The 64,302-nt window shown below is 44.2% G+C and overlaps 2 protein-coding genes and 1 pseudogene across 2 annotated transcripts; 2 read left to right on the plus strand and 1 right to left on the minus strand.

Annotated features, from left to right (window-relative positions):
- Positions 1-10,363: 10,363 nt before the first annotated feature.
- Positions 10,364-26,817, minus strand: LOC126030421 (cytochrome P450 3A12-like). The gene is given in 14 exon segments (XM_049788637.1): positions 10,364-10,644; positions 13,056-13,218; positions 13,467-13,693; positions 13,972-14,132; positions 15,164-15,230; positions 16,634-16,761; positions 17,489-17,637; positions 18,108-18,196; positions 18,428-18,541; positions 20,192-20,245; positions 20,247-20,292; positions 21,946-21,998; positions 23,464-23,557; positions 26,622-26,817. Coding segments are annotated over 14 exon segments (1,491 nt in total). The 5' UTR covers positions 26,693-26,817; the 3' UTR covers positions 10,364-10,569.
- A 14,689-nt stretch (positions 26,818-41,506) lies between these two features.
- Positions 41,507-41,948, plus strand: LOC126030499 (40S ribosomal protein S15a-like; annotated as a pseudogene).
- Positions 41,949-60,756: 18,808 nt separating this feature from the next.
- On the plus strand, positions 60,757-61,690 carry LOC126030468 (putative olfactory receptor 1F12P). The gene is given in 2 exon segments (XM_049788683.1): positions 60,757-61,446; positions 61,448-61,690. Coding segments are annotated over 2 exon segments (933 nt in total).
- Positions 61,691-64,302: the final 2,612 nt, after the last annotated feature.

The following is a 64,302-nucleotide window of genomic DNA, read 5'->3' on the forward strand; positions in this document are numbered from 1 at the left end:
GACTTCAGTGATCCAGCACAGTTCTTAGTGTGATTTTCTTCTTCTTGTTGCTATGGTGTTCTTTCCTTAGAAAGAGTGCATAGCCGCGTAGCGAAGTAGAGTTTTCTGGAGCCTCCTTTCAGCCCACTCCCGAGTTTCACACGACAGGACAGTAGACAGACACACACAGGCAGCACTCACTATTTTTCACAGTCGGGCCCCACTGGGAAGGCGTAGTTTCGTAGATTTTCCCAGCCTCCCAGACATATGTTTTAACACCAATCCCACCACCAATGTCCCCTTTCCACCAATACATCCAACTTCCTCCCACTCCACAGCCTGTCCCAATGACAATACCTAACAAATTTATTTCAAATTACTTGGTTCAATAAAACTTAAATAAATGATATATAAGAATATCAGAAAGAAAATAAAAGTCAATTCGTGATGAAGAATTACCATATGCACTACTAGTGAGAGCCATACTCAATGCCACTTGTTGAGAAGTTAGTCTGTTTCTAGAGATAAGGTTCTTTTTTGTTTTGTTTTTTGTTTTGTTTTGTTTTGGGGGGGGCCACACCCAGTGATGCTCAGGGGTTACTCCTGGCTCTGTGCTCAGAAATTGCTCCTGGCTTAGGGGACCATATGGGATGTCGGGGAATCAAACCACAGTCAGTCAGCCCTAGGTTAGTGCGTGCAAGGCAGATGCTCTACCGCTTGCACCACTACTCCGGCTCTGAGATAAAGCTCTTTTAATCCTTCTCGCGGAACTGGTTTCAAAGTTATAAATTTTTAAGCTGTTTCCTGTCCATGAAGCCCATATAGTTTCTTCAAATCTGGTTAATAATCTATCTAGATAGAATATCCTTGGTGAAGTATTCATTTTGTTGAGTTTTTTTTTTTTGTTTTGGGGGGGTTTGTTTGTTTGTTTGTTTTACCTCCTGAAGGTATTCTTATTTTGTTTTTGTTTTTTTTTGCTTCGGGGCCACACCCAGTGACACTCAGGGGTTACTCCTGGCTCTGTGCTCAGAAATCGCTTCTGGCTTGGGGAACCATATGGGACACTGGGGATTGAACCGCAGCCTGTCCTAGGTCAACTGTGTACAAGGCAAACACCCTACCACTGCGCCACCCCTCCAGCCCCTTTGCTGAGTTTCTATACTGTATCATTCCATATTCTTTGGTTAATAATTTCTTTGGATAGATCTTTCACTTGTATCTCAAGTGCTTTTTTGATCTTGCTGCTTTCAATATTATGTCTATCTTTGGATTTTGTCATTTTGAGTATAATATGTCTTGGAGTTTTCCTAAGTAAGTCTATTCTTTTGTTTGTTTGTTTGTTTGTTTGTTTGGGGGCCATATCTGGCAGCACTCAGGGGTTACTGCTGGCTCTGTGCTCAGAAATTGCTCCTGGCTTGGGTACCATATTGGATGCCAGGGATCGAACCTGTGTCTATCCTGGGTTAGCTGTGTGCAAGACAACTGCCCTACCATGTGCTACCACTCTGGTCCCTAATTGAGTCTACTTTTACTGGGAACCTTTGGGCTTTGGAAATCCAAGGGTCTATAATCCTCAACTCTAGAAACTCCTACAGATGATTTCTTTAGCTATGTTTCTTCATCACATTTGACTTTTTATTCTTCATGAATAGGATGATTCTTATTATTCTGTTTGAATTCATTCCATTGTTCCCTGATGTTTTTTATTTCTCTACAGAGTATTTTTATCTTATAGAAGCTATAAGTTGATTGTAAGTGTTTTATACATATAAGTGATTATAGTGTTGATTATAAAAATAGAATGTCAAGTTTCCTTAAAAAAAATTGAGTTTATGGGGCCGGCGAGGTGGCGCTAGAGGTAAAGTGTCTGCCTTGCAAGCATTAGCCAAGGAAAGATCGCGACTGCGGTTTGATCCCCCCGGCGTCCCATATGGTCCCCCCAAGTCAGGGGCAATTTCTTTTTTTTATAATGTTTTTCTTTATTTAAACATCTTGATTACAAATATGATTGAGATTAGGTTTTAGTCATGTAAAAAACACCCCCTTCACCAGTGCAACATTCCCACCACCAATGTCCCAAATCTCCCTCCATCCCACCCCACCCCCACCTGTACTCCAGACAGGCTTTCCAGTTCCGTCATTCATTCACATGATTATGGTAGTTCTCTGTGAGTTATTTCTATAACTGCACTCACCACTCTCTGTGGTGAGCTTCATGAAGTGAGCTGGAAGTTCCAGACCTCCTCTCATTGTCTCTGAGCAGGGGTCCTCAAACTTTTTAAACAGGGGGCCAGTTCGCTGTCCCTCAGACCATTAGAGGGTCTGACTATAGTAAAAACAAAACTTATGAACGAATCCTATGCACACTGCATATATCTTATTTTGCAATAAAGAAACAAAACAGATACAAATACAATATGTGGCCCTCGGGCCATAGTTTGAGGACCACTGTCTCTGAGGATTGTTGCAAAAATGACTTTTATTTTTCTTAAAACCCATAGATGAATGAGACTATTCTGCATCTACCTCTCTCCCTCTGACTTATTTCACTCAGCATGATAGATTCCATGTACATCCATGTATAGGAAAATTTTATGACTTCATCTCTCCTGACAGCTGCATAATATTCAATTGTGTATATGTACCACAGTTTCTTTAGCCATTCGCCTGTTGAAGGGCATCTTGGTTGTTTCCAGAGCCTGGCTATTGTGAATAGTGCTGCAATAAATATAGGTGTGAGGAAGGGGTTTTTGTGTTGTATTCTTATGTTTTTAGGGTATATCCCTAGGAGTGGAATAGCTGGGTCGAATGAGAGCTCAATTTCCAGATTTTGGAAAAATCTCCATATCACTTTCCATAAAGATTGGACTAGACAGCATTCCCACCAGCAGTGAATAAGAGTTCCTTTCTCTCCACATCCCCACCAGCACTGATTGTCCTCATTCTTTGTGATGTATGCCTATCTCTGTGGTGTGAGATGGTACCTCATAGTTGTTTTGATTTGCATCTCCCTGATGATTAGTGATGAGGAGCATTTTTTCATGTGCCTTTTGACCATTTGTATTTCTTTTTTATCAAAGTGTTTGTTCATTTCTTCTCCCCATTTTTTGATGGGATTAGATGTTTTTTCTTGTAAAGTCCTGTCAGTGCCCTGTATATTTTGGATATTAGCCCCTTATCTGATGGGTGTTGGGTGAATAGTTTCTCCCACTCGGTGGGTAACTCTTGTATCCTGGGCACTATTTCTTTTGAGGTGCAGAAGCTTCTCAGTTTAATGTATTCCCATCTGTTGATCTCTGCTTCCACTTGTTTGGAAAGTGCAGTTTCCTCCTTGAAGATGCCTTTAGTCTCAATGTCATGGAGTGTTTTCCCGGCGTATTGTTCTATATACCTTATGGTAGGTCTAATTGATATCAAGGTCTTTAATCCATTTGGATTTTACCTTCGTACATGATGTTAACTGGGGGGTCTATGTTCGGTTTTCTGCAAGTGGCTAACCAGTTCTGCCAGCACCACTTGTTGAAGAGGTTTTCCCTGCTCCACTTAGGATTTCTTGCTCCTTTGTCAAAAATTAGGTGATTGTATGTCTAGTAAACATTGTCTGAGAACTCAAACCTATCCCATTGATCTGAGGGTTTGTCTTTATTTCAATACCATGCTGTTTTGATAACTATTGCTTTGTAGTACAGTTTAAAGTTGGAGAAAGTAATGCCTCCCATTTTCCTTTTCGCCAGGGGCAATTTCTGAGCATTTAGCCAGGAGTAACCCCTGAGCATCAAACAGTTGTGGCCCGAAAAACAAAAAAACAAAACAAAAAAATTTTGAATTTAAATAAAATCATTGTCTCATTCTTCTAAGACTATAGTTGAGAGTTTAAATGATCTCCCTTTCATTCTCATGTGTACTCATGTTAGAATGTCACTGATTCCAGGCATTTATACTGGTGGGAAGGACCCCACAGCCAGGGTGATCTGACTATTTGACCTCACTTTTCCAGGAACTCAGTGATAGACAAACTGTTTACTTTGTTTCTAATATCTCTTGTAATGATCTTCTCACTCTACCTTATGTTCTCTTCCTCTTCAAGTCTTATTTAAATCCCTAAGCCACTCTAGAAAGATTCCGCCATATAACCCTAAGCTCATTCTCTGCTCTATCAATAGTTGCTGTGAGCTGGAATTATCAGTTCTGCCACCAAATGTAATACTTTATCATGAAATCATAACCATCCAGTTTGGTCCCATATTTTTCCCTCTAAAATGTGTTCAATTCCTTTTTTGTGTAAACACAATTAGGGTCATGCAATCAGTGTTCGTGCTGAAGAAATGATTTACCAATGATTCAGAGCAGTTAGCTACAAATTTAACTAGTTTTACTTTGAACAATGGATCACATGCTATTTGAGCTACATGCAAGTTTTATGTATATGTGTCTGGTAGTTGAAAGATACATACACACAAAATTCTAATTTGGGGGGCCAGAGCAATAGCAGAGCAGTAGGGCATTTGCCTTGTACGTGACTGACCCAGGAAAGACCTGGTTTGATCCCCAGCATCCCATATGTTCCCCTCAAACCTGCCAGGAGCAATTTCTCACTCAGGAATAACCCCTGAGTGCAATCAGGTGTGGCAAAAAATCTAATTTTGAATTTTTTAATGTCAAAGCTTGACATGATGTTTCTCAAAGGATCTGAAGTCTGTCCTTCAAGGGAAATCCTTTAAGAACTATGAGGCTTACTCTTAGGACTTGTGTATATACTATGCAGCTCTCCCTCTTAAGTAGGAATTTTGGGATTTGCAGAGGATGGCAGAGGTGGACTCTTTACCTTCCTCATATATTTAAGGCAGCTTTGAGACAATCTTGCAGCTAGGTAGAAACAAGGACTTTGGGCCTGAGAGAAAACTTCTCTCTGGTCTATCTAAGAAGAGCTTGATGAGTTCCCAATTAACTACAGGCTGGTGCTTCTCAAACTCTGGCCAAGTTTTATTTCATTTTGTCATCAGGAATTAGATGGTGACAGTCACTCTCCCAAGAAACTGTAGGAGTGACTAGCAGAGAAAAGGGTACAAGTCCCATCAAAGTTTTTGGAGATTAGTGTTCAGACTATGACCAAGAGGTGATAGGACAGACTGTTTCCCAAGGAGTACTTCCCATAATGAGACTGTGCCACGTCTGTCAGCCCTGTTGTATGACAAGGTCAATGCCAGGTAGAAGGGCATTCAAGAAATGCTTCTTCCCAGAACAAGACAACAACTTCTTGCCCTCCATCTCTAGGACTTTGTATAATTATGCTCTGCATTATGAGTGTGGTCTGTATGTGGACTTAGGGGTTTAAGAGATTCTAATAGGGGAAATTTCATATTCAAGAAATTCACAAAAGTTTTTAAGCCAGATGGGACCCTTAGAAAGTTTATGGATGAACTACAGCTATATGAATAGTAGCCATACCAGTAGTCAGTAAACATACCGAGCTTTGGAAATTCCAGCAGCATCAAGCTCTGGAAATCCTAACTACAAGGAGAAAACCTGACCTTTTAAAAAGCCCCTCAAAACCCCTAATCAGGAAGCCCACTGCACCAATTTATATGACCAAATATGGTCCTGCCTATATGATTAAAATTCAAGTCTGGCACCACCCAAAATCATGAGCAGCATGCAAAGGGTACCCAATGATCCACTATTGTTCACAGGAGCTTATGGCCCAGATAAACAAAGATGGATAAACATTAAAGATAGGCATACAAGATCTGACGATTTGTTATTATGGCAGAGAATCAGAAGTGGGAGACCTGACGTTTATTGAATAAAGAACAAAAGATCAGCCTTATAAAGCAAAAAATAAAAACTTGCTAAGCTGGTTAAGCATTATTATAAAGAAAGAAACAAATGAGGATATTATGAAAGCCCTGACTGAACCTATTAAAGTATGGAATGGGAAATTATATTTTTAGAATTATGTAAAATCTGTGCTTACTCTTTTTCCAAGAAGTTCTTGTAACCTATTGACTAAATATAATCATTGTACTGAGCACTTCTGTCTGTGCCAAGTCCGGGAGATGGGCCAAGGCAGACAATTGTTTTCCTGTGTTACTTCCTCCTTGTTATGTAAACCTGCAGCTGTGAGTCAAAGTATAAAAGATAGACATTTGGGGCAATAAAGAGTTATTCCTGCAATCAGAAGGACTACAGCAAAACTGAATTATGACCTCGGAGTTTAACACCTGTATGACCTTTCTCAGTGCTTTGCCATTAGAGCCCCAGATACAATGTCATTGCAGAGAGCATGTTAGCATCATGAAATTTTAGGTTAGATGTCTAGGACCACAAATTCCTAAAATCCAAAACGGCCACACTTCTTCAGAATCTGGCTTAAAGTTTAATTGCTTATTGCTTTTGTTTTAAATTCCAATTAAAAAATAACACTACTGGGTCTAGAGAAATAATACAACAGGTAGAGAGCTTAGCTTGTACAAGTTTTTCTGGAGTTGATCCAGAAAAACTGTCAGGAGTGATTCCTGAGCATGGACAGGAGTGATCCCCTCGAAAAGAAACATTATAATATAATGTGTTTTTTCCCTACAGCCTAACACAGTGGGTGCAGAATAAATACTTTGGTTTTTTTTGTTTTTTTTTTTGTTTGTTTTTTTTTGTTTTTTTTTTTTTGGTTTTTGGGTCACACCTGGCAGTGCTCAGGGGTTATTCCTGGCTCCAGGCTCAGAAATTGCTCCTGGCAGGCACAGGGGACCATATGGGGCGCCGGGATTCGAACCGATGACCTCCTGCATGAAAGGCAAACACCTTACCTCCATGCTATCTCTCCGGCCCCAGAATAAATACTTTGTTAAATGATGAATGGGTTCATGCTTTTTCCTCCTACCTTGACATATATTCTAGAATACAAATAATTATCAAGGATGTTGATTATAGTTTTTAATATTTTCTGAAACATAATCATTCTCCACGTGTCTTCTCTGTTTTTCTTGTTTGTTTGTTTTTTGTTTGGTTTGGTTTTGTTTGGTTTGGTTTGGTTTGGTTTGGTTTTTGGGCCACACCCGGCCGTGCTCAGGGGTTACTCCTGGTTGTCTGCTCAGAACTAGCTCCTGGCAGGCACAAGGGACCATATGGGACACCAGGATCCGAACCAACTACCTTAGGTCCTGGATCGGCTGCTTGCAAGGCAAACGCTGCTGTGCTATCTCTCTGGGCCCATGTCTTCTCTGTTTTACTTTTGTTCTTGGCCTTGCTTTATTCACCAGTTCAACTGGGATTGTGTTTCTCTTGCAGACTCCTCTGAAATTGGCAAACCTACGATTTACTCAACACCTGCAATCCATAATTCTAAAAACTGGGCCCAGGGGCCGGAGAGATAGCATGGAGGTAAGGCGTTTGCCTCTCATGCAAAAGGTCATCGGTTCGAATCCCGGCGTCCCATATGGTCCCCCGTGCTCGCCAGGAGCGACTTCTGAGCATGGAGCCAGGAGTAACTCCTGAGCACTGCCGGGTGAGACCCAAAAACCAAAAAAAAAAAAAAAACTGGGCCCAGATGAGGTGTCAGGAGTGGAGCCTGACTAAACTACATTCTTCAAGGCTCAAGGGGAGCCACAGATAAAACATTAGAGAAATGCTGCCTGCTTTACATGTATTTTCTGTTCTTTTTTGTTTGTTTGTTTTTTTGGGTCACACCTGGCAATGCTCAGGGGTTACTCCTGGCTGTCTGCTCAGAAATCGCTCCTGGCAGGCACGGGGGACCATATGGGACACCGGGATTCGAACCAACCACCTTTGGTCCTGAATCGGCTGCTTTGCAAGGCAAACGCCGCTGTGCTATCTCTCCGGGCCCGTATTTTCTGTTCTATCTTCTTTGAACCCAGCCTCCCGCAGCCACCTCTGGCTGGTGACCTCTCCTCTCTTTCTCTCTCCCCTCTCTTCTTTCTCCCCTCTCTGGTCTCTCCCATCTCCTCTCTCTCTCCTCTCTCTCCTTCTCTCTTCTCTCTCTCTTATTTCTCTCTCTCCTATTTCTCTCTCCTATTTCTCTCTCCTATTTCTCTCTCCTATTTCTCTCTCTCTCTCTCTCTCTCTCTCTCTCTCTCTCTTTTCCTTACACTTAGTTTCTTCTCTCCTATCTCTCTGTCCTTGAGGAGGGTTGCTACAGGGGGTGGGGGTGTCAGTCAGGTTCTAGGGAGAAGCTAAGCATGAACAATGGAGCATAGAAGTGCCCTAGAGCAAGGCATCAGTGATGAGTATTATAACCAGAGTTCTCTATCAGGGAAGAGGGATGGCACACAAGCAAGCCCAATTTAGAATCACCCCCCTTTGCCTGTCCATCCTCAACTCTGGAGCGATGGTGTCTCCGAAGCTTTCAGCCTCAAGGAAAATCCCAGAAACAATTGCTCTACAGAAACCCCTGGAATAAATGGCTCTACAAGGGTTCCATCTGTCAGGCAGTTCAGGAACAGCATCACAGAGAGCTCACAGGGAGAAAATGGTGATGCATTTAGGAGTGAGGCATTTAGGATCCATGCAGGAGAGTGGATGGAGTTAAGGACCACATGAAGCACATCAGGAGAGTCAAAAAAAAAAAAAAAAAAAAAAGACAGCAAGGCTTGGAATGACACTGGCACATTCAATTCTGATCTCAGTTCACTGTGCTCATTCTGGTCCTGTGCTTTTTCCCTTCCTTTCAATCACAACCAGGAGAAACTGGCCTCACCTTTGACGTACGGAACTCCGTGAGAGTGATCAGCCCCATTGTAGGCTATTTCTTACTCTCATGGCTGCCTTTTTCACCAGCTGTTTGTTCTTCATTCTGTATATTGTTCATACCATTCTCATCAGGATCACCCTAAAAGCCTCACATGAGCTCCCACACTCTTTCTTCCATGAAAGCACCTTTCCAGCAAACTTGGTCTCTGATTGGAACCACTGTAACCCACTACTTGGTCTCTGTCTGCATCAACCCCTCTACCACATGGTGTGACTAACCCCCTGCTGGTGTGGATTTAAATTATTCAGGAAGGAAGAGAAAGAAAGGCAAAGGAGAAAGAGATAGAGGAAGAATAAAGGATGGAGGATAAAGGAAAGAAGGTACAGAAAACAAAAACACCTTTTAATATGACTTCAGATTAATGAGTTAAGCCCTTTTGCCCAATTCTGAACTCACAAATCATTTATGACTCAAGTTTCTTATGTTTAAAACTTGACAGTTAAGGGAGGGGGGAGAGATGGCACAGTAGTAGGGCATTTGTCTTGCCTGAAGCTGATCTGGAATGGACCCAGATTTGATTCCCGGCATTCCAGATGGTTCCTCGAGCCTACCAGGAGCAATTTCTGAGTGCAGGCCAGAAGTAAACCCTGAGCACCACTAGGTGTGGTGAAAAAAAAATTGGCAGTTGAGGATACAGTATAGAGAGGTCACAGTAACTGTTTCTTGCCTTTATGAAACATAAGGGGAGATGTGATTAAAAAATCTTTATTAGGGGCCAGAGAGATAGCATGGAGGTGGAGCATTTGCCGTGCATGCAGAAGGACGGTGGTTCGAATCCTGGCATCCCATGTGGTTCCCCGAGCTTGCCAGGAGCGATTTCTGAGCCTAGAACCAGGAGTAACCCCTGAGCGCTGCTGGGTGTAACCCAAAAACCAAACAAATCTTTATTAAAATGTAGCAATTGCCTTCTTAGCACAGTAGGCAGTGCATCAGTATCATAAAATTTAGCAATTAATGTATCTCGTTTGCTTGTTTAAAAATATGTAAGAGTTAACTATGACTATACTTTCAAAATATCAGTGAAAAGGTCTCAATGGAATGCCCTCTCCTCCTTAATATATCAAGTTAAGCACAAAGTTTTATTCTGTTTTGTTTTGTTAGGAGGGCACAGCTGGTGACACTCAAGATGTACTCCTGGCTCTGCACTCAAGAATCACTCCTGGAGCATAGAGCCAGGAGTAACCCCTGAGTGCTGCCTGGGGTAAACCAAAAATAAATAAATAAATACATAAATAAATAAATAAATACATAAATAAATAAATAAATAAATAAAATGATCACTCCTGGCAATACTCAGGGAACCAAATCATGTACCAAGGATTGAACCCAGGTAGCAGCATGCAAAGCAAGAGCTCTGGAAAAGGGCTCACTGAATCCCTGACTGTGCTGATTGAAACCATAGGTTCATGGACACCTACTGATTCAAGTAGTACAAGTGTACTACTCTCAAGTGTACACAGAGACACCAGAGAACACTCAGTAAAGAGATATTTATTGACATGCTCAATGTGGTACTCAGTATTCAAAATAAAACACTACATTTCTATGGACAAGACCATAATTTTTGTGTTTGACATTGAATCAAAGTGTTTGTCGTTGTTTTATATTTTTCAATCAACTAATCAACTCCTTTATATCACTCGAACCAGTCAACTCCAGTGAAAAGCAAGGAGTGAGCAGAAGCAGTAGATCCCTATCAGGAATAGTCATCTAAGTCAGGCTTCATTACTGAGATTTTTTCACAAAGAAAATCGGGGCTCTCTAGAGTTCTGAGATACATCTTCCTTAAAGAATGAAATGCAAAGTCAGACTCCACTCCTGATGCCTCATCTGGGCTCAGCCTTTAGAACAATGGGTTTCTCTGGTTGAATCAATCCTTGGTTTGATAACTTCACAGGAATCTGCAAGAGGAACATAATTCCAGTTGAACTGGTGAAGGAAGCAAGACCAACAACAAAAGCAAAACAGAGAAGACAAGTGGAGAATGAACAATCAATCAAGTCTGGGAAATGTTGAATATTGATTTCAGCATCATTTGCCTTTTAATTCCTTTCACTGTTTATATGTATTCTAGAATAGATGCCATTCCAGATGAGTAAAGCCATGAATCCATCTTTCATTCAACAAAATGTCTAGTCAGCAACCATTTTGGTAGGCTGAAGGGGGAAAATCCCATTGGCTTGTAGTCTTTCTGATAAAAATCTCAAACAAAAAGAATAAGCATTTGGGGTTTAGGTTGGATGCTTGACATCCCCTGAACACTTCCAGGAATAACTCCTGAATATAGTCAAGTGTGTCTCATAAGCCAAAATAAATAAACAAGCAAACTCAAAGTTTGGACATTTTGGCCATTTTTCTTCTAGGTATGTGGGGTTCTAGACATCTAATCTAGGCCCTCGTGATGCTTAACAAGCTCTCTGCTATTATGCTGCATCTGGAGATCCAACAGCAAAGCACTGAGAAAGGCCACATAATTTTGTGGGTGTTAGAAACTTTCAGTGTCACATAATTCAGTTCCACAATGAGAAATGCTTCTTGAGAAATGATCTATCTTCCCAGTTCCTGGACTCAACTGTACATGAATACTGAATACTGATTTAGAAGGCTCCTTCAGCATTTCTGGCTGAAGCAGGGCCTTACTGGAAGCTTCTAAAAATAAGCATCAAAGATATTCTTGGAATGCAAGAAAATGCACAAAGCCAAAATAGGTGGTTTAATGGCAAGGTTTTCAATTTGGTGCATAGCCAACACTGCCAGCTGTCATGAACTGATGGCAGACAGGAGAGACTAGAGGGGGGTGGGGGCTATACAGCAGGGGTTGAAGGGTTGAACTAGTACTTAAAGGAAAGAGTAAAATGCAACAGTAGAGGATCCTCCTGGCCTATGGGTATCTTTCACACCTAGCTGAAATGCTTTAAATCTATGGGCAACTCCTAAGGCTAAACTGATCACATTATTCTAGAATATCTGATTTACCTAGGAGTTTTGTTTTGCTTTATTTAGGGGCCATACATGGCAATGTTTAAGATGTACTCCTGACTCTGCACTTAAGAACCACTCTTGGCAGTGCTCAGGGTGGATATGGGGTGCCAAGGATGGAACCTGGATTGGCAGTGTGCAAGGCAAGCAGCCTCCCTGCTGGAACCTTGCTCTTTGTTTGTTTGCTTTTGTTTTTGTTTTGGAGCCACACCTGGTGACGCTCAAGGGTTACTCCTGGCTATGCACTCAAAATCGCTCCTGATTTGAGGACCACATGGGATGCCGGGGGATCAAACAGCGGTCTGTCCTAGGCTAGCAGGCAAGGTAGATGATGCCTTACCTACCACTTGCACCACCGCTCTGGCCCGTAGAGATTTTTTTTAGGGGGGGGCGCACACGGTGCTGCTCAGGGGTTACTCCTGGCAATGTACTCAGAAATTGCTCCTGGCTTGGGGGACCATATGGGATCCAGGGGATCGAACCATGGTCCGTCTGAGGCTAGCATGGGCAAGGCAGATGCCTTACCTACTGGCCCCTAGAGATATTTTTTAATTCTAAATTTCTTTCTTTTTTTTTTTTTTTTTGGTTTTTGGGTCACACCCGGCGGTGCTCAGGGGTTACTCCTGGCTGTCTGCTCAGAAATAGCTCCTGGCAGGCACGGGGGGACCATATGGGACACCGGGATTCGAACCAACCACCTTTGGTCCTGGATCTGCTGCTCACAAGGCAAATGCCACTGTGCTATCTCTCCGGGCCCTAATTCTAAATTTCTTTTTTTTTTTTTTTTTTTGGTTTTTGGTTTTTGGGCCACACCCGGTAACGCTCAGGGGTTACTCCTGGCTATGCGCTCAGAAGTCACTCCTGGCTTGGGGGACCATATGGGACACCGGGGGATCGAACCGCGGTCCGTCCAACGCTAGCGCAGGCAAAGCAGGCACCTTACCTTTAGCGCCACCCGGCCCCCCCAAATTCTAAATTTCTTAAAGAGCCATAATGATTACAGCTACTGTTCAGAGAGTTTCTGGTGGAGTTTCTGTAAGTTCTGCTGGGGAAGAATATGTGACAGTTACCTTCCCTCATTCTGCCATTACTCTTCCTTCTATGGTGTTTTAAACTGAACTTAAAACTTGCCTTAAGTTCACATGCCACACTCACAGTACAAACTCCAGATAATATTTTTAATTGGGTCTTAATAAAACCACAAAGTTAGCAGATCTAAAGACCTTCTATTTGCAGGCAGCGTCAAATAGATTGATTCACTAAGAAAATGTGTTTTTTAATGAAGAATAATTAGATCCATATAAAAATGTGGTAGATTGGAGAGTTCACTGACCTGGGTTTCTTTGCAAGGTTTGAAGGTGAAGTTCTGCATTACTTTGACGAGAGCAAGTTTCATGTTCATGAGAGCAAACCTCATGCCAATGCAATTTCGGGGACCAGCGCCAAAGGGCATATAGACATATGGATTGATGTTGTCTTTGTTTTTCTTACTGAACCTGATTGTCAAATGAATGATGAAAAATGTTAGTGAAAAAAAGAAACACACCAGCATCCCCTATTGGAGATTCTCACTTAGTATAGGAAACTCTTGGTGGGGGGATCAGTCACAGAACTACTCCCATGCTATTTTTGCTCTAAGAATCAGAAAGGACAGATTAGGTCTGTTTGTCATTGTACTCAGAGATGTCAGGGGCTGCTCAGGTCAGGATGAACAATGTTGACTGTATTGTGTGTGGGGCTGTACCTTTCAGGGCGGAATTCCTCGGGCTCTGTCCAATGTTCTGGATCTTTATGGAGTACGAAGATAGGCATCATGACCACTGTGTCTTTGGGGATGAGTAATCCATTGATCTCCACATCTTTCTTGCAGACCCTCTCGAGTCTGCCAGCAATTGGAAAAAATCTAAGAATTTCATTCATCACCATATCCAGATATTCCATCTGGAACAGGGCTTCATAGGTGGGTGGTGCCTGGGAAGAAAGAGATTCTGGTAAATGGGCATCGGGCATGAATTTTTCAACTCCATCTGTAAAATACTCTTTTGTGTTTGTTTGTTTTGGGGCCACACCCAGTGACAATCAGGGGTTACTCCTGGCTGTGCTCAGAAATCGCTCCTGGCTTGGATGGGATGCCGTGGGATCGAACTATGGTCCATCCTAGGTTAGGCACGTGCCAGGCAAATGCCCTACCCCTTGCATGACCGCTCCAGCCCTGAAATACTCTTGAAATGTGAGACAGCACCTCTCACCTTGTTGGGGAAAGTCGCATCCACTTCCTGCTGTAGTTTCAGCTGGACATCAGGGTTGGTAGCCAGGGCATACATGAGGAATGACAGAGTGCTGCTGGTGGTCTCATAGCCAGCGAAAATAAAGATGATTGATTGGGCCACAAGTTCCATATCAGTCATGGCTAAAGGGGGAGCAAATATAAGTAAGATATAGCCAGTCAACAGAAAACCTCCCAGCTGAGATGATGGGAATTCCAGGTGCAAGTCCTGAAAAACCATTCAGAATCAGAGAGTGATTTGCCCTCTGATATGTCTGAGCATTTGAAAAGTTCAAAAGTGTGTAAATCCACTTTTCTAGTCTTCTCCTCTACTTCCTTGGCCTCTATAAGAAGGTAGAACTAGGGAGGGCTAGGATAAATATATAGACCACCCCTTCATTATGCATCTAAAAACTATCTAAAAATAATAATAAAAAGGGGTCCAAGGATAGCACAGCATGGAGGGCATTTGCCTTGCATGTGGCCAGCCCAGGTTCTATCCCTGTTATCCCAAATCCCTAAGTCTTTCAGGAGTGATTTCTGAGTGTAGAGCCAGGAGTAACCCCTGAGCATTGCTGGTGTGGCCCTAAAACTAATAATAATAATAATAATAATAATAATAATAATAAAGCCTATGAAAAATTTTAAAGAAACACATAAAAAGCTCAGAAATATACTCTGGGTTGATAAAACTAGTGAGTGGAAGTTTGAAGAGAACCTCAATGACTTCCCCCCTAAGTTCTTTATCAATTCCAAAGAAAGTGAAAAGCATAATTGTATTGATTAAATCTAAGGTCCAAGTTAAGATCTCCAACATGGGAGAAAACACATCTGAACGTGAGGAGATTCTGATGTAAATTTCCAGGCAAGATTCTGATTCACTGGCTCAGGCCTGAGAAGTGTCTGCAGAAAAACTCCCCCAGAGCATCCCATGATGATCTAAGACACTGACTGACTTTGGGCAGGACGTTTTTGAAGATGGCTCTTGCCCTTCAGTCCCAGAGCAAAGTTGTACTTGCCAACTGACAGAAAATCCTTCTGGCTTCTATTTCTGTCTGAATGTACATCTTTGAATTACAAGGATTTTGTATCTACTAGAAAAGTGTCTGTACATTTACAGAACCACACCTACCTCCCACCTTCCTATGCTGGGCCCTGGGCACACTCCTAGTTACCTTTGTGGGTGTCCACTTCCTTGGAATTCTGGGAGTTGATCATCAGTTGAAGGAGATCCACTCGGTTCTGAAAGCAGAAGAAAATACTTAAGGGGAAACGTCAGAAATGAACATCTTTCCTAGAATTCAGCCCCTGTTACTGCAGTAGTCTACCCAGTGTGGCTGGAGTCAGAGGGAATGAAGCATTCTCACCAAGAGTTCCCAATGGGGAAGGTGCAGGAAGCTTGTACTCAACTCCTGCAGCCTTAACACTAGAAGATTCTCAACTCTCTCACTTTTTTTTTTACAAGATCTCCTAGCCATAGAGTAACCTACTCCCTCCCCTATCATCTCTGTCTACTCAGGTTAGAGCCTGGACTTCCTCTCCTTTCTCCCTCTGAGCAGTTCACCATCACAGGGAGACCATCTCCATGTGCCCTTTGCTCTCAGAATTCCACCTATCCTTGGTGCCATCCAAGGATGCAGAGCAGGCAATCCTTCCTCCCTCTGCAGATGTACTCCTACTGTCCATAGACCTCAGGAAGGCCAACATGGGAAGCAGATGGGCAGCCTCCAGGTCCAGAGGTCACACAGCAGAAGGTGAAAGGCTGAATTGAACACAGAACACACTCCCCATGAGTCTTCCATGGATGGTGGAGAAAATAGAGACTTGAAGGCCAGAGAGATTGCTCAATGGACTGAGCAGGTGATTTGCATGCAAGAGGCCTGGGCACTATTCCTCAGAATTCCCCCCAGAGTAATCCCCAAGAGCTGAATAGAAATAGTCCCAAAACACTGTTGGGTGTAATCACTAACCTCCTCAATAAAGAAAGTGATAAATACTTAAAATTGAGATATTATTGGCCCATCTAAGAGCTAGAGAAATTATAATACAAGGAAAATCTTTGTGAGCAGTAATTTTAATCCTGAATCAATTTTGAGAGAGGTGATAGTATTTTTTAATTGTATGCATCACAGTGCTTAAATAAAGATATTATTTTTAAAAATAAATAAATGTGTAGGGGGCCAGAGCTGTGGTGCAGGGCATAAGGTGTCTGCCTTGCACATACTAGCCTAGGATGGACCACAGTTTGATCCCCCAGCATCCATATGGTTCCCCAAGTCAGGGGTGATTTCTGAGCACATAGCCAGGAGTAACTCTGAGTGTCACTGGGTGTGGCCAAAAAAAACAAAATAAATAAATAAATAAATGTTTATGCAGTTGCATGCCATTATTATATTTTACCATTGTTTCTAGCTTTATTCCTTCTTCAATGTCCCTTTTCTTCATTTTTTTTCTCTCAAATGATGGGACTCATCTACTCTAAATACTCATGTGTAAACAAGACAGAGAAGTACACAGTCACATTTGATAGTTCCCCATCTTAGGAAGAAAGTGAAGAGTCTCATATTCAACTCAACAATTCCACAGTTCTCAACAATTTCTCATGAAATTCAACAGATATTTGCTGGGCCACCAGCGAGTCTTACCTTGTTGTCATCTTTGATACGACTGTCTTTCATCCTTTGTATGGAGCTTTTGAAAAAATTAGTGACACTTTTTGGAAACAGAGAGATATCTAGTAATTCAAATACTGGTGTGAGGAATGGGAAGAGTGCTGTAGGGCAGGGAAGAAAAAAGAAAAAGTACAATGAAAACACCAAACTAATCAAGATTGACCATTATGTTCCATACTAATCAGAAGAGTGGTAAAACTATACATGGACTTCATTTTAGAATTCATTTTTAGAATTCTTTTTATAATCAAGTTATCCAACTACCAAATCCAGACAAAGTTATGCCAGAAAAAGAATAACTTCAGACCAATGTTTCTGGATGCACTGATTCACAACAAAATACAAGCAACTGGAACTTAGCGGCAGATAAAAAGTACACCCCATAAAATAAGTGAGCAGCACCCCTAGAAATTTAAAACTGTTTACTATACCCAGTCAGCAAGACCCACCTAATCAATCCTAAAAAAAATGCAGATGGATTATTGGATAAAATCCAACACCCTTTTGTGCTTAAAGCCTTAAAAAAAAAAAAAAAGAGGGGTCGGAGAGATAGCATGGAGGTAAGCGCCTTTCATGCAGAAGATCAGTGGTTTCAAATCCCGGAATCCCATATGGTCCCCTGAGCCTGCCAGGAGCGATTTCCTGAGCATAGAGCCAGGAGGAACCCCTGAGCGCTGCTGGGTGTGACCCAAAAAACAAAAAAAAAAAAAAAAAATGATTAAGGTTTCCTCAACCTGACAAAGGTCATCAGGGAAGGGGTAGGGGACAAAGAAAAGGAAGAACAAATCAAGGATGAAGAAAAGACTTTTTAAATAATATCAGACATACTTATTATAAGCAAGAATGGATCAAGGAAATTAAATCTCAAGAGCTTCTTGGTATTTTCCACAAAGGGATCGTTTGGTTTGTTGAGGAATCCACAATTTACTCCAAATGATGTGCTGGTAATTACATCCATACTATAGGCTCCAAAGACACTGAGGAGAGAAAGTATAAAATGAGGAAATTAAACTACTCCTCTCTGTATCTATATCCAATCTGTGCAGCATCAATTGTTTGTAATATCATGGGTTCCAGATAAGATAGAGAAGTGCCTCTCTTTTTACAACAACTAGTTTATCACCTACACTCATGGGCGCTTATTCCGCTGGCAATGAGGCAGCTAGTGGTGTTTTAGGGACACAAAATAAAATTCAACCCAACTTTCTATAGAGGAATTGGGGGACCCCCATTCAGTGGCCATTAGCAGTGTGCTTTGAGTACAGATAACAGGGGACATCAATGCCTTAAATTGGAGATCAGGGCAACAGGGATCATTCAGTCAGGAGCCCTTCCTAGGGACGTCCACCAGGCGGCGTGCACCTGGTTCTCCTCCCACAGTCTAGGGGGGCTCCCTTCAGCGCATCACCAAGCAGCTCAGACTCCCTACAGCCATACTCCTACTTACTCTTTCATGGTTACGAATTTGCCTTTATCTACTTCTTTCTTCATATTCTTCACCAACATATCCCCATACTGGTCAATGATGGGGAACATCTACACAAGACACAGTAGCACCCGAATTAGAGACAGAGATTCAACCATGTTCCCAACCATTGTTGTATGAGTTTCACTGTAATATCAACCTTGCAATGTTCCTTCTGGGCCACAAAGATTAAAGGACGTCAGATTCTAAAGGCAATCTCTAAAAACAAGACCAGGATTTCATCTACTACAGTCTCTATAGTCATATTTGATTTTCTAATTAAATTTCTCTTAGGTTCTTACCTCCTTGAGCTTTCCACTGGTGAAAGTTGGAGACAGCAACGACCGCAATCTCTTCCACTGTTCGTCCTCAGATAGAGAGATGGCATCTCTCATAAATCCCACTGGACCTATAGACTAAAATCCAGAGAAAAGTCATTTTCCCCTACATAAATATTAGAGATCTTAATGGGTGAAAGAACATTTGTCCAATGATCATGAGTCTTTCAACAAAGTAATTAGTGACCTCATAATTGTCAGGCCCTTTGCTCAAACTCAATAACTATTTATTCTAAATACTTAGCTTTAGAAGCTTAGAGTTGAAAACACATATGACGCATTTCCAGCATCCTTCTTAAAGACAAGGTTCCTACCTACAAACATGTTTGTAATCATGGTATTAAATAAAGGTATTATTAAAAATAAAATAAAATAAAAATAAAATGATAAGGCCTGACATTTCAGAATTTAAAAGGCTTGTCTTGCAATGTGACTGATCACAGTTTAGTCCCCAGGATCACATATGGTTTTTTTTCTTTTTTTTTTTTTTTTGTTGTGTTTTGTTTTGGTTTGGTTTGGTTTGGTTTTGGGGCCACACCCAGCGGTGCTCAGGGGTTACTCCTGGCTGTCTGCTCAGAAATAGCTCCTGGCAGGCACGGGGGAACATATGGGACACCGGGATTCGAACCAACCACCTTTGGTCCTGGATCAGCTGCTTGCCAGGCAAACGCCACTGTGCTATCTCTCCGGGCCATGTTTTTTTTTCTTAAAGCTTCAAAAGGATATAAGAAAAAAATGAAATCATGCAACTTCCCACAACATGGACAAGATTTGAGGGCATTCTGTTAAGTAACTTAAATCAGAGAAAAGAAGACAAAAAAAAAAAAAAAAGACATAAGTCAAATGCCCTCCCTCATTGAGTATCTAGAGATAAAACTTGGAAATAGACAGCATCAAATGAATACAGATAGTTGGCCTGGACCACACAGCAAAGGACCCCTCATTGGGAACAGTGGAGAAAGTGAACTATTAAGTATATTGAGTCATTGGTGGAGAGCCTTTGGTCTTTGATGATGATGCAATGTGATAGCTTGTGCACATCAAAACCATAAACGTGAATCCAATTGTCAACATGTGGTCTAAATTATAATAACAAAAAAGTTAAATACAATAGTTTGTGTAGAATAAAACAAAATGGCCCATGGCCATTGGCATTTGAAGAGCAAAATAATTGTGGAAAGTTATTAGCATTGGGAGAACAGGATGTGTGACTCCACCCGCATACTACGGGTAACTTTACCTGCAAGACCCCGCCTATTCCAGGGAGGGGGTCTTGGGAAGGTTAGATAAGCCTTTGACCCAAGGAATTAAGGCCTTTGCCAGGATGGTCTTTGCCATGCCAGGAGACATGCTGAAAGAAGTTAAGACGCTGGCAACCTAGGATAGGCATGTGTAAATGTTTGAGATTGACCACATATGTGGTGGATAGGGGTATGAATAAAGCTGATACTCCCGAAGCCTGTCTGAGTGAGTCTGATTCCCGCCGCCACAACCACCTGAAGATGATGACCTGCCTGTAATGGGGGATGGAGCCACGGTGGCGGGGGCCTAAGGACAAAGGCCTCCATCTCTACCATCCAAGCCCATCCTAAGGGCTTAAAGCAACAAGGATGAATGAAGGAGACATGGCCTGGGAACAAATAGATATTGGAGGGATAACTTCCTGCAATTCTTTCCATATTCCAGAAGATACACTCAGTTCATAAGGTAATGGAGGAAGATGCCTACCCGCCGGTTTGTGAAGACAGAATAACACTCTTTCACTAGGATTGTCTTGATCATGATCTGGGTCAGTGATGGCCAACACAGGCTTTCGACCATCATAAAACCTGTGGTGGGGAAAGAAAGCTGGTCAATTCAACAGGCAGTGTCTTTAGCCCAAGCCAGACAGAGAAGCTCAGCCTTCAACCTGAGGCTACGGAACCACATTCCTAGAGATTCCAGCCTCAGAAGTCACCTTAGAGCTTTGTCGATTCTATGAGATGTGTATATCCAATGCTGCCAATACCATCCTCCAATACATTTAAAATATTAGATTATGGGGCTTGATCTATAGTACAGCCATAGGGTGTTTGCCTTGCATGTAGTCAACCTAGGCTTGATCCACAGCAACCTATCTGGTCCTCTGAGCCTGCCAAGAGTAATTCCTGTGTAGAGTCAAGAGTAATCCCTGGGCCCGGAGAGATAGCACAGCTGCGGTTGCCTTGCAAGCAGCCGATCCAGGACCAAATGTGGTTGGTTCGAATCCCAGTGTCCCATATGGTCCCCCGTGCCTGCCAGGAGCTATTTCTGAGCAGACAGCCAGGAGTAACCACTGAGCATCACCGGGTGTGACACAAAAACAAACAAACAAAAAAAAAAAAAAAGAGTAATCTCCTGAGCAGCATTGGGTTATGGCCCTAAAACCAAAAAAGGTATAGCATAGCATAGCAATAAGCATAGTATAGCATGTTAATTATTATATTATATTATATCCTATTATATCAAAACATATTATATCATCAAAAGGAAGTTAGATTAGCAATAATAGAAGGCAACAAATAATCTAAAACTAAATAGCAAATGATTACAAATTATGTTAAAGATAGCTCAGTCATTAGAAATGGCTGGTACTAATATTGACACTGGAAACGATATAGTTGAAAGACAGGTCCAAGCACAGGAAAGATGCAGCTGACCCGATCGATACTCGTAAGAAACAATGACCCACTGTTTGATCAGCAGGGAGACAGCATCTGCAAACAGTGGCAGGATTCCCAATGATCTCCTTGTTCCTATTTCCTGTGGTTTGCTACAAGAAAATCTATCTTAACTAAGAAAAAGAGCTTTGCTCAGTGTCAGGAAGGTACGAATATGACCAAACAAAAAACAAAATAAATAAATAAATAAATAATAAATAAATAAATTACAGAAGCTCCTGTAAAATCCTCTTAAAAGATATCTTTCTTCCTGGGAGCTCTGTTAATTTGTCTCTCAGTTTGCTCCCAGGCCCTTTTTCCTTCTCTGCATCTGCATATTTAGAACAGTCGAGGCCTAAACTCCCACTAAGCACCATGCCAGTGCTGCCCACTCTCCTAATTCTGTTTCAGGTCAATTCGAGGCCTTTCCCACCACCACCACAGGGCAAATTCCAAGCTTGAAATGTAAAGAAGGTTTTGGGTTTTCATTCCATTGCAGGCTGTTGATGTGTTTTGAAAAGAAGTGAAATCAGAGATTCAAGAGGGCATTGCAAGGGACTGAAGAAGGCCAAAAAGATGTGGGGGAACAGCAGATATCAGGACAAAGTGACACAAGGTCACTGAGGGTCACCAATATCTGAAGCCCAGTGACACAGCCAGTCACTCTGCTGGCCAACTGGGCAGGAGGCCCATGGTACAAGGGCCCTGGCAGGCCAGGGGACATCTGGACTTCGCTTTAGAGGCTCCTCCCAGGGACTTTGCTCTGTTTGCAAGGGTCTCAACCCCAGTTTCTATAATACTCACCCCCAGATTTTCCCATACTTTTTAAAACAATTCATGTCAAAGTCCCAAAAGCCCTGCAACAAGAAACAAAATTGTATTAGTCCCCTAAAAGAACAACATCTATCAAGCTTCTCCCAGCCCTGGCCTCCAACCTTGCTTCCATCCTTCATACCCCAATCCCAACTCTACTAGATGCACCTTCATTTACTTGATTTTTACCTAGGACCCTCTCAGAATACCAGGAGGTAAAATATGACTCCTGCTTGAGAAACACTATGCTACAAGGATTGAGCCATAAAATTTTTGTTTTGTTTTGTTTTGTTTTGAGGCCACCCCTAACAGAATTCAGGAGTTACTCCTGGCTCTGTGCTCAGGAATCATTCCTGGCAGGCTTGGGACCGTGTGGGATACTGGGGATCGAATCCAGCAACTGTGTACAAAGTAAAAGTTCTATCCACTGTGATATTGCTCCAACCCTGCCTTAAATTTTTTTTTTATTTTGCTTTGTTTTGTTTTAGGGCCACACCCAGCAGTGCTAATGGTTCGTTCCTTGGTCTATACTCAGAGGTGGCTCCTTGTGACCTTGGGGATCAGATAGGATGCCAGGGATCAAACCCAGGTCAGGCACATGCAATGCAAGCACCCTCCCTACTACACTATCACTCCAGCTCCCTACCCCAATGTTATTTTAAGTTAAAACATAAAAGCCCCATTTTAGAAGCTCAATAGGCTGAGCATATGTATGGTGTGCAAGGGGCCCCACTTTCATTCCCAACACTACTAGGAGCAGCCCCAGAGCTTGAAGTAGACTCTAAGCACTGCTGAGCAAGGCCCCCAAACCACAAATAAGTAATTAAAACATCCCCAAATGGTAAAGCAGCCAAAGTCCACAGACAAGCATCATCTTGTCATCGTGACCCTCAGGCTCCCAGAGGTGCCTCCTCTGAAGTCACTGACATGAGACAGAAAAATGGTCTCTGCTCTCAGTCTCAGATACCCGCCCCCCCCCAAAGGACACCCCTGAGATATCTATAGGGTCAGGGGCCCTGGGAGAGTCCAGGCTTCACTCATGGTCTCACAAAGACCACTTGAATTGCAAAGTGAGTGCTCTCCATGGGAAATATGGGTGTATGGGCAATGAAAAGCGCTGCCTGAGACCCTTCTTTCTTCCCACAGGAAGCCTGGGACCCTCCATTTTTCCCCACAGAAATTCTAGGTGCTGTGGACAGGGAAGAGCCCCATCAAGGCTCTCCCATGCTTTACTTAGGACTAATACAACCTGCCCCCTAGAAGAAGAAAAGCCTCCCCCAGTTCTACATCAGACATCAAGACTGTACTGCGTCACCAGCACAAAAGAGAACTGGGCCATCCCACGGAGACCTCAAGTAATCCTGGCCAGGTGCTGGGTAGGGCCTATGATAAAATTTTCAGAAAGTTGACACCCCCAATTTCCTCCAAGAAGGGCACCTCTGCCATGGACCCATGCCATGGCAATGAAAATCCAGATGAAGGAAAAGAGGGAGCTCAAAGCTGAATTACATGTCTATAGGCCAAAACTGTTCCGAAGAACGGCAGCGGTTTGGGCCCTGGGATTCCCAGCTTCTTAAAGCATCCATGGGTGTAGGTCCCATAGCTGTAAAAGAAAGACAAAGAAGGTCAGAGGATTTGGGCGACTGGGGTGGTCAAGTGAACAAGGTAACATGGAGGTGATAACCAATCCCAGCAATTCCAAAAGCAACAATCAGGTCCCCAGTCATTCACGTCCCCACTTCCACTGACACACTAAAAGCAGCTAAATTCCTCTGGCCAATTGTTGGTCCAAGTTTCCAAAATTTCATTTGGTGCAGACTGGGAATCGGTCCAGAGAATTAGGTCATATTTATTAGAACATTAATGGAACACATCTCATTCTAGGAATGGGGAATTGTTCAAAGTGGGTGAAAGGGTTATTTTTTTTCTGTCTGAGTGAGATATTTTCTGATGAGATTTGCTTGAGCACAACTAGTTAACATCAGAGAGTTCCCAAGAACCAGCCTGTCGGCCCATAGACGCCTGTGCTCATCCCCCACCTGGGTCCTGTTCCATGTAGGAGCTACTCCTTGCTCTTAGGTTCTCAGACCAAAAATTGTGCCCAACCCTCCCACTGACCCAACAAGTGGTAAGCATCTTTTTGCTCCACCCACATCTGTGCCATCAGACAACACGATTCCACCTAGAGAAGGGGGAAAGAGGCTCTGTGAAAGGATCCATGACCAAAGAACCCATTTCCAGACTTTTCTTCCCATCAGGGTCTCTGGCCCCACTGCCTGCCATTTTCCCCCACAGAATAGTGTCAGACACAGAAAGATGATATCATTTTCTGCTCTGTGCCTCAAACAGTCCTCAAGTTCCTCTGAGCCAGAGCAAAAGCACAGCAGGGAGGGTGTTTGTCTTGCACGCAGTTGACCCAGATTTAATTTGTTGAGCCTGCCAGAAGTGATTCCTGAGTGCAGAGCCAGGAGTAATCCCTGAACACCACCCACAGAAAGTGATCCAAAATCAAACAAATAAAATATATAAAATAATATAAAAACAACACATAATATAAGTATAAAATATTAAAATGTTTAAATTTATAAAATATAAAAAAAAACAAAAATATAAAAGCCCATTGAAGCTGATGCTGCCTATGATAGGCCTGCCTGCCACTCTCAGGGGACAAGTGGGGGACCCAGCAGGGGACAAGAGGACAGGGAGGCATAGTCTAGATTCATATAAGCCTTCCCATTTCAGTGTTCCTAAGAGATGGCAGAGTGGAGGGAAGGGAGGCAGCCAGTCCTGTGTGAGGCATGAATTGTCAGGCCTACAAGAAGGCAAACTAGCAAAGTCAGCTGCATGGGGTACTCTCTAGGACAGAGCAACAAGCTCTGGAGTGCAGTGCAGAGAGAGTGATGGCTCAGCAGGGCCACGCCTGCAGGTTTCCCATCTGGTACCACTCACATTCACAGCAAAATATGTCATGTGTATGCAAAGTTGTAGAAGTGACCACAGATGTTCCCAAACATTAAGTAGAACCTCATTCTCCAGCCTTACAGTCAAGACTCTAAGGCAGGGATTTCAAACTCACACAACATTTTGTGGCCCTGCCCTAGAGAAATCTTTTTTTGTTTTGTTTTGCTTTAGTTGTTTGGGTCACACACCCCCAATTTTCAAGGCTTACTACTGACTTTGCACTCAAGGATCACCCCGACTTTGCCTCCTGTGGCCCCCAGATAAATTGAGTTTGAGACCCCTGCTCTAAGGTGTATCTTGTTCATATAATCATCTGTACTAATCCAGCAAATCTAGTCATCTGAGTCCAGGGGGAAAGCTGCTCCTAAGGACAAGAGCTTGAAAGCACAGCAGGGCACCCTGGCTGGAACCTTTCTGCAAAACAGCGGTCTGGCATGTGACCCTCTGCCCAAAGGGGGGGCAGCACTGTGCCTCCCAGTCCAGTTCTTCTCTGCAGTAGCAACAATCAGTTCAGTGTCGAGCAAATCACAGAGGTCAGGCTCTGGGTCTGCACTTTAATTGGGTCTCATGAACCCATGCCGAATCTGTTCTAGAAGGTTCTTTCACTCACATTTCTGTGTGCTCACAGACACTGACCACAGTCCTCTGCATCTTTCAGTAGACAAGTCACCTTAGGTGAACTAGAAAATCTAAACTACGTGCAATGAAATCAGTCATTCTGAAACATCCTCAATATGATGTTGCCACACTTCCCTTACCTCTCTGACTAATTATTTCAAACGTGCCAGATAGGTTTTATCTTTTCTGTGTCCTATCCTCACTGCATTCCTCCCAATGCTCATGACATTGAAGTCGGGGTCAAAGGTGACATGCAGGGACCTTCTGCAGCCATGGATACAACTCTGCTCCCTGGTTCCTGGACCCACATCAAGGCTGTTCTCTGGTTTTGCGACACCAACAGGATTAAGATTCAAACTCTCAACTAGTTTCCAGGACTGAGTGATACAGCCACAAACTGCTTCTGAAAGAGTAGGTCTGTCTCTAGTGCAATGAGGGAATCTCTCTGTACTGCACTGGGGGAATCTGTCTCTACTGCAATGGAGTTATCGGTCTCTGTACACTCACAGCCACCCATAGGGACTGCAAGGAATAAGGAAAGAAAAGGAAAAGATCCCAATATTGCATGTTTTCTTCACTCTGTAATCCTCATTTAGGGCTCAACAAATGGGGGCGCATCTCTGGAGGGGCTTCATAGGAGGGGCACAGCAGAGGAGGCTGAGTGAAGTCCAAGGGAAAGGGGAGAACTGTGCCCCCTCCAAAGTCTGGGTGCAGCCATTGGCCTGTGCGGGATGGTGCTGGAGAGGGAAGTGCCAGAATGATAGGAACAGAAAAGGAGAAGAAAATAGGCCCTAAATCCCTGTCTCCAGAATTCCCCAAGGCATCTGATGAGGCTGGGGACCCCCCCCACACACACACACACTCAGCATGAGCGACTTCAATCAGCCCCTGCTGGAATCTGGCTCATCCTTCTGGGTCTATACTGGCTGTTAATCAGATCAGCCCCACAAGCAAAGAATGAGCTGCAGAGACACAGGGGTTGGGGCAAGGTGGGGTTCACACCTCCATGGACTACCTAAGCACCTTCCCTTCCGGAAGACCTGAGAACCCCCACCCAGGACCCAGCCAGGAGCAGAACAGACACTCACAAATAGAGGAGCACAAAGCTGGCAGCCAAGAGGAGCCAAGTTTCCACAGAGAAGTTAGGGATCAGATCCATGGTGACCCCCACTGCAGGCACTGTCAGGGCCTGTTCCTTCCCCAGCTGTGCAGAGGGCCTGGGCTGGCCTGGCCTGGCCTTGTGTGCAGATCTTCGCTAAGGCCCACACAGATTCACTAGGCGAGTGTTTATGAGCTCTGAAGATGGGTGGGGCTGAGCCCGCTGCCAGGAAAGGCCTCATGCCCCACCTCTTCCTTCCCAGCTGGCACAACTATCAGGCTAGTCTCCGAGCAGCAAATCAATAGTTAACTATTCACGTATTATTATCAGAAAGCCCAAAGGTGATAGAAACTCTAGACACAGAATGCAAAGCTCTTCTAATCTGTCCTTGTCTCCAAGGCTGCCTGCCCTCCTCCACCATCCTCAACCCCTTCAGCTAAATCCTATGTGTGGGTAGTTAACTAGGCCAAGTCCTCTAGCAAGCCCCTATGCTTCAACACCCGCTCAGATAGAGACCCTTGAAAAGAGAGAGAGTTCCCTTCCTCTCTGGGTAGCTGCTACCATACCCCTCAGCCCTTGCACTTTTGCTTCATGCCCCTTTACCCCTTGGGCACCATTGTTGGCTTCCACACCCAGGGCCCTTATCAGACTGTGGACCTCTCAAGGACATGCTGGGCACCTAGCCCTGCTCAGTGAGAAGCACCAGACAAATGATTTGTGCTCAGGGGCATCCAAGAAAGGGCTGGGGCCATAGGACAGTGGTCAATGGGTTAGACTCTTGGCCAAAGATGATGCTTCTCTTGGAAAAGATCAGGGTTCAATGAGTAAAAAGAGAAAGATCCCAGATCACTAAGGGTACCCCCAACCACCAAACACCTACCACCTTAACCCCCAATAACAACATGACTGGCCACACATACACACACACACACACACACACACACACACACACACACACATCTCAAGAAGATCACTTGAGGGCCAGAGATAATACAAGGCATGAAGTCTTGCCTCGCATGCAGGTGACTTGGGTTCTATCCTCAGACTGTATATGGTCCCCCAACCCCTGCCAGGGGTGACCCCTGAGCATAGAGCCAGAAACATAGCCAGAAACAAAACAACAACAAAAAGACAGCAAAGTGTGTCTGAGTCAAGGGGCTCCAGCATTTGGAGACTGGAGGTCTTACTTGCTTGATAAGAAACTGGTGAGCAGGCAGTTAGGGACCCACCATGGGAGAAACCTAGGCCGACAAAAGTTGCCAGTTCACCAACATATCACCATTTGTTGGTTGATCATATTACATTGAAGAAACTATGGAAGCAAATCCTGAAACTGAAGACATTTAAGCCGTATTTGAGTACTTCCCCCTCACTCATCATCTGTTTCTGTCTATCTGCCTCTCTCTGTCTCTATCTGTCTCTGTCTCTTTGTCTCTATCTCTATTTTTCTCTCTCTCAGCCCATCCCCTGCCATGAAAGGTCCTGGAATGGCCTGACTTTGGCCTATGCCTCATTGGTAAAGTCCTGACCTTCTAACCCACCTCCTTCCCTTCTCCTGGACTCTTGTCCTCCAGTTAGAAAGTTTTGCCATTGAGTTTCTACTGTGGCTTTAGGTGCCAGATGGTGCCATTCACCAGGCCCTCTCCTCACCGATGAATGGATACAGGGCCACTCATAGAAATGTGATGTGTGGAAATAGGCTGGGATCCTTTGAAATCTCTCCCTCTCTAGAACAGAGCCCCAACAAATGGAGAGAGACACCAAACTAGGTGCTGCATGGGCTAATTCTGGAAACTTGGAGTAATAGAATCCATAGAGAATGGGTCACAGGCAGAAGCAATGTCCACAAAACTCAGACAAGAGAAGCTACATGTAGAACTCCAGAAAAAGAAAGACCCCCAAATCCCAATATTCCTACTCATGTCTGCCCACTTGGCCTTCCTAGATCAAGCAAAACTCCCATCCCCAGATAACAGGAGATAGAAACAGGTTTGGTGACCCCACATGTCTTCCTGAGTTGCCAGGATAACCCCCTAAGCTAAAAAGATGGAGGTGCTTCTGGGGTTTCATCATGGAAAGTGGGGTGGTCTAAAACCATCATAGCAAAGAGGTGAGCATTCTGTTCTCTTGATGTTGGCAGTTCTCACAGTCACCACCCACAACCAAGAGCCCTCCCACACTTCAGTCCCAATTGGAAATAAGACAGACACAAACCAGGGCCTAGGAAGGGTGAGGTGGGGACACAGAATCTCCCCCCAAACAAAGAGAGACCACAAAATGCCATCTGATCACCACTGTTCACTAAGTTCCTTCCCCTAAACCCAGAGTCTTTCTCCTTCATCTGGAAACAAAAACCCCAGTGAGAACTAACAAGCCTTCATCTTTTTCAAGACCAAATCTAATTTCTTATCAACTTACTATCTAACGCCTGTTCCATCATTGCATTTCATCACTTCTTTGGGCTTGCCATGCTCAGGCATGCTGAAGACATGATTCAGGTTGAAAACAAATAAACAGACAAATAGAGTACAATTGATTAAAGTCGTTATACAACTATGAGAAACTCAGTGTCCCTATCAGCACCTTTGGACTCAGTCCCTTAGTAACAGGACAAAGTTAAGCTTGAAATTATACACAGAGCCTTGAGTTCCTCTATCATGCATCTTGTAATTGTTCTACTTATCAATATTTCTAGTTAATGGCATTCTGCACTTGGATGGTGCCCAAGGCATTAGATTCAGTAGGAGACTAAGCTACAAAACTCAGTTGGTTGGTTAAGTGGCTGAAATGGATCTCAATTTACAATATCTTCAACTTAAAATGAGCTGACTTGGACCATTCTAAGTAGGGAAAGGAAGATCTAGCTACAGGCCCAGTGGTCAGGGACATAGGGATAGAGCATGTCCACTGTTCTAAGAATTTCTTCTTGATATATGTGAAAACAACCCTTCAGGGGAGGAAGGAAGACCACCCCAAACTTTCACTGACCCAGAAAATTGTTGCAGTATAGGGTGTAGTGTTAACTTAGGAATGATTTGTGCACCTGGGTTCAAATCTCAAAAGCTACACTTAAAAGAGAAGGAAAAAAAAAAAGAAATAAGTTTTAAAAAGCTATGCTTGAGTGGACAGAAGAAAAAGAAAAGGATGGAAAAAAGCAAGATTAGGTTAGTCTAGAGTCCGTTAGGTCTCTGTTTAGGCAGAAACTTGAATCTTGTTCATACAGGGTACCCAAGTGGGGCAATATTTTGGTGGCATTGCTATGACAAGGCAAGTACTATGGCAAGTTTGCAGACATCACTCAGCCTCGAGGTCACCACTCAGTGCTTGATTCTGTGTCCTTGTGTTCATGGTTCTATTGCTTCAATAGAGTCACATTCTAAAGGGCCTAAGCAAACAAAAATACAAATAAATGTAGAGCTAGCAATAGGGACATGAGTTAGTTAAGAAAAGCACACGTAGGGGCCGGAGCGATAGTTCAGTTTGTAATCACTTACTTGCTTTGTACACAATTGACCCAGTTTAACCTCCGGCATCCCTGAGCTCACCAGGAATGATTCCTGAATACAGAACTAGAAGTAACATCCGAGCACCAATCGGTGTGCCGTCTTCCAAAAAAGAAGTTCCTGGGTTGAGCTCCCCATCATCTTTTCTCTTTCAACTATTCTCATTCTTGGAGCTATAAAGGGGGACAGAATTGGGAAAGAGGGTCTTTAAGCATGTCTGGGCCTCTTTCCTCCTGGGTTTCTGAGGAAAATGAACCAGAATCAGTATCTGAAGAATGTATCCCAACCATAAGGCCCCTCTTCAGATCAGTCCATCTCTCTACCACTTTATCCTTCTAGGGTTTTCCTGGAAATCTTTCCACTTCCTTCTTCTACTCTTCTGTGTCAGTTAAGATGCCCTCCTCCCCTAGCCAAGTCAGAGGCCTAGAGTTCCTGAGGGCATAATAGAGAGCAAAGATGGAATGAGAAATCTAGGAGAGGAGAGATCCACTGCCCTATTTGGCTTTGAGTGATAAGTTCTAGAATGTTCTAGAATGTCTTCTCAACTGGCACTGGAGAAAAAGGAACCACACACACATATACAAATGCATGCACACACACAGACATGGAGCAGATCCACCCTTTGTCCACGATATCTAATATTCCTTATTCTTGGCTACATTAACTGATCCTATCCACTCAACAATCTTGCACCATGGCATTGTCAGGATCTCCTGTGCTGATGAGCAAATGGGATAGAGAAAGGTTGACTGAGCATTGGGGGCTCATAATTAGTAATCAGCAAAGCCAGGACACAAAACTAGGTTGTCTGGCTTCACAGGCTAAGGTCTGAACTGGAATACAGATACTCCTTGCTTAACGACCTACCTGTTTAGCGACAACTTGCACTTACCACCATCTCTTCACCGTACCTACTTTACTAACTTTATGTTCTGTAATCCATTGCAGTACTGTGTGTAAATTTTACAACCTATGCAAATTAAAACAAACGGAAGTTTTCAGTTAGATCTTTCAAACGTTTTTTTCGTTATTTTTACTTATTCAGAATACTGTATTGTCAAGTACTATGTGTATACTGTACTGTTGTATACAGTACATGCAGTTCCTCTCTTAACGACCAATTCACTTAACGACCAAACGGAACTTGGTCATTAAGCGAGGAGTTTGTGTACATGTTCAACTGTGCCAAGGTCACTCAGAATTAACTGGGGTTGAGGGCATAATTTAGCATTGGCACCCCACATTGCCTAAAGAGTGATGAGTTGTTCTCTGCCAAACAAAAGGGTAACTGAGGGGCTAGAACAAACTAGTGTTGAGGGCAGTATCCACACAGAAGTTCTTCAATAGAAGGTGTCGGTTGGGGCCAGAGAGATGGCATGAAGGGGAATGGCGTTTGCCTTGCATGCAGATGGTCGGTGATTCAAATCCCGGCATCCCATATGGTCCCTGTGCCTGCCAGGAGGCGAGTTCTGAGCGTGAGCCAGGAGAACCCCTGAGCGCTGCCAGGTATGACCAAAAACCAAAAAAAAAAAAGAAAAGAAAAAGAAGAAGAAGGTCTTGGATGAAAACAAGACATCACCCTTGTTGTCATCACTGATGCTAAGCCCCATGTCACCAGCCTCTCCCAGGAATGAATACTTGCATCCTCATCTTCCATCAGGGATCAGCTGCCCAGAGTTTGAGTCAGCCGGCCCCTCTTAAAGAAAGTGACCTTTCCACACGACCTCTCCCAGAACTTCTTCCTCCTCACACTGCATGCAAAGGTGTCTGGGGCATAGCCAGCTGCTGGAATATTGCATCCACCTCTGCACCAGCTGACTCCAGTTGTACTCTTGTCATACATATGACTCCCCAAAAATCACCAGGGGTTCTCTCGAGCACTGTCAGGAAGATTTTTTCGCAGATCCACAACAAAATAATAATACTTTTACTTCCAGTATAAGTTTTGTTATTTTTACTTTTTTTAATTATTAAAGTGTTTTAGTAATCGAGCTGAGCTCCAGTGGAGGAGATGTTTGACTGTACGTGGCCGAGTCAGGTTTGATTCCCAGCATTCCATTGAATCTCCCAAGCACCACCAGAAGTGGTTCCTCTTGTATAGAGGACAGAAGTAAGTAACCCATGAGAATTGTCAGGTGTGGCCCTAAAATCCCCAAAAATAAATAAATAAAATGTGATTTTTTTTTTTGGCTTACAATACTATTTCTCATGAATATAATCTCAACACAACACTCATCACCCCCTCACTCCCCTGAGGGCATCTGCACCCTTCCCACTCATCCTCCTTCTTAAGCAATAATAAAATATGTTTGATTGAGTTTTCTTTTTAACCACTTTCTGACTAAGAGACAAGAACAATGATTTCATGTGGCTACTACTGTGTCACTTGGTCCTAGAGAGTCTGTGTGACAAAACTCATTACTGACATCCCTTTCTCTCTCAAATTCTGGGCCACAGCCAGCTGGGCCCAGAAGTTTCCCAACTCTATGCTTGGGGGTCACTCCATGCTGTGTACAGAGACCATCCAATACAGGGGTTCAAACCCCAGAACTCACAGCCCTTTGAGCCAGCATCCCAACCCACCCCCAAGTCTCTTAACTCAGACCCAACTGCGTAAATGAAGCCATGTGGGTGTTATTTTTATTCTCACTTTACACAGGGAGCCAGAAGCTCAGGGTGTGACAGTGAAACTCCAGCAAGCCAGGGCGTAGAGCCAGAGCCAGGGCGGGTTCCGGGGCCCAGCACGCAAGGGGTGTGTGAGTCTGGCTTCCCCAGGTACTGTTCCTTGGCAGCCATGTCACGTGAGCTAGTTCCCTTCACAAGGCCTCCCAAAGCACTTCCGCACCCCACCTTTACCCTCTATGAAACACTGCAAAACAAGTTAGACCACAGAATCCCACCTGTGCAGCCTGCAGCAGGGAGTTTTTTGAGGACACCTGAGCCATCAGGCGTGGAATTACAGGAATTTCTAGGAAAGTGGAGCTTAAAGAGGTGGCTGAAAAGAGGAATCAGGAGTGGTAGGAGATTTTAGAGCACAGAGAAGGGTTGTGAAACCTGATGAGTGAGACTGATGAGGTAAAGAGGAGGGTCACGGGGTAGGCAATGCCTCAGAACCATCGTGAGAATCTTCAGCTTGGTTCAAGCAGCCTTTTGCCAGCCTCACGCAAGCAGCCTTTTGCTGGCCCCACCTCCAGAGTCGATGAAACACACATCCGGAAAATCCATCGTTGCTCAACCCCCTTGGCCACTCCCAACATCAAGGGTGAAATTGGAATGACTCAGGGGAGATGATAAGCAGACACGGAAAAAGTGTCCTACGGATGACCCAACTGTAGCCAGATAAAAATGTGCTTGACTTGGCTTGCTGTCAGGGAAAGCAAGACAAAAACCTCAAGATACCTGCTTATACCAGTGGGGGTGGGGGTGGGGGGAGATTGGAAGCAGAACTAGAGAGATAGCATAGTGGGTAGGTCATTTGTCTTGCATGCAACTGACCCAGGTTCAATCCCTAGCATCCCATATGGTCCTCTGAACCTGCCAGGAGTAATTTCTGAGCACAAAACCAGGAGTAATCACTGAGCATCACCAGGCGTGGTCCAAAATAAAAGCAGAACTCTCAGGCCACCCAGGGATTCTATTTCTTGGCAACTACCCCAGAAGTACAATAACATTCCCCTGAAAAGATCTACACACACCTTTGTTCATTGCAGCACTTAGTCCAACAGGCCCAGAATGGGTAAGCCCAGGAGCAGTCTCAGACAGGAAATCAAACACAATTACTTGGTGGTTTCACTCATATCTGGAATATAAATAACTAATGCAAACAAACTGGGATGCATAGTTGAAGGTGGGACTCACTAACACCCAGGAGCAAACCCAGTTCTTGAAAATACTCCAAGAAGATCCTAACCAGACAAGTATGGTGTGTGCCCTGATTCTAGAATGTTCCCAGCAGCAAGGCAGCTGAACTCCAACAGAAATCTATGGCCATCCTGTGACCCAGGCCTTGCCTATCCATCTAAGTCAGATCTCCACCATGCTCCATGTCTGACATTCTGTGGAGGTCAAGGGTGAGTAGGACTAGGGAACAAGGGATGTCTACTTTGATCACCTGTTGGGACGCTTTGCTACAAGTTAACACCTACCAAGGCATTGGGATTTGGGGGGAGCTGAATTCACCTAGAGGGTGGGTGGATACCCAGAAAAGGGAACCCTCTGCTGACACAACTGTGGACAGACAAATGTTTGGTGGGGGGGGGGGTCAGAGAGAGGACATTCCAGGCTTCCACTGTAACAATATTTGTTTTTTCTTTTTTCAAAGTGCACAGTCCAACTTTGGAAAATGTATTGCAGGTAACAAGGACGTCATCACCTCACAGGCCCAGCGGGATGCCTCCCCTTTTAGGGCAAAGGCTTGGGCCCTACGGGGTCAGAAGGTTGTCAGCTTGGACATTTAATTTATAAAATAAAGGGAGGCTTCTAAAAAAAAGCCACAGGGCTCAGTGGGCATGTTATGACAAGTTGCTAAGATGTCTGAGCTCTTCAGAAATGCATTGAGGTGAAATCCCCTTAACGCAAACATAACCACGTCATCATAAATGACTCAGTAGAAGCTAGTGCAATCGTGGGGGAGTGAAAGCAGAGCTTCTGGCTGTCTCCAGACCTATTTATACCCCTCCCAAATCAAAGCCCTGTGCAAGTACCACTTTCTCCCCACAGACCTGGAGACTGCAAATCCATATTTTGACTTGATGGATTTACCCATGTTGTTTGGATTCAGAAGCTATTACTGGCTCTGTGCTCAGGACTCAGAGAACCATATTTGGTGCTGGGATTCCAACTAGACTTGAGCCTGCCCTCAATCCACACGCAGGCAAATGCCTGCTTGTTCTATCTCTTGGGGCCCAGATTTATTCATCCCAGAGGCTCCTTAGGAACAGAGCCGTGTTGTCCATGGTCCCAGACTTGCTTTATTGAGGCAAAATATATGTGTGCTCCCCCAGTACCACAGTGTAAATCACTCCTGTTGACTAGGACAGTCTGTAGACAGGCCATGCTGTAGCTGTTGGGGGGTTTTCTTCAAATGTTGGAGCATCTGTTGCCAACATCAGGACAGGTGTCTGAGACTCTTGGCTCTGAGCTGGTCTGAGTGAGCGCAGGGTCACCTAGCCTCAGTACCAAGCTTTAGATGACCGACCAGATGACTATGCATGTTCCCCCATCCAGTGACCAGGCCCCAATTTCTTTGCATCCTTGTCATTGTTATTTTTTATCCATACCCAATTCTCTTTTCTAGCCATCATAGGGGTGAAATACTCAAGCTTTAGGACATGGCTTTGGGTAACCACATTGGGTGATGATGTGAGAACATTCTAGAACAGGGGTCTTCAAACTTTTAGAGGGCCAGGTTAAAAAAAGAACTATGAAAAAATTCCTATTTTTAAGTTAAAAAAAGATAAAAGGAACAAATACAATATTTAAAATAAAGAACATTAAAGTTTTTTTTTTGTTTTTTTGTTTGTTACAAGTAAAGTTAAATCAACAAACTTACCAGTATTTCTTTTTTTATTGTTAAATTATCTTTATTTAAACACCGTGATTACAAAAATGATTGTAGTTGTAGGATTACAGTCATGTAAAGAACACCTCTCTTCACCAGTGCAAGATTCCCACCACCTATTTCCCAGATCTCCCTCCTCCCACCTCACCCACACCTGTACTCGAGACAGGCTTTCTACTTCCCTCATTCATTCACATTGTTATGATAGTTCTCAGTGTAGTTATTTCTCTAACTGCACTCATCACTATGTGGTGAGCTTCATGTCATGAGCTGCACCTACTAGCCCTGATCTCTCTTGTCTCTGAGATACTGCTAAAAATGTCTTTCATTTTTCTTAAAACCCATAGATGAGTGAAACTATTCTGCGTCTTTCTCTCTCCTTCTGACTTATTTCACTCAGCATAATAGATTTATGTACATCCATGTATAGAAAAATTTCATGACTTCATCTCTCCTGACGGCTGCATAGTATTCCATTGTGTATATGTACCACAGTTTCTTTAGCCACTCATCTGTTGAAGGGCATCTTGATTGTTTCCAGAGTTTGGCTATTGTAAATAGTGCTGCAATGAATATAGGTGTGAGGAAGGGACTTTTGTATTGTATTTTTGTGTTCCTCGGGTATATTCCTAGGAGTAGTATAGCTGGATCATATGGGAGCTCAATTTCCAGTTTTTGGAGGAATCTTCATATTGCTTTCCATAAAGGTTGGACTAGATGGCATTCCCACCAGCGATGAAAAAGAGTTCCTTTCTCTCCACATCCCCACCAGCACTGCTTGTTTTCCTTCTTTGTGATGTGTGTCAATCTCAGTGGCGTGAGGTAGTACCTCATAGTAGTTTTGATTTGCATCTCCCTGACGATTAGTGATGTTGAATATCTTTTCATGTGCCTTTTGGCCATTTGCATTTCTTCTTTTACAAAGTGTCTGTTCATTTCTTCTCCCCATTTTTTGATGGGGTTAGATGTTTTTTCTTGTATAGTTCTGTCAATACCTTGTATATTTTGGATATTGGTCCTTTATCTGATGGGTATTGGGTGAATAATTTCTCCCACTCCGTGTGAGACTCTTGTATTCTGGGCACTATTTTCTTTGAGGTGCAAAAGCTTCTCAGTTTAATATAGTCCCATATGTTTATCTCTGCTTCCACTTGTTTGGAGAGTGCTGTTTCCTCCTTAAAGATGCCTTTAGTCTCAATGTCATGGAGTGTTTTACCTACATGTTGTTCTATATGCCTTATAGTTTCAAGGCCTTTAATCCATTTGGATTTTACCTTTGTACATGGTGTTAGCTGGGGGTCTGAGTTCGCTTTTTTGAAAATGGCTAACCAGTTGTACCAACACCACTTGTGGAAGAGGCTTTCCTTGCTCCATTTTTAATTTCTTGCTCCTTTATCAAAAACTAGGTGGTCATATGTCTGGGGAACATTCTCTGAGTACTCAAGCCTATTCCACTGATCTGAGGGTCTGTCTTTATTCCAAAACTTACCAGTATTTCAATGAGAACTATAGACCTGCTTTGGCAGACCTGTAGTTTGAGAACCCTTCCCCAAGACTGAGGAGAAGAGTCAAGAGACAGAGAGAAGGAGGAGAATTGGAAAGTGTGGTGCATAACTGACACATGAGCACTGCAGGCTGGTGTGAGTGGGCTGCTAAACAGGTCAGGTAGTGGAGGCAAAAACAGGCCAGATAGGCCACCAGGCCATATAAATGTCCTCGGCAGTCCATATGTGGCCCACAGGCCATAGTTTGAGGACCCCTGTTCTAGACAGAGGAGGAGAGAAGGAAAGATCATGACAGGCACCTGGCTTAGGCCTGTACTCTCCATGGAAGACCCTAGGGATGTCCATGCTGCTTCTATCACGAAAGTTCACAGAATGTGTTTGACTGCAGATCACTGTGAGTGAATCCTTTCAACAATTTAATCACATCATCTATGAAATAGGTGCAAATAATCCCAAAAGAATCCAGCCCAGCCTGAGGCCCCCAGAATGTTTGCTCAGTGTAAGCCACTAAGAGATTCAACCAGTGAACCAGAGAAGCATAGTCAGGGCTATGCTTTACATGTTGCCAAGCCAGTTCAATCACTGGCACCCAATATGGTCCCCTAATATGACATGATCAATCACTCAAGTAATGTTAAGGATCATTGCTAAGTAGAGAATCAGAGAGTCTCCTGAGCACTACCAGGTGTGTCAAGAACAATAATAATGACATAATCATAGCAATAGCAATAATAATAAAGAGGAGCCAGCACAGCAGCAGATAGGGCAGTTGCTTGCATGTGGCCAACCCAGGTTCAATCCTGGCACCATTTATGGTTCCTCCAAGCACTGCTAGGAGTGATTCCTGAATGCAGAGCCAGGAGTAAGCCTTGATGTGACCAGGTGTGTAAATTGGGTGTTTTGGCATGTAAAACCCAAAAACCAAAATATTAATAATAATAATAATAATAATAATAATAATAATAATAATAATAATAATAAAAGAAGCAGATTGTTGTACCTCTGTCCCAGCAGGAAGACACATGAGCTAGTGTTTCTGTCAGTGAGGCAGAGGAGCCACGGCCTCCCCTGAGCCAGCCTATGGCACTGGGCCTTCTCGATTTTTCTGCAACTCTTTCAAACATCCACTCTAGGGGGCTCATGAGGTCAGGAAGGTTTGAATACTTCTCTTCCTGCCTTTCTTGGGCCTCAGTTGGCAGCTGTGAATCCAGCTGAATGAATCCAGAAAGTATCTTCCAGTTTCCACACCTCTGTTTTTGGCAGTGGGACCTCTCCCCAGCAGAATTTGTTCCGTCCTTTTTTTTTCCCAGATGAGCAGAGAAAAGACAAACCCCAGAGAAACCAGAAATGGCAGCAGAGAGAGCTCCTGCCCCATTCCCATACCAGTTCCTGAGGAGTATGGAATGTTCCAGAACAGTCTGTTCTGAAATATTCTGCGCACCTGTTTCCATGGAAAACTCTTCCCTGCCTGCCCCCCATACCCTCAGGAATGGCAAGAGCTACACATGCCTGTGCACCCCAAAGGCCCCATCCATGTGTCTCTATGTTGAACCGACCCCCACCAGCACCCTTAGGGAAACTTCTCATCAGCACATTTCACAAAGGATGTGAAAAGCTCTGCCCTTCAAGCCTGAGCTTAGGATTGGACATCAGAGCAATTGCTCAGGACCCATATTCTTGGGGGCAGAGGCTCTCTGAGGTAGCATAAACACCCACCCCAAGGCCTTCTTTGCTCACTTTGTTGTTGTTTTTGTTATTGGTGGGTTTTTTGGTGTTTTTTGTTGTTGTTGTTGTTATTGATGGGTTTTATGGTTGTTGATTTTGTTATTGGTGGGGGGTTTGTTGTTTTGGGGCCACATCTGGTGGCTACTCAGGGGTTACTCCTGGATCTGAGCTCAGAAGTTACTCCTGACAGGCTCAATGGAGTATGTGGGATGCCAGGGATCGAACCCAGGTCAGCCACATGCAAAGCAAATTCCCTCTCCACTGTGCTATCATCCCAGTGCCCCTTGCTCACTTTTTAATTTTATTTCAGACTTCATGATTTACAGCACTGAAAATGGTATAATATTTTACACCCTTCACCAGTATGTTCACTTCCTTTCCATAGCACATTTTGGAATAGTTTTTTGTGGGGAGCGGTATTCCTGGAGTGACTTTAGACTTACTTCTGACAATGTGCTCAGAGATCACCCCTGGAAGGTTCAAGGGACATATGGAGTTCTAGGAATTGAAGTGGGTCTAAAGTGTACAAGGTCAGCTCCTTTCCCTGTGTTAACTCTCTAGCACTCCTCACTGTTTTCTCCTATTAAGCCAAGGAACCCTCAGTTCCTTGACCTTGCCCATGGCCCCTCAGGAGACTATTTGTTTTCCTCGGGGACAGTCTTGCTGGTTCTCTGAAGTAGCACAGCCTGGGCAAAGGTATGAGAAGAAGGGTCAGACAAATTCACCAGTTCCACTGATGTCCTGTAAGAAAAGGAACTCCTGGTAGGATCAATACCCCAATCCTGGTCACTCCTGGAGCTCCCACAACTTTTTTTGGGGGATGGCTCTCAGGAGTTACTCCTGGCTCTGTGCTCAAAAATCGCTCCTGCCAGGCTCAGGGGACCATATAGAATACTGGCATTCGAACCCAGGTTCATCCAGGTCTGCTGAATGCAAGGCAAATGCCCTACAACTGTGCTATCGCTCCAGCCCCAGCTCCCACATCTTCACATGAAAATGAAAACCAGGGCAGGAAGGCTGGATGCAGAAATTCTTGATTTGCCCTTATCATGAAGGACATGGTCTCCTGGAAGCACCTGAATTTCCTCTTATCTCCCTGGCTGGATATAGGTCTCATGTTCTAGTCACTCTGGCGACAGGTTATTTGTTTGGTTTGGTTAGTTGGTTAGTTTGGGGACCATACCCAGCTGCACAAAGCTTACTTCTGGCCCTGCATAAAGGGGTCCCTCCTGGTGGGGCTCTGAGGAACCTGCCAGGGATCAAACCTGGGTAGGCTGCATGAAAGGCAAGTACCCTATTCACTGTGTTCTTGTTCCAGTTCCTGATAGCTGTTTGATTGGAGCTTGTCCAGGTTCCAGGCCTAGTGACCTTGTTCAGGAACTGAAATTTGTTTTCATAAATGACTGTAAGATGATCAGCTGTGGAGGCTGCAAGTCAGCCCAAGGAGCATAGCCCAACCCTGCAGAGACAAGGAAGAGACCACAAATACACTCACTTCTGGTTGGCAGCTGCTAAATGAGAGCTAAAGCCGCAAGGAGAGAAAATCCACTTGGTCTCCAAAAGTGCCAGCTCATTGCAGAAGAGCGCAAAAGGTACGACCACAGGAGGTTCACAATGTGGTGAGCAGCTCTGCTGGCAGCCCAGTGAGGGATGCATGGGGCAGGGGAGTCTCCAAGAAGGGAGAGGAAGGCACACTCTGACTTGCTCCCTCCCAGCACCACCTGGAGAATGTTCAGTAGAATAATCAAGAGGGGAAAAATCCACAAATCCATCCAGAAAATTAAAAATAAATTCATTCTATTCATGGTAGCTTAAATTTAGAAAATATATTTGATCAGCCAGGAGCTAGAGGATAGTGAATTTACCTTGCATGTACCTGGCCAAATTTGATCTCCAGCACTGCATATAGTTCCCCAAGTGCCACTAGGAATGATCCCTGATCATAGAGATAGGAGAAAGCCCTGGGCATGTGTGGAAAAGGAAAGGAAGGAAGGAAGGAAGGAAGGAAGGAAGGAAGGAAGGAAGGAAGGAAGGAAGGAAGGAAGGAAGGAAGGAAGGAAGGAAGGAAGGAAGGAAGGAAGGAAGGAAGAGGAAGGAAGGAAGGAAGAGGAAGGAAGGAAGGAAGGAAGGATAAAAAGGAAGGAAGGAAGGAAGGAAGGAAGGAAGGAAGGAAGAAGGAAGGAAGGAAGGAAGGAGGAAGGAGGGAGGGAGGGAGGGAGGAAGGAGGGGAGGGAGGGAGGGAGGGAGGGAGGGAGGGAGGGAGGGAGGGAGGGAGGGAGGAAGGAAGGAAGGAAGGAGGAAGGAAGGAAGGAAGGAAGGAAGGAAGGAAGGAAGGAAGGAAGGAAGGAAGGAAGGAAAGGAAGGAAAGGAAGGAAGGAAGGAAGGAAGGAAAGGAAGGGGAAGGAAGGAAGGAAGGAAGGAAAGGAAGGAAGGAAGAAGAAAGGAAGAAAGAGAGAAGACCGAGAAAGAAAGGAAAAGAAAGAACGAAAAAGAAAGAAAGAAAGAGGAAAGAAAGAAGAAAGAGAAAGAAAGAATGAAAGAAAGAAAGAAGGAAAAGAAAAGAGAGAGAAAAGAACCTCTTTCCGCCATCTTTCCGTGCCGCCACCATGGTGCGCATGAACGTGCTGGCTGATGCCCTCAAAGAGCATCAACAATGCCGAGAAGCAAGGCAAGCGCCTGGTGCTCATCAGGCCGTGCTCCAAGATCATCGTGAGGTTCCTGACGGTGATGATGAAGTACGTTTACATTGGTGAATTTGAAATCATCGATGATCACAGAGCCGGGAAAATTGTCGTGAACCTAACAGGCAGGTTGAATAAGTATGGTGTGATCAGCCCTGGATTTGATGTGCAGCAAATCTAGAGAAGTGGCAGAACAATCTACTCCCATCCCGTCAGTTTGGTTTCATTGTACTGACAACCTCAGCTGGCATCATGGACCATGAAGAAGCAAGACAAAAACACACAGGAGGGAAAATCCTGGGATTCTTTTTCTAGGGATGTAATTCCTGAGTCCATAAAAAAGCCTCTATGGAAGAAAAGAAAAAGGAAAAAGAAAAGAAAGAAAAAAGAAAAAGAGCCCCGGAGCGATAGCACAGCAGTAGGGCATTTGCCTTGCATGCAGCCAATCCAGGTTGGAAGGTAGTTCAAATCCCGGTGTCCCATATAGTCCCTCAAGCCAGGAGTGACTTCTGAGCACACAGCCAGGAGTAACCCCTGAGTGTCACCAGGTATGGCCCCAAAACCAAAAACCAAAAACCAAAAAAAAAAAAAAAAAAGGAAGAAAGAAAGAAGGGAAGGAAGAAGTGATAGCACAGCAGATAGGATATTTTGCCTTACACAATGGTCAACCTGAGTTCAATCCCCAGCAGCATCCAAGCCTGCCAGGAGTAACCACTGAGCGCTGCTGGGTGTGGCCCAAAAATCAGAGGTGGGGGGAGAGAGAAGGTGGGGAGGATATTGGTGGTGGGAAATGTGCTCTGGTGAAGGGTGTTGAACATTACATAACTGAAACTCAATCATGAACAACTTTGTAAACAGAAAGTTTAAATTAATTAATTAATTAATAAAAATAAAAGAAGATTGAAGCCAGAGTGGTGGCACAGTTGTAAGGTGTTTGTCTTGCACGTGGCTGACCTAGGACGGACTGTAGTTCGATCCCCTTGGCGTCCCAAGCCAGGAGCTATTTCTGATTGCATAGCCAGGAGTAACCCCTGAGCATCACTGGGTGTTAAATAAAAGAAGATAAAGGTATGGGTGTTGGCTGACATCAGTAAGCAGTGGAGTCTGTCACATCTCCAATGAATCGCCAGTGATGAAACATATTTGATGTTTTCCTGTGACGCTGCCTTGCTGGTACAAACCTTGTTGAATATTAAGCAATGAACTCAATTTGACATTGCTGAATATTAAACAACGAACTCAGTTTCACATTATTGAATATTAAACAACGAACTCAACTTGACATTGTTGAATATTAAACAATGAACTCAACTTGACATTGTTGAATATTAAACAGTGAACTCAAGTTGACATTGTTCAATATTAAACAATAAATCCAAATTTAAAATGTTTAGGTTTTACAATTGCCTGACTAATTCAGGCAGCTCACTCCAGGGACATGTTCTTAGAGATAACTCCAGTCACTGTTGCCAGATGCCAATGGTTTTTTGAGACTTCCCATGTCTAAGGGTATATAAGCTTTAAAGTAAAGTAAAGTAAAGTAAAGATGGCATCAACTTACATATCCAGAAATTATATTTACCACAGAAATATTTTAGAGTAGATGACTAAAGCATACTAGATTTATGCCTATTACACTAGCTGAAGATCTTCAAACAATAAAATTTTAAGCTGCAGGCAGGGACAGTGATCAGGGAAAGTGGCTCACATGCTTCATATATATGAAGTTCTGGGTTCAAATTTGTCGCTATAAACAAAAGAAGAAACACTGGTCAAGTCTTTTTATCAATGACAATGAGAAATTTTCCAATACTTCTCTGCAAAGAGGTAGGAATTGGCTTAGTTTTCTTAGACTAGCTATGGCAAAAAAAAAAATTTTTTTTCCCTCAGTATAGAAACTGAAAAGTAACCCAAATAAGTCATTTTTGTTTGTTTGTTTTGGGGGCCACACCAGGCAGCACTCAGAGGTTACTCCTGGTTCTGCACTCAGAAATCACTCCTGGCAGACTTGGGGTACCATATGGAATGCCAGGGAATGATCACAGATTGGCCCTGTGCTAGGCAAATGCCCTATCCACTGTGCTATTGCTCCAGCCCCCAAACAGTAAGTCATTCTTAAGTAGAAGTGCACAAATATGAAAAACTTTTTTGAAGGCCAGAGAGAGGACAGTGAATAGGGCACTTGCTCTGCACATGGCCAAACTGGAGTTGATCCCAAGTACTGTATATGGTCCCCTGAGTCCGACCAGAAACGATCCCCCAGAACAGAGTGAGCTCTGAGCATGGCTGGGTATAGCCTTTAAAAAGAGAGAAAGAAAAGGAAGGAAGGAAGGAAGGAAGGAAGGAAGGAAGGAAGGAAGGAAGGAAGGAAGGAAGGAAGGAAGGAAGGAAGGAAGGAAGGAAGGAAGGAAGGAAGGAAGGAAGAAGGAAGGAAGGAGGAAGGAAGGAAGGAAGGAGGAAGAAGGAAGGAAGGAAGGAAGGAAGGAAGGAAGGAAGGAAGGAAGGAAGGAAGGAAGAAGGAAGGAAGGAAGGAAGGAAGAAGGAAGGAAGGAGAGAGGGAGGGAGGGAGGTGGGGAGGGAGGGAGGGAAAGAAGAGAAAGAAAGAAAGAAAGAAAGAAAGAAAGAGAAGAAAGAAAGAAAGAAAGAAAGAAAAGAAAGAAAGAAAGAGAAAGAAAGAAAGAACGAAAGAAAGAAAGAAAGAAAGAAAGAGAGAGAAAGAAAGAAAAAGAAAGAAAGAAGAAAGAAAGAAGGAAGGAAGGAAGAGAAAGAAAGAAAGAAAGAAAGAAAGAAAGAAAGAAAGAAAGAAAGAAAGAAAGAAAGAAAGAAAGAAAGAAAGGAAGGAAGGAAGGAAGGAGGAAGAAGAAAGAAAGAAAGAAAGAAAGAAAGAAAGAAAGAAAGAAAGGAAGGAAGGAAGGAAGGAAGGAAGGAAGGAAGGAAGGAAGAAGGAGGAAGGAAGGAAGGAAGGGAGAGAGAGAGAGAAAGAAAGAAAGAAAGAAAGAAAGAAAGAAAGAAAGAAAGAAAGAAAGAAAGAAAGAAAGAAAGAAAGAAAGAAAGAAAGAAAGAAAGAAAGAAAGAAAGAAAGAAAGAAAGAAAGAAAGAAAGAAAGAAAGAAAGAAAGAAAGAAAGAAAGAAAGAAAGAAAGAAAGAGCTGGTACCTTACTTTTTATTTTAATAATTTATTTTTTTTTGTTTTTTTTTTTTGGGGGGGGGGGCCACACCCGGCGTTGCTCAGGGGTGACTCCTGGCTGTCTGCTCAGAAATAGCTCCTGGCAGGCGCGGGGGACCATATGGGACACCGGGATTCGAACCAACCACCTTTGGTCCTGGATCGGCTGCTTGCAAGGCAAACACCGCTGTGCTATCTCTCCGGGCCCTAATAATTTATTTTGACCAAAGTGGTTCACAAATCTTTCACAGTAATATTTTAGGTACATAGTGACATTGAATCAGGGGCATTCCCACAACTAATGTTGTCTTCCCTCCATCCCTGTTCCCAGCTGGGACCTTTTGAACAGGTTTGAGCCCCCTCTCCCCCCCACCCCCCGCCAGACCAGGAAGCGCTGGACCTTGGCCTGGGACCTTTAGGGGAGGACCCAAAGCATATGATCATTCAAACCACTGAAACAGTCAATGGCGCACCACAGACTTATGCTACAGGTCCCACTCATCGAACACGTGGCAAATCTCTACTTCCTTTTTTTCTCTCTCTCTCTTTTCATTTTTCTCTCTTTCTCTCTTCTTCCCTCTACTTCTTTTTCCCTCTCTTCTTTATTCTTCTTCATCAATTCAATCTATGTTAGGAAAAAAAAAAGCTCTCGCTGTCAGTTGCTCTATACTTAAGATACTACATAGGGTAACTACGTCCTATAGTCCTCACCGCCACATTGCTTAGTACTCTAGATGCAAAAAACATGCTTAGCCTAAAAAACTCCAGCCACTATATAATCCTGAAACCTTTATTTAGCAAAGACCATCCCGTCAGTGATGAAGAGCCTTGAAAGGGGAAAACCCTCCAATACCGACACTCTAGCCAAATCCTCTTTAACTTAATTTCACTGTATTTACTTATTCTTCTTTTCTCTTCTCTCTTATCTTTTGTTTTCCCCCTCCTTTCTCTCCTAAGACATATCTTAATCAATTATTTATCTTTTTTTTTAACTCAATCCTATCTTAAGAGCTCAGACCCAGCCTATGAGGGTCAGGCCTCCAACAACAACCTAAGAATAGAACACTAATGTCTGTCTTTATATGGGCATGAGTTTGTAGACAGTGGACTCCTCACTGATTGCCAAACCTAAAATGTAAACAAGCCATGCCTAAAATGTACATAGCCCCTCTTATATATTATTCCTCTTCCCCCCTTCAGAAATCCTTTTGTCCTCTCACCCCTCAATCCTGATCCATTATTCTTCCTTATTTAACCCTATTTACCCTCAGTTATTAACCCATTGGGTACCAAGACCAACTTCCTGCTCCAATAAACCACCACCAAGCTCCCAAACCAAAAGGATACCCTCCCAGTCCCACATCACATGCCTTGGCAAGAAATTACAACCAACACACCTGCCCAAGGATACTTCCCTCATGGCTACAAATAATTTCTCAAACCCAATAAGACACTATGTATGATGAAAAAATACCCTGGATTCCAACCCCAACAAGAATATTTCAAAAGACTCAATGGGGAAGCCTATATTTCCTTTGTGTGTTTAATACCTCTATAATAATACCTCCTAGTTTGTTTATTCCCAAAAGTAAGTTAGCCTCATAAACAGCATTTTTCCTTTAATGCCTTCTTTAAATGTATTTTTATTTATTTCTTCTATTAGATAAATAGGTAGATATAATTTTTTCCTCTCTTTCTCTCTCCAACCTCATCTGTTTTGGTTCTGCTTGGTACAAAAACCTACAAGAAAAGTCTTGCCTGGGATAAAAGCTCAAGTCAAAACCAGGGCACAAAGATTGTGCTGACTATCATTCTTACCTCCAAATCCACCAGCAATATAGTATGTCACCATACCCTTTTGTATGGATACTCTAAATAAAGGGAAATGTTATGCACAGAAACAAGTTCTTATCTTCTAGGGATAAGAATCCATATTTTTATAATATAGGGTTGCCTCCCACCCTGAACATGTGTCATGTGGACCCAACTTAGACTCTATGTGATTGGACAGCGACCATCCAACCCAGAACCCCAGATCCCAGAAATGGAACCAACGACACAGGTTCCAGCAACAGCACCAGGAACCAAACTCCTCCTGGGGATACTCTGAATGCCATCCTGGCATCAACTTACACCAGTTTTAACATGGCATCCTGACATGAGGAAATAGCAACAACATAAGCTAAGAGAGGGCTGCCCTATCTCATCACCTAATGTATGATGCAATCAGGAGACGTGTCATCTTTGCCCAAAGCAAAAACCAAAATCACTATCTACAGAAGACTGACTTTGACGAACATGGTCTAGACAAAACCTATCAAGGGACCAATAAGGAAGTTCCTAGCCTAGGCCTCGGCCTAGGATTCATACAAAAAACCAACATCTTGTTCTGCCTTACAAATTGAGGGGGAAATAATGAAGGGTACCAAGACCAAACAGTAGTATGAACATTGAGTAGAAATAAAAAATGATCAGACTTAAACACTAAATCCAAAGCCAATGACAACAGAATCAATACGCCATCTACTAGCTAGACACAGAAGGGACCACTTATACTCACAGTCCGGAGGGCAAAAGAGGGAGATATGGGATGAAAGCTGGGAACAGGGGAACAGGACTACATTGGTGGTGGAAATGCCTCTGATTCAATGTCACTATGTACCTAAAATATTACTGTGGAAGATTTATAATCCATTTTGGTCAAAATAAAAATTATTTAAAAAAAAAACAAGATTTCTAATTTCAGAGGTCTGACTTTGACAACTTTGACTGAGCAGAACTTCTAGAACCATGTTGAAAGACTCTGTCCTAGGATCTGAACAAAAACCAAGGCCACTAATTACAGAAGACTGATTACAACAACAGTGATAGAAAAGAACTTCTAAAACTATAAAGAAAAACTCTCTCCTAGCCTTCACCCTATGACCAATGCAAATAACAAGATCTCCAGCTACAGAGGTGAGATGTCATCACCCACATCTGAGTGGAAAGTTTCCTGGCACCATAAAAAGACCTTTGGCTGTGTAAATGGGTGAATCTGGAGCCTGTAGTTGTTCCCATGCAGTATGCTTCAAGGGCAGAGAAATCCTGTATCTCTTGGGCCAAGGGAATTCCTGTTCTAATTTCCCCAATATTTACCGTGCCTATGCAAAAATGGTAGAAGAAGGAGGAGGAGGAGGAGGAGGAGGAGGAAGAGGGGGGAGGAGGAAGAGGAGGAGGAAGAAGAAGAAGGAGGAGGAGGAGGAGGAAGAAAAGGGGGGAGGAGGAAGAGGAGGAGGAAGAAGAAGGAGGAGGAGGGGGAGGGGAGGAGGAAGAAGAGGGGGAGGAGGAAGAGGAGGAGGAAGAAGAAGGAGGAGGAGGGGGTGGGGAGGAGGAGGAAGAAGAAGGAGGAGGGGAGGAGGGGGAGGAGGAGGAGGAAGAAGAGGGAGGATAAGAAGGAGGAGGGGGAGGAGGAGGAGGAGGAAGAAGGAGAAGGAGGGGGAGGAGGGGGAGAAGGAGGAGGAAGAGAGGGAGGAGGGGGAGGAGGAGGAGGGGGAGGAGGAGGAGGGGGAGGAGGAGGAGGGGGAGGAGGAAGAGGGGGAGGAGGAGGAGGAGGAGAAACACAACCCTTTTTTTAAGAAGTTGCTGGTCTGTTTTTTTTGTTTTGTTTTTTGTTTTTCATAGCTGATGGTTTTGGTTTTTGGTTTATTATTTTTTTATTCTTTTTGTACTTTTGTTACTCCCTTATTGTTTTTGTTTTGTTTTGCTACCTTTTTCTTCTTTTTTTCCTTCTTCTAAATTGATATTTATAACACCTAGACAGACTCCTCCTAGTTTTTCTCTTTTTTGTTTGCCCGGTGTTTTTTGTTTGTTTGTTTTGTTTTGTTTTTCTTTGTTTTTTCTTCTCCCATATCTTTTCTTATATTTCCAATAGAACCACATTACTGGAATCACCTTGACCAGCCTCATAATTTGAGGTGGGGTAATGTTCCTTTGGTGGAAATAAACAATGATCAGACTTGAATACCAAATCCAAAGTCGACAACAACAAAATCCATATCCAATCTACAACAAGCTATACAAGTGGAGAACAGTTGCACTCGCATTATCGGGGGTAAAGGAGGGAGATGTGGGATGCATGCTGGGAACAGGGATGGAGGGAGGACAACACTGGTTGTGAGAATGCCCCTCATTCGTTGTCACTCTGTGCCTTAAATATTACTGTGAAAAATTTGTAATTCATTTTGACCACAATAAAATTTTAAAAAAGAAATAAAGAAAAAGAACAGATATATCAAATGAGCCATCTATTCCTCAAGGAACTAGAAAAAAATTTTACTGTTGTAAAAAAGGAATTGAAAATAATTGTATTTGCAATACAAAATATAAAATCAAAATTAATAAAATCCTTCAGAATAAATTTAACCATGGAGGCAAAACATACATTGAAAACTATTAAATGTTGTTTAAATAAATTAAAGATACAAATAAATGGAAAGACTCTCCATGTTCATAATTTGGACAACAATTTATTTTCGGGGGGGGGGGGGCCTCACATGGCAATGCTCAGGGATCATTCCTGTAGGTGCCTGGGTGACCATATGATATGCCAGGGCTTAGTCACTTATTGGCCACAAGCAAGCCAGGCACTGGCCCCATTGCTATCTCTCCAGCCATGAAAGACAATCTTTTAGGATGTTAGTACTATATAAAACAATCTATAGCTTTAATGAAATTTCCTGAAATTCCAAATGGCTTTTATTTTAGAATTAATAAATATCTAACCCTAAAATTTATATGGACTGTCCAAGGACCCTGAATGGCTGAGGCAATCTTGAAGAAAATAACATCCTAATTACAGAACCAACTACAAAACTACAGTCATCAAAACAGTGTGGAACTCAGACAGATCAATAGAACAGAAGTGTAAATCTTTATATGTGTAGCTAAATGATTTCCACTCGGTGAATGGTAAAATAATAATCTTTTCAGTGCCAGAGATAGTACAATAGGGAGTGTGTTTTGCCTTACACACGGACAACCTGAGTTCAAGCCCTGGCACCCAGATGATCCCCAAATACCACCAGGAGTAATTCCTGAGCGTGCAGGGTATGACAAACAAAAACATAATAAAACAAAAACAAAATAATAATCTTTTCAACCTACTATGCTTGGAATCAGACAAAAGAATAAATTTGGACCCTTATAGAACAATTCATTGAAAATTGGGCCGGAGAGATAGTGCAGCGGTAGGGCATTTGCCTTGCATGCAACCAATTTGGGACAATGATTCAAATCTCAGCATCTCATATGGTCTCCTGAGCTTGCCAGGAGTAACTTCTGAGTGCAGAGCCAGGAGTAACCCCTAAGTGCCGACGCCGGGTGTGACCCAAAAACAAACAAACAAACAAAAAAAAAGGAATTTGAACAAAGACCTAAAACTATAAAACTCTTCTAAGAGTGAATATAGAAACAAAGTTTCATGGCATTGGATTTGGTGATCATTTCTTGAGTATTAGTTGAAATGCAGGAAATAAAATAAAATTAGATAATAGTAGCAGCAAATTTAAAACTTTTGCTCAACGAAGGACAATGAACAATGAGAAACAGCATGTGGAACAGGAGAAAAGTTATAGATCAGTATCTGATAATGGGCTAACACCTAGGATATGCAGAGAATTTCAATAACTTAACAAAAAGACTTTATTGGGGAGTTGGAGCCATAGTATAGCAGGGAGGGCATTTTCCTTGCAGTAGTTGACCCAGGTTAGTTCCCCAAAACCACCAGTAGTGAGTCCTAAGTGCAGATCCAGGAGTAATCCCTGGCCCAGTGTGACCCAAAAACAAAAACCAAACAAACAAAAAAGATATCCTGGGGCCAGAGGGATAGTACAGCAGGTAGGTACTTGCTTTGCACATACCGACCTGAATTTGATCCCCAGCATCACATATAGGCTCCCCCAGCACAGTGACTCCAGGGATCACTCTTTAACACAGAAAGCCAGAATAGCTTTTAAAATCTGGAAATGTTGCCTAAATCCCACCCCATCCCACACAGCTGAAAATGACAAAGAATTTGACTAGGCGTTTTCTCAAAAACACACAAATGGTCAGCTAGTTAATGAAATGTTGGTCAAGAGTTTCATATTAGGGAAAGGTAAATCAAAACTCTAAAGATTAAAGAGTCAGGACCATAGTACTTCCATTAGAATGGCTGCTTCCAAAAAAAATAAACAACAGGGTCTGGTGCAATTGCACAGCACTAGGGCATTTGCCTTGCACACAGCTGACCCAGGATGAACAAGTTCTATTCCCAGCATCCCATATGATCCGCTTAGCCTGCCAGGAGCAATTTCTGAGCACAGAGCCAGGATAATCCCTGAGTACCGCCAGGTGTGGCCCAAGGCCCCCCCCCCCCAAAAAAAAAAAAAAAAAACAAACAGTTTCACATTACCTTCCCCGTGTAGAAAAAAACTGATTAATCTAAGACCTGAGGAAGATAATTCCACTGTCAGAGCCAACTCTCTTCCCCTAATATTTTCACTCTGCACCATTGTGATACAAATAATAAAAACAGACTATTTAAGGACAGAGAGAAGGAGGGAGCTGGATGAAAAACTTTCCAATTAGTGAGGAATCTTCTGTCACCTCTCCAGAGACTTAGGCATAAACTACTTGCTTTGAAATTTCCTGAGTTTGAACTTACTGAGTTTCATGAATCTGTTTGTTCAACTTTAAAACCAGAAGAGCCCCTCAATCAGCCTATGAGTTTACTGACAGTACCTAATGCCATGTGAATAAGAAAATGGCCTCTTGGGGCTAGAGCAATAGTACAGCGATAGAGCATTTGCCTTTACATGCAGTCAACCCAGCACGGACCTGGGTTCTATCCTTGGCATCCCATATGGTCCCCAGAGCCTGCCAGGAGCGATTTCTGAGCACATAGCCAGGAGAATCCCCTGAGTGTCACCTGGCGTGGCCCAAAAACAAAAACAAAAAAAATGAAAATGGTCTCTAATCTCTTCCATGGAATATTGTTCTGTGTGTAAAGAAATGGAATTCAGGAACCATCAGGTGCAACATTAAAGGACCTCGAGTTTTTGATCCTCGGTGAAATAATCAGTGGCCAAAGGATCATACTGTGCAGCTCCACTTGAGTGAATTACCCAGTGGTGTCAAATTCCCAGACAGAGTATGTGGGTGGAGAAGAAGAGAGCTGATGAGTGGGCACAGACATATGTGTGCACAGATGAAGGAGCTCTAGAGATGGTTGGGTGCACTCAACTTTTCTGAGCTAGGCACTGAATGAAGTTGAGCCAGAGTGATATCTCAGGGATTGAGCGCATATTTGGAGCGTGGAACACTGGAGTGGGGGTAATCCCTGATACCTCATGATTCCCAGCACCATCAGGAAGGATCCTCAGCTACAGAGCCAGGAGTATACCCTGAGCACTGGCATGCAAAGACAAAAGAGCAGATTTTTTTAAATGGGGTCATAGAGATAGTACAGGGGTCAAGTGCTTGCCTTGAACACAATTAAGTGATCCCAGCCACACACACAAACACTGCCAAGAATGAGCACAGTGCCAGGAGTAATCACCAAACACTTCTGCTATGAGCTCCAGATCAAAATAAATATTCAGAAATAAAGATGAGGACTGGAGCCATAGTACAGCAGGGAGGAGGTTTGCCTTGCGCAACTGATCTGGGATCAATCCCTGGCCGCCCACACCCGTATGGTCCACCAAGCCTGCCAGAAGCAATTTCTGAGCATAGAGCCAGGAATCGGCCCTGAAAACTGCAGGTGTGGCCCTAAAACCAAGTAAAAAAAAAAAAAGATAATTAAGGCAATTGTCGTGTTGTATCAGTTGTTTTTTGTTGGAGAGCCACACCTGTCTGTGGGTCCGGGTTTACTCCTGGCTTTATACTCAGGGAACACTGCAAGCCAGTCAAAGGAACTTGAGCAGTGCCAGGGAGCAAACTCCACTCATGGCAGCCCTACCCTGGTCCTATCTCTCAGGCCTTGTGCAATCTACATTTAATCACATCTTCTCATGAGACAATTATGACTATCAATGTGAACTTTGAAGTTCTGATCCAATAGCATAAACAACAGAATCCCTGGAAGCAAGACAGAAAACAAGCAATCAAGTGAATCCCTGTAGACCCAAGAAACAAATGAAAGCAAAACCTTTCCTAAGGAAAACACTCAGGGGAAGAAGCCAAGGAAGCATGGGAGCCCAAGAGACCAGACAACAAGGCCCAGGGCAATTCAAGAACCTTCAGTTGCTTGATTCCCACAGGTACAGCTCTCATGGGCTGCCCAAAGTATCCTTGTAAATAATCCCAATGTGGGGCCTCCACATCTCCTCTGCCAAGAATAGGGACTTGGAGCTAGGCCCCCTCAACCTCCCTGCTCTCTGTCCATGCACACACTTCCTAGTAAATGTCTTTGCACGAGGTTCCAGGCTGTGTCTTTGGCAGGAGGTGCCCCTGAACTGGGTCCCTGTCCAACAATTTTGCAGGGTGGGGCTGTGGGAATCAGCCCTGGACAGGTCAGTATCCAGGTGGGGTGGAAGCTTCCTTGCTCAGTACCTGCCTGTCTGTGGCACCTTCTCTGTCTAGACCAGCAGTCTAGATAGTCCCCCAGTCCCTGGGTCCTTGGTACCCAGCAAGAGGAGTTTAGGAAGACAGAGCAATAGTACAGTGGGTAGGGTGTTTGCCTTGCACACAGCCAATCTGGGTTGTATTCCCAGCATCCTGTATAGATCTCCTGAATACTGCCAGGAGTGATCCCTGAGTGCAGAGCCAGGAATAACCCCAGGAATAACCCAAAAACAAAACCAAAAAAAGTGCAGGAGTCTTAACTGACCAGGAACAGTTTCTGGACAACCTCTCTTAGCTGCCCACATATGTGGTTCCAAAGGGCAAACCAGTCCTGCCATGTCCCTTCAGGGCTGGGCCTTGGCTGCCACAGCAGCCAAGCTCTGCAGTAGCCTGGTTTGACATCATGTTGACACCAACTGAGCCGGAAAGGAAGGAGGCAGGATTGAGCCGCCCAGATTTCCCCCCCCAAATTTACATCTTCCTTCTGCCACGAGGACTCAACTATTTGAGCAGAGATGCCACCTACAGGTGCCTGTTCTCTAAGTCTTTGCTTTCTAAGCAAGCCCAGGCAACCCCCCAAAAGTGCACAGCCCCGCAGTGGCATGTGGGAAGGGAGTTCTGTTACTCAGGTGCACTGTGATTGTAGAGCTGTTTCCTTGTTTGTTTGGGAGCAGGGGTTGGTCACACACACACACACACACACACACACACACACACACACACACACACACACACCTGCAGTGCTCACGGGTTACTGGGTTACTACTGCTGGCTCTGCACCCAGGAATCACTCCTGGAAGAGCTCAGAGGACAATATGGGTTGCCAGGGATTAAACCAGGATCAATAATGTGCAAGGCAAGTGCCTTCCCCACTTACGCTCTGCCGATCTTCCTAGTCTATTATTTAAATGTAATGGTGGCTCCCATTTTTTAAATTTTGGGGTAGTGCATCCACAATCAAAATTGTGATCAAGTTACTTTATTTTTCTGGACTTGTTTTCTGTTATAAGGTAATCTAGAAGTCCTAAATGTATGTATATTTACCAAAATAACTGTAAATTTCTATAAACTAGACATCTATCTTGCTTCACTAAGAACAAAGAAAAATATCTTTCATTTAACAAGTTAAATTAAAAACAATATATTACATTTTATCTTTAGTAAAGTCAAAAGCACTCTTGTGTTTTTTTTAGTTATGGCTAATATTTTCGGTAAGCAACTTCCTGATTTTTGGTGTGATAGTATGGCCGGCAACTTTCTCAGGTATTTTTAGCAATGGTCTCCTTTATTTTAATAACTTAGCTGCAATGTTCCATATTTTTTGTAGCATAAGACTAACTTTTTTGCCGAAACTGTGTCTTATGGAGCAAATGCCTCCTGGAGCTGAATCCAGAGTGCAGGGGAGGAGAGCATATAAAAACTGTATGTGTCTTATGGTCGAGTGGCACAGGGCATTTTATAGAGCGAAAAATATGTTCATGTTTCTGGGCCACACCCAGTAGCATTCAAAGGTTACTTCCGGCTCTGCACTCAGAAATTACTCCTGGATGACTAAGGAAATGATATGAGATGCCTGGAATAAAATCCAGTTGGCTGTGTGCAAAGCAAAAGACCTACTTTTTGTGCTTTTGCTCTGGTCCTGCAACATAGTTTTTTTTTTCTTTCTTTCTTTCTTTTTAGCTTTGGAGCCACACCCAGAGATGCTCTAGGTATTGTGCAGTAGTAGGGATTAAATCTGGGCCTCCCAGTGTAAAGCATGTGCTCAGTCCATTAAAGTTTTTATTTCTTCTCACATAACACTCATAGATCAAGTGAAATATTACATGAAAAAATGATGAGATATTGAGACTGGAACAATAATAGCACAGAGGGGAGGACACTTATCTTGAATGTGACCAACCCAGGTTTGATTCCCAACATCCCATGTGGTCCCCGAAAAACCAGGAGTTATTCCTCAGTACAGAGCCAGGAGTAGCCTCTGAGCAATGCCTGGTGTGGGTCAGACACACACACACACACACACACACACACACACATACATGCGCGCATGCACACACACACATACACACACACAATATAAAAATATACTAAAATACCCATAGCCTGTTCTTTGTAGAAAAGTTTAAGTTTTAAGTAAAAGTTTTAAGTTTTTAAGTTTTATGCTGACTCTTGTTTTTAAATATGTAACTTATCGGGGCCGGGCGGTGGCGCTAGAGGTAAGGTGCCTGCCTTGCCTGCGCTAGCCTAGGACGGACCGCGGTTCGATCCCCCGGCGTCCCATATGGTCCCCCAAGCCAGGAGCGACTTCTGAGCGCATAGCCAGGAGTAACCCCTGAGCGTTAAATGGGTGTGGCCCAAAAACCAAAAAACCAAAAAAAAAAAAATATGTAACTTATCATGTGAAAATAAAACACACTGAGGACTGCAGAGACAGTACAGAAGATAAAGCACTGGCCTTACACTAACCAACCTTGGTTTAATCCTGGGCATTTTATCCTAAGCCACACTAAGGGTAAACCTGAGCACAGAGTCTGGAATCAATTCTAAGCAACACCTGGTGTGGCCCAAAGTCCCCTCCTCAAAAAATATGGGGGGAGGAACATGTCTAATGTTTTTAAAGCTTAAAGTTCTTCAAATGATGGCCTTTTTTCATTTGTTTTTGGGCCACAGCAGGTGCCATAGGTGCAGTGACTCTGCACTCAGGGATCACTCTTGGCAGTACACAGGGGACTAGATGGGCTGGAACCCAGGTTGGCCACATGCAAGAAAAATACCTTACCTACTATCTTTTCAGCCCCAAATTGAGGCATATTAATCTGGATAGTTTATTTAAGTCCATTGTTTTTCCATGTGGGAACCTCAGGTTTAATCCCTGGGAATTCCATGGCTCCATGAACAACTGCCAGGTGTGACCCCAAGCACAGTGCCAGGAGTAGCCCCAGAACATCACCAGGTGCAGCCCCCAGCAAAATTAAATTTTTTTTTTTTGGTTTTTGGGCCACACCCGGCATTGCTCAAGGGTCACTCCTGCTCAGAAATAGCTCCTGGCAGGCACGGGGGGACCATATGGGACACTGGGATTCGAACCAACCACCTTTGGTTCTGGATCGGCTGCTTGCAAGGCAAACACCGCTGTGCTATCTCTCCGGGCCCGCAAAATTAATAATTAATAAATAAGCTACATTTAAGATTTTCTTAAGTTTAGCAGCTAATTCTTTTACTATATTGCTTTCTTAATTTAAAGGTAAGTTATATGGGGCATTTGTATCTGTATCTATAAATAAAAGTTAACTGATCTATTCCTTTCTTTAGTTTTGTTTAGTTTGACTTTATTTGCTTAAAACAATATTTGTTTTTTAAATAAATTGATAATAGTAGCAGTAATAATAATAGTCAAACTACCTGGGTGCCTATTATAGGTAATAATTAACCACACAATAAACAAATTCTTGTTTAATCTTTAGGAATCTATTTAAAAGATATTGTTTCTCTATTCCGGGATAGGTTATCACATTTTGAGTACTTTCTCATTTCACCTTCACATATTTTTTCGGCCAGACCAATAGCACAGCAAGTAGGGCATTTGCCTTGCATGCAAGTGTCCTAGGTTCGACCCTCAGCATCCCATATGATTCTCAAGCCTGCCAGGAGTAATTTCTGAGTGCAGAGCCAGGATTTATTCCTAGGCTCTGCCGGGTGCCCCCATCCCAAAATAGTATTTCTCTGTTCATTTATAGATCATTCATCATATTCCATGTTTAATATTTTAATACTAAAAGAATAATTGGTATTTAGAAAGGAGCTCTGTTTTTGCTTTGGGCCTTTGTTTTTCTTTGTCTTTCTGGGATGCAACACCCAGCAATACTTGAGGCTGACTCCTGACTCTGGTTCTCAGAAATCACTCCAGAACATATTCAAGGGGCCATATAGGAAGCCGGGCATTGAAGCAAGTCAGCCACATGCAAGACAAGAGCTCTTTACTAACAATCTAAGCAGAATCCATTAAGATTTGGTCATTTGGGGGCTGGAGTGGTGGCACAAGCATTAGGGTGTTTGCCTTGCACATGGTTCAATCCTCAGCGTCCCATATGGCACATAGCCAGGAGTAACCCCTGAGCATCACCGAGTGTGGCCCTAAAAGAAAAAAAAAAAGATTTGGTCATTTGAGGGCTGAAGAGATAGCACAGAGGTAGGGCTTTTGCCTGGCATCAGCCAATCCAGGACGATGGTTGTTTGAATACTGGCATCCCATATGGTCCCCCGAGCCTGCCAGGAGCGATTTCTGAACACAGAGCCAGGAGTAACTCCTAAGCACCACAGGGTATGGCCAAAAAATATATATATATAAGATTTGGACATTTGAGAAAATTGTACTTGCAGACCTAACGGCACCACAAGCTTGTTTCTCCCCAACTTGGATTTACCCCAGATAGGTCCAGTATTGGGACCCCCAATGCCATGGTGGTTTCCAGCAAGAGAAACAAAAATTCTGCAGGAAACAAGATTCATCCCCCAATAACCTCTCACCCCTGAGGACCAGGACGAGGGTCATGCCCACAGGAGCAGTGCTCTACAGGTAAGTGTTTGAGAGCACAGCCCCACTATATGTCGGAGCTACTCAAAGGTTGCTGGTTTTCAGACATCTAAACAAGCACATCCAACACTGTAAAGATAGGCTGGTTCTCTTTCTGTCCACAAACTCACCCTCCAACTCCTCTCTATGGCCCTGCTACCTCCATTGTATTTTTATTTGCTGTTGGGTTTTTTTTTGTTTTGTTTTGTTTTTTGGGAGGGGGGCGAGGTTTGGCCACATCCGGCAGCACTCAGAGGTTACTCCTGGCTCTGTGCTCAGAAATCACTCCTGGCATGCTCAGGAGACCATATGGGATGTTGGGAATAGAACCCAATCACATGCCCTCTCTATTGTGCTATAGCTCTAGCTAGCCCCTGCTGCCTCCATTGTTAACCAAGTAGAATCCAGACTAAGGGACTTCTGCTCATATTCATTTATTTAGTGGTGCCACTGCCTTATGTGTACAGACTTTTCTCTTTTAATGCCTGAATCTCAATGCAAATCTGCAAATGACAGGCCTGCATTAAGGAATTGGCCAGGTGATAACTAAGTGAGATTGACCTTTGAGAGGGACCAGATGGATATCAATTTAAGAAAGATTGTCACTAATCACCCAGTCTCAGCATAGAAAGTGAGAAAGGGGGATTTTAGAAACATTCAACACTAGCCTATGAAAGCACTTAGTGTCTTGTACCTTCCACGTCTGTGCTCTGAGGATGTAGAATATTGGAAATAAGGGCATCCTTCTCCTGGGAAGTTATTTTCTAGAGAAACAGAGTAATAAATAGAGCAGTGCATGGCAGTGTAGAGAAGAGCAGAGAAATTGTGCTGAGAATAAAAACAAAAGGAGACAGGGGCCTCCGAGTAATGAAACAGTAGGCAAGGGCATTTGTCTTGCACGTGCTGGACCTAGATTCAATCTCCAGCATCATGTCCAGCCCCCTAAATCACACAGGAGTAATCCCATACACAGAGGCAGAAATAAGCCCTAAGTACTGCCAGGTGTGGCCTAAAAACAAACAAAATAAGAAAAAGCCTAAGCTTGGTAGAGACACCCCTGTTACTTTAAAGGGGTGATGGGGAAGGGAGTCCTCCACTGCTCTGCCCTCTAAGGCGACATGCAAGAAAAGGAGAGGATGTGGGTTGTGGAGAGAATTCTCAGCAGAAATGCAGGTAGTCAGTGGCAGGTGTGGGTCTGGCGTGGCCAGGGAGTACTTCCAAGAGAGCTAGTGAAGTCACCTGACTTGATTTCTTCAAGGTCACTAGGTAGCAACAAATATGGTGGGCCGGCAAAGGTCAACCCCAGAACTCAGTTAAGAGATGAAAATAATGGTTATTAGGGCCAGAGTTCAGTGTCTGTGGCAATTTGCTTTGCATGTGGCAGACCTGAATTTGATCTCTAGCATCATATTGGGTCCCCCAAGCATCATCAGTAGTGATTCCTGAGTGTAGAGCCAGGAAGAAGCAAGGTCTGAGCTCTGCCCAGGGTAGCCCACAAACAAACAAAATTTTGTAGGGCCACAAAGGGTTCCTTGTCCTAGGACAAGGTTAGGTCTACAGGGTTTGGAACCATCTGGGTCCGTGCTGCTTGGTTGTAGATACCTCTTGAAGTCATGCTAGTTTAGAATGCGGACATTTTACAACACAGAACAGAGCAACATTTGTACCACCAGCACTGACATTACTTCTCCTTGTCTGCCACCTCCGGGGCTTTCCTGGGCGAGCCCTAACAGAAGCCTGGGATCCTCTGCCCAGACTTGCCCTGACCTACTTTGCCCATTCCACATCCCACATGACATTCCATGACACTAAGGATGGTCAGAGTAGGTGACAAGGGCCTGGAAGAGTATTCTGAGCCCCAGGCCCTGTGTGGGTGGGGAAGGCAGGGTATACCCAAGAAACTCTCTGGTCCTTCCCATGCACTCATGCACGTGTTAGAAAGTTCTTGAAAGTAGGGCCAAAGGGGCCAGAGCAGTGGCACAAGCAGTAAGGCGTCTGCCTTGCCCGCGCTAGCCTAGGACGGACTGCAGTTCTATCCCCCGGCGTCCTATATGGTCCTCCAAGCCAGGAGCGATTTCTGAGCACATAGCCAGGAGCGATTTCTGAGCACATAGCCAGGAGTAACCCCTGAGCATCACCGGGTGTGGCCAAAAAACCAAAAAAAAAAAGAAAAAAGAAAATGGGGCCAGAGTGATAGTGCTATGGGTAAGGCAGCCAACCCAGGTTTGATCTCCAACATTTGAAATGGTTCCCAGAGCACCACCAGGAGTGATCTCTGAGGGCAGAGTCAGTAGTAACTCCTGAACACAGGTGGTGTGGCCCCAAAACAATAAATAAATAAATAAATAAATAAATAAATAAATAAATAAATGAATGAATGAAAGATGGGGTCAGGTAGGGGTTCATGTGACCAACCCAGGTTTGACCCTTGACAGTCCATTTAGTCCACAAGCTTGCCAAGTGGGATTCCTGAGCTCAGGGCCAGGAGTAATCCCTGGGCACCACTAGGTGTTAGCCCCCCAAATAAAAAAAAAAATCAGGCCAGAGCAATAGCACAGTGGTAGGGTGTTTGTCTTGTACACAGCTGACCTGGAACAGGTTCAATCCTCAGCATCCCCAGCATCCCCTATGGCCCCCCAAACCTGCCAGGAGCTATTTCTGAGTGCAGAGCCAGGAGTAACCTCTGAGCATCGCCAAGTGTGGCAAAGAAAAGAAAGGGAAGGGAGGGAGGGAGAGAGGAGGGAAATCAAGGGTAGGAGGTTGGTTGGACCCTCACACCCACCCATGAATGTGGGTCCAGATCTCCCAGCAGGTCCCACAGAATCATGGAACCGAGGAACGTCAGCAGCGCCTCCAAGTTCATCCTCCTGGGGCTCTCCAGCCAGCCCGAGAGGCAGGACCTCATCTTCGGGATCTTCCTGGTCATGTACCTGGTGGGGGCAGCTGGGAACCTGCTCATCGCCCTGGCCATCAGCGCCGACACTCACCTCCATACACTCATGTACCTGTTCCTCAGCAATCTGTCACTGGTGGACTTCTGCTTCCTGTCAGCCACGGTGCCCAAGATGTTGGTCAACATCTCCAAGTGCTCACAGTCTATCTCTTATGGTGGCTGCCTGAGCCAGATCTATTTCTGTGTGCTGCTGGCCAACATGGACAACTTCCTGCTGGCAGACATGGCCTACGATCGCTACATGGCCATCTGCCACCCCCTAAGCTACTCCACCAAGATGAGCCACACCATCTGTGCCCTGCTACTGGGCAGCTCATGGCTGGTGGCCAACGCACACTCATTGCTGCATACTCTTCTCATGGCCCACCTGAATTTCTGTGCCAGAAATGTCCTCCCCTACTTCTACTGCGACCTCTCGGCCCTGCTGCAGCTCTCCTGTTCAGACACATGCCTCAATCAGCTCATGATCCTTCTGGTGGGTAGCCTCATCACACTGCTGCCCTTCCTGGGCATCCTGGGCTCCTACGTGCACATTGTGGGCACAGTGCTCAAGGTGCCATCTGCAACAGGGAAAGCGCAAGGCCTTCTCCACCTGCAGCTCCCACCTTACGGTGATCAGCCTTTTCTATGGCACCATCACTGGCGTCTACCTAAGCCCCTCCGCTGCCCACTCAGAACACCAGGACTCGCTGGCCTCGGTCATATATATGGTGGTCACCCCTATGCTCAACCCCTTCATCTACTGCCTGAGAAATAAGGACATGAAGGGAGCGCTCTTCAGGCTAAAGACTTTCTCGGTGATGTGAAGCAGCCCCAACTCCCCCACCTCAGTGCTGACCAAAAGTGCTTCCAGGACCAATTTCCCCCTTCAGAGGCAGGAGTGGACACCGCACAGTTGGCCTGGGTAGTGAACCCAAGGTCTTTTGAAAGAATGAACACTTTTTTTTTTTTTTTGCAGGGGTCAGTCCCACACCCACCCATTGTGCACTGGGCTCATTCCTGGCTGTCTGCAGCTGAGGGGGAGGGGAAGGTGTTGAGGAGCCACACCATCCCCCATGGCTTCACCATTGCCAGCACCTTCTAGAATGTTTCCCAGCGGTCAGCTCAGAGTTGCCTAGCCCATTCCTTGCCAGGGAGGCACTGGGTTGAAGCCCTCTCCTGTGAGAGCAGCTGAGGTCCCTACAGAATGAGGAATGCAGCAAGCACTCAGGGACCTCACTGCAGATACAAGGCCAAGACAACGTCCACCAGGGAGCCCAGCAGTGGGGCGTAGGAGAGAGCTTGGGTGCTAGAGCAAGCTCCAATGAAGCTATAGCAGTTCCAGGTTCAGGGGTTACTCTGGAGCAGAAGATCAAACCAGGTTGGCTTTACACAAGACAGTGCCCTAAGGCCCTGCTCTCTAGACTTGGTGCCAGGTGGTATGGGCCTAACTCAGATCCTCCTAGAGTGATACTTGTGCCAAGTCTGTATCCTGTGTGCCTGATCCCCATGTGTCCAGATCACAGGGGCATAGATCCCTTGTGACTGGCATCTGGGCACCCGGGATTTGGGTGTGGGGTGCAACTGTGAGCTGAAGACTAAGAAGGGCTCTCTGGCAAGCTGGAATCAAGAAGTGAAATAAACCACCTTATGACAGTACAAAGGTCTGCTGCAGCCTAGAAAGTTAAACAGGAAACAGGAAACAGGGTTGGGAATACATAGCCTCAGAGGCAGAGGAGCCTGGGGACATCCAGGTATGGGGTTCAGGGGTCACTTGAGACAGATCTGAGGCCTGGTGGCAGCTTCTACCTGACATGCTAGATGGAGGGGATGAAGGAGACAGAGGGTTTAGAGTTTTTGTTGTTGAAGTGTTTTTGTTTTTTGTTTTGTTTTTCAGGCCACACCAGTAGCACTCAGGGCTCTGTGTTCAGTAATCACTCCTGGTAGACTCAGGGGACCATGTGAAATGCTCAGGATCAAACCCAGTCCAAAGAAAAGGTTTTTAAAACAGAGCCACAGCACTGGCTGACCTGGACTGAGATGAAGGGGGACCCCAAGCTCCAGGGTCCGAGCAACAGGACACAGGTCCCTGTGGTTGGCAAGGGAAGGGGACCCCTTTGTCAGACAAGGAGCTAAAAGAACTTCATCTCCAGGACACCACCTGAGGACTTCCCCAGAGCACTGGCACAGGAGTCGATGGTGATGGGGCTGCATGTCCAGTCTCATGACTGTGCATCTACCACTGTGATCCACAAGTACCCACCCTGGGCCACAAGGTTCCTGTCACAGTAGACTCTTACAGCCCTCTGAACTCCCAACATCTGGGCCCCTGAGTTCACTCTCTGTGCTGGTTCTGGACTTTGCTTTTAGTTTCCTTCAGAGCCACAATGCTGGAGACCACAATGCTGGAGCCTGGGGATCCCACTTAATCAACCTAAAGTCAACTCCCCAGTCCCGGAACATGGGTTTTGAAGAAAACCTTCACTGGATATCAAGGAATTGATCCACTTCTTAGTCTGATAGGGCCTTAGCTCAGAGGGTTTCTACTGAAGAAGGCTTCAGCCCACACCTGGGTGCCAACAGCAGGCAAGACCCCTGGACTTTTACCCTGACACTGGTTTGGGATTTTGTTTATTTTTGAGTCTTCTTTTTTTTTTTTTTTTTTTTTTTTTGGTTTTTTTTTTTTTGGGCTACACCCGTTTGACGCTCAGGGGTTACTCCTGGCTATGTGCTCAGAAATCGCCCCTGGCTTGGGGGAACCATATGGGACGCCGGGGGATCGAACCGCTGTCCGTTCCTTGGCTAGCCCTTGTAAGGCAGGCACCTTACCTCCAGCGCCACCGCCCGGCCCCTATTTTTGAGTCTTCTTAGAGGCCCAGAGAATGCACAAGGTTGGAAGGTGGTCTGCATGCTGGAGACCCAGATCCAGCCCGGGCACAAGTCCTAAGGGAGGAGTAGGCCTGACAGTGTTGGTACCTCAGATAAATCCAACAGAAGCACCAACATGACAGGCAAGGCTGGGAAAGGCCCAAAGGCCTGGCATGGTCTCTGCAAGCAGGGGCCTGGCTCCCTCGCCAGTAGCTCTGTAAACAACCAACCCACACACACCCTGGGAGTGTACTGGGTGTGACCTCCAAACAGAACCAAAAAAGCACCTAACACATGCTTCCAAACCCTTCTGTGGAGATTACAGGGAGGGAGGGAAGTAGAGGTGGAACGAGATTGTAATATTTCAGTCCCACAATAAATACCAGCAGTGTGGGAACGTTCTATAGTAAAGAAAACCCCCAAGTAAGACTGGAGAGATCAATACGGGGCATATACAATGCAAGATTTGCATGCAGGAGGCTGAAGTGAACCCCCAGCACCAGCTGCCCCCTCTAGGCACTGCCAGGAATGGTCCCAAAACAACTCTAAAGAAACAGAAAACAGAGACAAG

This window comes from Suncus etruscus, chromosome 15 (assembly GCF_024139225.1).
Source record: "Suncus etruscus isolate mSunEtr1 chromosome 15, mSunEtr1.pri.cur, whole genome shotgun sequence".
In the NCBI taxonomy this organism is placed as follows: domain Eukaryota; kingdom Metazoa; phylum Chordata; class Mammalia; order Eulipotyphla; family Soricidae; genus Suncus; species Suncus etruscus.